Source organism: Haemaphysalis longicornis, unplaced genomic scaffold, assembly GCF_048455015.1.
Source record: "Haemaphysalis longicornis isolate Haplotype H1 unplaced genomic scaffold, Haemaphysalis longicornis Haplotype H1 scaffold_2, whole genome shotgun sequence".
NCBI classification, from domain to species: domain Eukaryota; kingdom Metazoa; phylum Arthropoda; class Arachnida; order Ixodida; family Ixodidae; genus Haemaphysalis; species Haemaphysalis longicornis.
Window position 1 is genome coordinate 237056057 of NW_027526295.1, and position 71916 is coordinate 237127972.

The window sequence follows — 71916 nt, forward strand, 5'->3', positions numbered from 1 at the left end:
CCGAGCGCTTGTGGGGCCCCAGGCGTGTACACTGAAACCCACGAACCGCCATGCTTGTTCTGCGTGTCGTCCGTGTCGTCCGCCTTCAGCCAATCACGGTACATCCAAAGCGAAGAAAAAAAGAATAAAAACGCGTGACCGGGTGCGCCTCATGGGAATATAGGGTCATGCCTTTTAGCAGGATGCCATATATCTCTGCAAAATAAATGCCGAGTTGGTCAAGTCAGCAGATGAACTCGTTATAATACTGCATATGTGGATGACTAGGAACTTCCCAATTGATAAGAGCGAATGGAAATTTTTTTTAAAAATCCATGGCCATCTCCACTAACGTGAAACCTGGGGAGGGGCGAAGCATGCAGTGTATAAGTGTATTCTTGGCGCCTTGGCGTTTCTGCCAACGGAGATGACGCCATTGGGGGGATATGCAGCTTTGCTGTAGAAGTCTCTTGTCTTTGAAGCACGAAGCGCGCCAGCGCGAGACGTAAACTAGTGTCCCGGTGTTTTTTTAGTACGCGTTACGTTCTAGCGTTACGTTCTAAATGAGTTACGTTACGTTACGTTCTACGCGTTACGTTCTAAATGAGTTTCCCGGTGTATTTTTTTTTATTCGCGTTACGGTCTAGCGCGAGGCGTAAACGAGTTTCCCGGTGCTTTAGTATTGTGACTACATGAGACGACGATTACGATGTCGACGACGACGACGACGACAGGAGACGCCAACAGCCTTAGCCCCAAAGGTGCTTCGCCCCTAAAATTCTAGGACACCGAAACACTCCTCCTGAGGTGGTGAATGCGAAAGAAGTGCTGTTGTATTGCGGAACGGTCATCGCCGTGTACACCGCAAAGATGAAATTTGAAGAAAAGCTGTCGCGTGAAAGCTAGCGCGTGCATTCTATGCACGGTATGTGACGTGGTGCCTACAGTGGCGCTGGTCCAGTGACACCTATATATCCTATAATTATTAAAGACGATAGTCTTTCTTGAGCTACTTAAACCCAGAAATTTTGGTCTGTCTGTATGTCTGTCTGTCTGTCACTCGATTCAGCCACCCGGCCAAAGTTTTTTTTTTTTTTCTTTATTGCCTGCTTTGGCACATACAGAACACAGACATTCATTCACAGACAGCCGTCAACCTGACTTTGGTTGACGTCATGTGTTTAAAAGTCCCTTAGGTGTACCAACGATTCCATGTCTGCAAGACGTTCGGGCGGATTCGACACATATTTTTGATTTTCCACGTATTCACTCATTGCCTCTCTAAAATACTGTCTCGCGCTTCGCGCATCAATGTCAGAGTACCTTGCGGCCATTCGTGCTTTCCAAATAGAGCTCAATCCAACAAGCATGATCAGGTCGTAAGGCATACCATCCTCGTTTTCAACAGGCAAGTACCGTATGCCTTGGGCATCCACAGGCAGATCCTTTTTCAGAGTTCGTTGGAGCACATCCCACAGGAACACAGCATCCCAACAATCGATGAATACATGCTCAATAGTTTCAGCTTTTTTGCATATGTTACAGTCAATTCCCCATGGAACGAACAAGTCCTTTTCTGCCATCCACGTCTTAACAGAGAGGGTTCCAGTATGCAGTTTGAAGAAAAACGTCTTTACGCTAGGGGGTACCTGCATACGCTTAACTCTTTTAAGCACATCTTTACCCCTACCTACTCTATAAATCAACCGGTACATTGGTTCAGGGAGGACTACATCACACACGTCTTTATACAACTTTTTCCTATTTACTTGACACAAGTATTCCCAAGAAAATCGAACAGCCAAGAAACGGCATGACAGTACAACTTCTCTCATAAAACCATGCAGGCCGCCAGGTATAACATTGGACGTGACTATAATATCCGGTAACGCTCTACCCAAGCGCAATTGACAGATAGTTCTTAACGTTGGGTCCTTAACATCGCGGAGAAACAAGAAACGGTTTACAATTTGACGTACAAACAAGTGTCCTAGTCCCAAACCTCCGTCCCTGACCCTACGAAACAGGTTTGTCCGGCTTGTCCGTTCCCAGTTTGACCCCCATATAAACACAGCGAATACACGATGCAGTCTTTGAACATTTGCTCGGGAACAGTGAAGAACCTGAAGGACATACCACAGTCTGCTTACAAAAAATAAGTTGCACACAGTCGTTCTTGAAAATATTGATAAGCTCCACCCTTTCCACTTTTCTGCCCTTTCTTTCATTACTTCGGCTTCCTTCCTCCAATACGGATCGCTGTCTTTATAAAATTCCAAAGGCACACCTAAGTACTTTGCCGGTGTGCTGACCCAATTCATGTTAGCGAAGATGCTAGGGGTTGATGGCCAATTTCCATGCCAGAACCCCAGGCATTTTTTCCAGTTTACGGCACTCCCATTCGCCGCACAGGATCGTTTGACGATTTCCACTACCGCATTGATGCTTTCGACATCTGAACAAAAAACAGCAATATCGTCCGCATAAGCTAAGAGTTTAACTTCTGCCCCATGCAGCCGAAATCCGTGTACGCTGTCGCTGCGTATAATACTTAAACAAAGTGATTCAATGTATAAACAAAAAAGTAACGGGCTAAGTGGGCATCCCTGGCGTACAGAGCGCTGTACTTCTATGCTTTCTCCCACAGCCTTATTTACTATTAACCGCGTCTTGCAACACCTGTACGTCATGGCCACACCTTCCCGAATAACAGAGCCAACATTCACATAGTCTAAAATGCACAGCAATATTTCATGGGGAACTCTGTCGAATGCTTTTTCTAAGTCTAGTTGAAGCATCGCTACGTTGGTTCCTGTTGCATCGCAGCATTCCAACACACAACGGGCTGTGTGGATATTCGTGGAGATTGTGCGTCCCCTAATACCACACGTTTGGTGTGGTCCCACAAGTTCTGTCATTACTGTTTGGAGCCTTTTAGCTAGTATCTTCATGAATATTTTATAGTCAACATTGGTTAAACTGATTGGCCTATATGATGTGGACTGACGCAGCATTGCGGGGTCCTCGGTTTTAGGAATAAGAACTGTGTGTGAAACGGTAAAAGACGTTGGCACAACATTAATATCGTAAGCCTCATTATACACATCTGTCAAAATTGGCGCTAATTCATTTCTTAAGGCCTTGTAAAAGGCTGCACTGAGGCCGTCAGGCCCAGGTGACTTTCCAGGGTTGAGATCTTTAATTGCATTCGTAACCTCCTCTATTGAAATTGGGAGTTCTAACAGTTCTTTTGTTTCATCCCTAAGTCTGGGCAAAAGATGAAGGTAATCATTTTTGAAGCGCTCAACATCAACTGGGCTATATGCGAACAATTTTTGGTAGTGTTGGAGAAAGCAGTTTTCTATTTCGTATTTATCACTTGTAACAACCCCTTGCCATTCAACTTCAGGAATGTGATTTCGACGCGCATGCCACTTTTCGGGGCCAAGCGCTCTCTTTGTCGGCGCTTCATCGGCGATAATTCTTTCGGCCCTTGCCCGTACCATCGCTCCGCGATAGCGCTCAGTCTCGAGTGCATCTAGCTTCTGTTTCACTGTTCGTACCTCGGCCGTGAACTCGCCTGGCATTCGGCACTCTTCCCGCATTAATTTTTCTAGATTCTCGCGCAAAATAGTTTCTTTCTTTCTCTCCTCTCTTTTTATTGCTACCGATCGTTCTATCGCGTCGATTTTAGTTTGCTCTTTGAACATTTCCCATTTCACACCGGGCCTTATTTTGTTGTCAGCGTTATGTTTTTCTATACGCATCATTAAGTTGCTACTGAACACTTCATCCTCTAATAATTTCGAATTCATCTTCCACAGATCCCAATTAAATTTTTTGTCTTGCTTGTTCGAACCTTTTATCGAAAATACGACCAGACAATGGTCACTAAACGTGACCGGCCGCACACAATAATCCTGACACAACGGCACCAAATCGAGCGTGACGTACGCTCTGTCTAGTCTGGCATGACTGGCAGCCTGAAAATGCGTAAATGTGACCGCTCGCCCACCCTCGAGACACTCGGCAACGTCTTCTAACGCAAAGTCATTTACTATATCCCCAAGTGCTAAAGTGCTTGCGTCTCTGTAGGCTGTGGTGCTTGTTTTATCACCGGCGGCTAGCACGCAATTAAAATCCCCTAGCACGATGAGTACCTTGTCGCTGTCACAGTACTGGCGCATGCCCTCAAAGAATGTTTTTCTTTCGTTTACCGTGTTCGGAGCGTACACGCATATAATCCTCCATTCCAAACCCGACAGCGAGAAATCGCAAACCACAAGCCTCCCTGAATGGCAAGTCTCCACCTCATTGACCTGAACACCCACACTTTGGCGCACAAACAACACACAGCCAGCTGACACTCCGACTGCGCGGCTTACAACAGCATTGTATTGCGTCGTAAAGCGGCGCACCATACTGTCCGTCTGCTCATCACCATCGACCTTAGTTTCTTGAACCGCCAATACGTCAAGGTCAAGTTCATTAGCGAGGCGGTATAGCTGGTTTTGCTTCTTTTTTGTGCTTAGCCCTCGCACGTTTAAAGTGGCAATTCGCAATGTTCTAATTAGCTTCGTGGTCGATTAGTGAAGAGAAGGCGACAGCGTGGCGCTTACCATTGCATTGCAGCGCGCCGTTCGTGCGACGGTACAGGGAGTCAAGTCCGTCGATTTCCGTTCACACTTCTTTCGGGAGGAACGCTTGGAGCAGGACGCAACAAAGACCGCCGTAAAGCAGGCGTCTTTGTGGGCGGCTCAGCGGCCACGCTGTCACCTGCTGCGGTGCTTCCGTCGCTCATTACGTCGTCGAGCGCACGCTTCACAACCACAGGGCTCGCGTTCCCGTCGTCGGCGCCTTCGCCGTCGGTGTTGGTGAGCGTCACCTCAGTTGGTTCGTCAGCTGCTCCCTGGCCTTCATCCATACTGTCACTGTCGGTGGAAAGAACCGGTGAAAGAGACTGCGTCGCGTCCCGAGGACGAGGTTCCTCGGGCAACGCGGCTGCCGCCGCGTCTGGCGACGCTGCCTTTGTCTCGCCCGGGTTGTTGTCCTTGACGCGCGTTCCCCCGGCAGTTTCCTCGGCTTCGGTCTCGTCCATCATGAGTTCCGCAATATCTTCGCCACTTGCCGGTGCGGCCACCTTCGCGTAGGTGCGAACACAGTTACCTTCTTCGTGGCCGAACTGACGACACAGCGCACACCTCGGCACCCTGCACTGGCGTCGCACGTGGCCCTTTTGCTGACACCGCAAGCATTGCGGCGCCCTTCCAGGCACCACCACCAACGCCTGGTCGCCGGCAACTCGCACCTGGTGCGGGAGGTCGTCCATGGTTATTCCGGCTTTCAGCCTGAGAGCCACGAGGCGCGTCGTGGAGGCCTGCGCTGTGCAGCCCTGCACACGCCACCGGTCTTTGGTGACCTCCATCACTTTTCCGTAGGGCTCCAGAGCGTTCCGCACTTCGTCGTCGGGAACATTGTGAAGAACCCAGTGAAGTTTCAGACGCACTTCTTGATTCTGCGGATCAATCACGATGCACCGGCGGTTCTTCACAGTCACTTCCTTCAAAGCGAGCAGCTTCTTCGGTCCTTCCGCATCTTTGAAGGTGACCGCCCACAAGTGGTTCATCTGGTACGCCCCCAAAGCGATAACTTCGGGGAGCAATGCCAGACCAACCAACATGTCGCGGAATTCTTCGACCCGGTAAGGCCTAGCTTTCACGTCAGCATGCAGAAACAGAGTGTTCCGGGTGGTCGGTCCGCTGGGAAGGTGGGGCAGAATGACTTGGTATTCCTCGTTGACAGATTCTACACTGGCAAAAGACCTGTTACCGCGGGCCGAAAGGCCCGCCAACACCGCTCCACTGGGGGAGCTAGACATTTCACGTCCGTCCTCTACGGTGACCGGAAGTGGAACGTCATTCCACTTCCGGCCACCCGGCCAAAGTAAATTGCTTACTGCGCAATAGTCTTATATACTCACAGCCAAATGTAAACGTCTAAGCCCGGTTTATATGTTCATACTTGTCAACTTTGTTGAACAAGAACAAAGCATTACGCAAATATAAGACAGGAAATTAGTACACAAGGGATATTTACAGTGTCCCTTTATTTAAAAATTCCTGGGTACTTGGTTTTTCGATAGCAAATGATATTCTACATCTACTGCAGAAAACCGCCGCCTCCTGGCGGCATATGAAAAATCACGCAGCAACAGCAACGAAAGGTTCCACTAGCTAGGTTCCACGTTCTGCTTGGAACGCTCGTGGAGCACGACAACGTGGTTCTATAAACCTTGTAGTCGGCCGCCTCGACTCACGCGCGTCTCCGCCGTACTGCAGCGCTGGCATCGGGGAACCCCGCCTGTCGCAGTGGAACGCGGTAAATTCAAATCGCCTTGAGCAAACCTTTAGTGTATTTACTTTGGGATGAGCGCGACGGAACAGGAACAGCATGAGAGGCGAGCGGGAAAGCGAAGGGGGGCATTTCCTTGGCAAATGCCTACAAAAACTATCGTCTTTTGCCGACATTTGCAACGAAAGGAGCAGATACGCGGCCAATTTTTTCCATCATCATCAACTTCTTCCCTTGGCGAGGTTTTCTTGCCCTTTCTGTCACTATGACTGCTGCGAGGGGTGGCCAAATCACCCTCGGCAGCCCTATGTAGACGCTACTGGGGGAGCATGCTTTGCTACTCACCTAATTGCCACACGTGTAAATAGCATGCTACAATTGCTCCTTTAGAACTGAGTACGTGCCTTCATTGTACCCAAGTCGAAGGCGACAACCCACTCGCTACGTTCACCTTCAGCCAGATAAAATCAGCAATCTGTGGCGGTTTAGGCATTCTGTCCCTGTCCATCATTCCGAAGGACCCTGATTAGAATCCCACTCTGCGCACATTTTCCCGAATTTACTTTTGAACACAATCAGTTACTTTGTTTCTGAACACGTTCCTGAGAAATTTTCGCCGTTCCGAGCGTTCATTGATGTGTTGTTATCCATTGAGCAGTCGGCCATTTTATGTGCCGTCCATCAGCCATTTTGTGTGCCATGGGCATCTGGTTTTCGACCGTCATAGTTAACTAATGCTTTAGAATAAGGAAAAAGATCTGTAGAAATTCAGAGAACTGCCTACTAATGCGTAGCATTCTTGTGCCGCTTTTCTTGAGTGTGAGTTCATTACAGCCAATTTTTTTTTTGTTTTTCTAGATCGTGTCCGACCGATTATCTCCATTTACGCTGTTATAACGATTACAGGTGGAACTTTCGCGAAATGTGCATTATTGTGTAAATGCAGGGTGTTACACGGTCCTGGCTGTTTGGGTACTCGGAATGCTACGCATTAAAAAAGACAGACAAGGTATGACACGACGCGCTAGCAATTCATCAGTGTATTGCAGTGAAGACGACTTTATTAGAAGAGTATGGTTCTGGATTGACAGGGGGGCCTCTGGAGCCTCTATACTTCCATGTGAATTAATGAATAAATAAATTTATTAAGCAAGGATGGCACTCTGGCCTTTGGGGGAAATAAGGGAAGAAGTTAGGGGTTACGGGTCAAGTTCTACCGGCGAGGTATATAAAACTTCTTATATTTCTCCTGGTAATGTGTCTTCTCTGCCGTAGATGTGTGTATAGCAGTAAAGCCATCTCTAAAGGGGCTCGGTGGTGAGCAGGGCGGTTAAAAATAATGCTTACGCATTAGTGCACAATTCTCAAATTTTCTGTACCGGCTTTTCTTTTTTTCTACGCAGAAGAAGGCCAAATTATAAATCCTTTGGCTAGTAAATAACTTTAACCGGCACCTCGAGGAATTCCCGGTGGGTTCACTGAGACGAATATAAATAAACGCGATAAGGTAGCGTGTTCCAAATTCTACGCGCTCTCACTCGAGCGTGGTGACAGATCGAGTCATGTATGTTACCAAGAGTTAGCTTGCTTAACCGTCACCACCTTGTCCGATACGCTACTTTACCCAGACGCACCTTAGCTTTTGGCGTACGGGAGGAGCCGCCTGACGCCCGGTTTTCTGCTTTCCAAACGTGACGATTCATTCCTGCCGAGAAAGTGCCCGCACATTTCCAATAATCTGCTTCTGCGAGAAACAAAAAAAAAAATAACGCAGACAGAGCTTCCATTGAACGTAACGTACTGCGAGCCGTTATTGATTTGATGCTCAAAGGACATTATGATTCGTAAATCGGGTAGACGTCCCGTGAGAACAAAAACATGTCGGGGACGTTACAGGAGGTTCCAAAAGAGCTGTTAGTGAGGTTTTCGAAGTGTCCGTCCACTACCACGTAGCGGTAGGCGGCCGTTAAGTCAGCTCGCTGCTGCTGACCGACCACTGGACACTGCTTCAGAAAGACCTCACGTTCTTGAGGCGTTCGGGCGCCCCTTCGCTTGCATATGGTTTTCTGCGTTCGTTCTTGTATGGCAGCGGGAGCCTCATGCGTCTTGCCACATAACGGCGTCGGGCAGTCTGGGCACACTTATGCTTGTGCTCCTCAAACCCGTCCTGGGTGAGCAGCTTCTTCTGGGGTGTATATTGGCGAGCATCAAGTTCTAGGATGACGTGGAGACCGCTTCGCGCAACGCTGGCTTTGACGATAGACGTGCTACTCTTTACACAGCCCGGCACGTCACTACATGTGCCGTGGAGGAATCGGCACATCCTCTGTTTGCACTTCGTACGCATGGAGGGAAAAGTCAGCCCAGTCTGCGTTGTGGGTGACGTCAGCTGTTATACGGAAATCAGCCCCGGCACTCTTTACTTCGCTGCTTCGCGAAAACGGTTAGAAACACTGTGAAAGTCGGGAAGAATGCTTTGCTTTAAAATTGAGGCAGAACCACTCCTTCGGGCACGATTATATAGGTGGTATTCATTGAGAAGTTTAGCTGTCAATTTCTTCGCTTGGCAACCATGGAAACGGCCACAGACATGGCCGATGCGCCATGGACCTGGCGCGGCTTGTGCCACTGCGCCCGCACGCCGAAAAAAAAAACACCGGCGTGCGTCGTCTGCTCCGTTTCAACCCGATTCTCAACGGTGGTGTCAACATAGATGTTATTAATCGCACTCACAGTGGACTCGAGGCAATACTTTGCGTTCGGTGAGGTAGAGTTTGTAACGTGCAACACACGTCATGTGCTTAGCACGGGCAAGTACCGCCACCCCGCGGAGCCCGACGTAACCAGTGACGGTGCACTCACATGGTTGCCTGCACGCGCGCCTTGCCAATGAATGCAAGCAATATGACCAGAGCATTGGTGTCGGGAGGAATGTAATGGTTGACGCTGCCGTTACTTGATCCCCACAGGACGCCACCACTCTACCTCCAGCGGTCAAGAAGGGGCGGCGAAGCACTATTATCCCACCCGTGTTACTGCGCGCGCGCATTTAGCGCGTGGTGGCTCATCGATGCACAGCAGGGCGGCCATGTGCGGCCGAGCTAACAAGCAAATAATCCTTCAAAAAGGAACCCAAAAAACACGACATGACTTTTTCTAAGAAGCCCAGAACAAGAGGAAGTTCCACAAATTCTGAAAGTATTGAAAAACAAAGTTTAATAATTATTATGGCTATCCACGCAAATACGATTAAGAAGTAAACAAGTAACTTTAAATGTTTGTGTCCCGAAAAAAATACAAAGCTATAGGCGAAAACACTCATTAGATTTTGATAGTTGTTTTTTTACAGGTAGCCTCCACCTTGTTCAATCTACGTTTGTCATGTCCATCACGCTAGTGCAAGGTTTACTTATTTCTTTGTGATTCCCCAACGTACGTATGTCTTGTTTCACACCCCAACTACGCAGTCATAGTCACATGCGTCCGCCTTATTGAAAATTTCGCAATATCCACTTGGGCTGAGGCTTCGAATTGAAAGCTGCGACATCTCATCGATCGGATGAAAGCCCCGGCAGTAGACATTTGAAAATTTTAGTCCACAACGTTTTATTCTGTTCGTCATTCTATTTTCCATAGTGGGAATCCACGACGTTTTTGTGTGAGAACATGCACTTGACGTCTCCGTGTCTGATGGGCATGGCCAACGACGACAAAGCGAATTCTGCTCTTTTTCTTGAAAGAGCTTAATAACTGCATTAGTGAAGTCTAACACATCTACCCAGAACATTTTCCGAGTTTTTGTCGAATAACGCGCTAGTGAACGCGGCGAGCACAATAATAATAATATGTTTACAAAAAAAAACGTGAATAGGCTTCCCAAAATGCGACAAGCGGCTGACAAAACCTGTGACTCGGTGAAAAAAGGAGCCCAGATGCGCGTTCAATAAGCTTGACTGGAAACTCTGAATTTCACAGTAATCTACGAGCGATGATTCCGACTAATGAGGTGAAGTCTGCGCTAGCAGTGCAATTTCGATTGTGCGAATCCCTTGTGCCGACAAACTTAATTCCTTTCACTCTTTCTTACCCCGCCCCCACGCCTCCACCTCCTCATCCCATCATCCTCGTTATCAGTCATCTCTCAAGCCATCCTCTTCTCCCTCCTCCCACTGAGCTCCCCCACCCCCCTACTAGCCACTATGTTCTCCTGTCGATTTTTTCCGAAGCTTCGCATGGCTTCGCGTAAGATGCTACACAGGCACACAGACCGCCAAGTGGGTGACGTACTATCGCGCTCACTACGACCTACAACGCTCATTAGTATTCAGGCGAGTATATCTTCAAAACAATGACTATGGGTCAGTATAAGGCTTGATTCATTAGGACGTTGTGCTCCTAATGCGTACTTGATCTTGAATCCTGGGTGCCAGACAAAAGTTGTTTAAAGCGGTGAATGCTAACAAGCGCTGTATGTCATAGTGAACGCGATAGTACGTCAGGGATGCTCATCGCTTTAAAAAACAAAATCACGAGAATTACCAAGCCATTGCGGCTGAGCCGTCAAATTTTCGCAGGTTGTGCGCTGCTGCAGTTTGTTGCCTGTCGTTTCGAGTTTGACATTCGCATGGCTCAATATCGTCTCATTTTCCATCCTACTGCTGTCCCCACAATCCCCCACAATAATCCCATATCATGATAGGTAGCATCGCTAGTGTCTAGTGACCCTAGCCATCGCCATCTGGCGTCGCGAACCATGCCGCTAGCAGGGCTGACCTTTCCAGTTATCAACAAAGAGGTCTCTCTCTCTCTCTCTCTCTCTCTCTCTCTCTCTCTCTCTCTCTCTCTCTCTCTCTCTCTCTCTCTCTCTCTCTCTCTCTCTCTCAGACATGGCACACAGATAGAGCGATCTGTACCCGCCCATCTGAAACAGCTTTGTGAGCTATCTCAAAGCGGAAATCTACGCATGTTTGCAAACCGCGGCACGACGGCATACAACTCATCCTTTGATTAAAATGGCGGGAGATATGTGCATGAAACAGCGGTTCGAGATAGGTGGCGAGGCAGTAAAAGTGGTAAGCGAATATATCTACTTAGGCCAAGTTGTGACCCCGGATCCCAACCATGAGGGAGAGATAATCAGAAGGATAAGAATGGGGTGGAGTGAATTCGGCAGCTTACCATTGTCCCTGAAGAAAAAAGGGTATGACAGCTTCATCTTACCGGTACTCAGGTATACGGTGCAGAAACTTGGAGGCTCACAAAAAGGGTTCAACTTAAATTGAGGACGACTCAGCGAGCAATGTAGCGGAAGATGATAGCTGTAACATTAAGGGACAAGAAGAGAGCGGAGTGGGTCAGGGCACAAACGCGTGTTGAGGACATATTAGTAAAACTTAAGAAAAAGAAATGGACGTTAGCAGGGCATGTAATGCGAAGGCAAGATAACCATTGGTCATTAAGGGTAACAGAGTGTATCCCCAGAGAAGGCAAGCGTGACACGGGCGGCAGAAAGTTAGATGGGCAGATGAGATCAAGAAGTTTGCGGGGATAAATTTGTCGCAGTTAGCACAGGACCGGGATAATTGGAGATCTATGCGAGAGGCCTTTGCCCTGCTATGGGCGTCAGGATGATGATGATGATGATTATGATGATTATGATGGTGGTGGTGGTGGTGGTGGTGGTGGCGGTGGTGGTGATGATGATGAGTGTATGAAACGAAGTAAGAGGGTCCAGTCATAATGACAGATGCTGCGATGACAGGACCCTGTAAAGGCGAACTTATTCGTTTGCAACAAGCAATAAAAGCTACGCGCAACGCAACATAACGCAACGCGAAAATTTGGCTCCTTTTGCAACGCGCGCGCGAGCGAACGTAACTTTCCTTTGTGTCAAACAGGGAAAGTATCAAATCAGAAGCACCACGGAAAGTGCGGAAGCCGTCGTAAAAGAAACGCGGACGCCAAATCCGTTTATTGCTACAGAGGGAACCGCGTTGTATGCACCCACGCCCGCAAGCCTACGAGTGCCGTCGTAATGAGCCGTGACAGATACTACAGATACGTTTACGACGCTTCTGAAAGAGGTCTATATACCGCATCCACAACAAGCCGTTCACACATGCGAACCGAATCACCACTCTGGTGCTTGGACATGTATAGCGTCTTTTTCAACGTAAACGTGCGCTCGCAAATGGTGTTTTAAATACAGCCTATATTACGATTGCCGTAAGCACGCAAACAAGCAAGCGAATTAGAGCAGAAACCATGACGCTTCATCGTGGCAAGGGCCAAATGCTTCCTATCTTTCCCAAAACACAGCGGTAGCAAGGTGTACGCGCCTTTCGAAACGACGTCACCTACACCAACTATCGTACTTGGAAGAAGTCTACGCGTCATCGAAGACCGAATTTCTCGCTTCCATGGTGAAGAACTGCAACAACGGCTTTTTTCCAGAAGCTAAATGTAACTGAGTAGGGTCGTCGATTTGGAGGGAGACAGAAAGAAATCCAGCTATTCATCGTGGGCCGCTAGGGTGCATTCGGCAAGCATTCAAAAGAGAGCAGCAGTAAGCTACCTTTGTCGTTTAAAAGAATGGTGTACAGCCAGCGCGTATACTGCTTACAATTACCTATGAGGCAGAAACATGGAGCCTTGCTAAAAACCTCGAAAGAAAACTTAGGTCTGCCCAACGAACCATGTAAATAAGAAGGATGATCGGGATAGGAAGCGAAAGTCTTGGATTAGGGAGCAAACTGGGGTGGAAGTAAAACACAATTATTATTATTATTATTATTATTATTATTATTATTGATGTTTCCTCAGTAATTCATGATTGTCACTTTCTCCTATATGCTGATGATGTCAAAATACTTAAGGCTGCTTCAAACACCGCAAGCTGTTCCGCTCTCCAGCAAGCGATCACGTCTTTTTCAGATTGGTGCTCACGCAACAAACTCCTTATCAACACATCAAAAACTAAGGTAATGACCTACACTAGAAAAACTGACAGTATATTGTTCTCCTATAACATTAACGGTGAAGCACTACCACGTGTTGGGGAGGTTAAGGATCTTGGTATTAATTTCGACAGTAAATTGAGCTTCTCCCCGCACATGCGGGAGGTCACTCGGTGGGCCCTACGACCTCTTGGCGTTATATGTCGCTTATCAAAGGAGTTCAAGTAGCCGGGTTCTTTTCTCAAGCTGTACACGACTATTTGTCGTCCGCAGCTCGAGTATGCTTCTGTGGTATGGAATAGCGCATGCAAAACACTCTGTATGCATATTGAAAGTGTCCAGAAAAAGTTTATCTCTATCTTCAATCATCGCTTTGCTAGCCATAACAATTTTGGGTCATTCTCTGTACCGATACTAGAGTGCTTATACTCCAGACGTTTTAAAGCTGATCTTTTTTTCCTGTTCAAAATCATTCACGGCACAGTGTCTTGTGGTGAAATGCTGCAACATGTTGCACTCCATGTGCCGCAAAAATCCACCAGAAGACACGACACATTCTTTAATCCGAGGTGTCTGCGTGGCTTGTGCCCCTTGTTTCGCCTCCAGTGTATGTACAATCAGTACAACGAATATTTAGACATATTTAATAATTCCTCGACTCAGTTCCGCAAACATGTATGTGAGCTTGTCATGTAAGTGACCTTTTTTATCCTCTGTTCACACGCGGTAACTTGAGCATGAAGTGATGACAACACAAGACTTTCTTTTTTATATATTCCCCTTATTCTATGTCTGGTTTTCTTTACATGTACATTCCTTCCATGCTCCTTTTCTTACATATAAGCCATCTTGATTCACTCCGTTTCCGTGCAACTAAACTTTAACATTTATGTATATTTTTGAAATTATCTGTGTATGACGACCACTGGCGTGATGTCACATGCCTTACTGCAAGGCACTGTACTTGCTTTTGTGTGTATGTGTGTGTTTGTGTTTTCTGTGGGTGCATGTATATTCTGGTGTACTACTGTGTGTAATTTTTGTGTGCGTGTGTCAGTATCGCTGTCCTTTAATTGCATTACCTGTGAGGTGTGGGCATCTTACATTGCCTGTTTTTTCTTTCTTTTTTCTTCGTGCCCCAGCACAAAGGCCCTCCGGCTGTTCCTGGGCACGTTAATAAACGATTGATTGATTGATTGATTGTTGTTATTATTATTATTATTATTATTATTTTTTTTTTTTTTTTTTTTTTTAGAAGTGACAGAAAGTTAACTGGGCCTAAGCAAAAGGGTGGCGGTGTTCTCATTGCCATCGATCGCTCAGTGCAATGCGTGCGGCGTGCAGACCTCGAGACTGAGGAATCAGTCTGGCTTGAGGTAGGCCTCAAGAGGGGCGAGAAGCTGCTCATCGGTGCATTCTATATAACCCCGGATATCTTACCTGCTGAATATAATCTCAAGCTCACATCTATTGAAAATGTTTCCAATTCACACTCCAACCATAAGCTAATTATACTTGGGGACTTCAACACCCCAGGTATTCACTGGAACAGTCTTTCATTTCAGCATAAAAACCATTATGCAGCGCAGAAATGCACCATGTTATTAGATTTTCAATCATTCACCTCCTTGCAGCAGTTCTGCCACATAGAAAACTTCTGTGGTAATGTCCTAGATGTGTGCTTCTCGAACTTGAAAAACGTACAAGTGTGTGCCTCCGAAATATCTCTTGTACGCCCCGACAAGTTTCACCCCCCTCTTATTGTCTCTATCTCTGTCGCTGCCCAGCATTGCTATGGTGGTGTTGACGATTGTGCAGTCCCGCGATATGCTTTCAAGCGTGGAGATTATGTTGGGCTCTATCACTTTTATTCATCTGCTGAATGGTCTAGTGTTTTTGATGTCAATGATGTTGACGAACAGGTTCGACGTTTTACCGAAATTGTCAGGAGTGGCATGGAAAAGTACATCCCTTTTTATAAGCCTGTTCATTCCAAATTTCCCCACTGGTTCTCTAAAGAACTTCGAAGTTCGCTTAAACTTAAGGACAGTGCCCACAAAAAGGCCAAGCGGTCTGGGCTTGACAAGTGGAAAGCGTATTTTAGTCGGTATCGCTCACTTTGTAAAAGCCTCTACCGGCGTGACCACCAGCTCTATATAGAGTCGTTAGAGGCTTCTGCGTCTCAGAAACCGGCTGACTTCTGGAGGTATGTACGCGGCCGTTCTAAGGCGTCTAAAGAACACATTAGTCTGATTAATTCCGATGGGGAACAGGTTGAGGATGTCGCCACGAGCTTTGCTCAGTACTTTCATTCTGTCTTTCAACTGCCAGATGGTCCCGACGAACGCCTATCGTTTAATAATATGTCTAATTTTAGTACACTTATGTTCGATGAAAAACTTGTCAATGATAGCCTTAAACGGATGAAACCGTCATTTTCCTGTGGTGCAGACGGAATTCCAGCAGCCCTCATGAAGGCTTACGGCAACATTTTTGTGCCTGTCTTAACTTCCATTTATAATAACTGTTTGCTTTTCGGCAAGTTTCCTCGTGCATGGAAGATTGCTCGAATTTTTCCAATATTTAAGTCTGGTGATAAGTCAGCCGTTACCAACTATCGCCCAATCTCACTCCTTTGTGTCGCCTCAAAACTCTTTGAGTCAGCTCTGCACAACGTTCTTGCTGCCTGCGTCAAGAACGTTCTGATACCAAATCAGCACGGCTTTTTCTCGGGTCGATCGACGGTTACAAATCTTGCAAGCTTCATGACTCAGGCTTCGGCTGCAGTTTGTGAAAACGGCCAGTTGGATGTAATTTATTTTGACCTCAGTAAGGCCTTTGATGTAGTGAACCATAAATTATTAATTAACAAGCTTACTATGTCCGGTGTTGATGCAAGTATTGTTGCCTTGTTGTCCAACTATCTCCTTGACCGGTCCTTTTACGTAGATGTAAACTTCAAAAGGTCTAGTGTTTACACTGCAACGAGTGGTGTACCTCAGGGTTCTGTGCTGGGTCCACTATTGTTTTCTATCTTTATCAATGATGTGTCAACAGTGTTAACAAAATCTTCATTTCTTCTCTATGCTGATGATGTCAAACTATTTAGGCACATTAGCAGTTTTCAGGACTGCTGTGCCTTGCAGAGGGATGTGTCGGAATTATCGGTCTGGTGCAGCAAAAACTGTCTAATTTTAAATCCAGCTAAAACAAAGGTTGTCACGTACAGCCGGAAAACCCATCGTCTACTGTTTTCCTACAGTATAGCGGGAGCTCCGTTGCAAAGGGTTGAGGAGATTAGGGACCTCGGGGTTCTTTTCGACAGTACCCTCTCTTTTTCTTCTCATATTAGGCTCATCACCCGGCGAGCGCTCCGAAGTCTTGGAAATGTGTGTCGGATTACAAAGAAATTCTCTTCTCCAGATCCATTTCTAATGCTATACAATGCAATATGTATCCCCCAGTTAGAGTATGCTTCTGTTGCCTGGAACGGCATCTCCAAATCTAGTAGTGAATTAATAGAACGTGTGCAGAAGAAGTTTTTATCCATATTTAAGCACCGTCATCACAATCACAGTTCGGGTCCTGATTCTGACTTACCCATAGTTTCTTCCATTCCTTCGTTGACCTGCAGACGTATGCGTGCAGACCTTACATTTCTTCACAAAATTGTTCATGGTGACCTTTCTTGTGCAGACCTGCTTAACTGTTTAGAGTTTAGTGTTCCACAGAGGCCCACCAGGTCGCATCGCCCTTTCTTGACCGCTGCGCGCAACTCCAATCATTCTCCTGTGCGCAGAATACAGAATTGCTACAACCGCTTCTCTGAACGCCTTGACATCTTTCAAAGCTCCTTTACAATTTACCGTACTGCTTTGTTGAACACAGTATGTTAAACATCTATGATATCTCTGTCGTTCGTTTTTCTTTTTTTTTATTGCTGAAATTTGGTTTCTCTGTGGTTCTGTTTAACCAATATAGTTGCCTGTTTTTGAAACTGTTTACTTATCATGGTTGTCTTATCATTTGTCTCTATACTTTGTCATTGTTCTTGTCGTCTTACTGTTAAACTTTGTTCTCTGCTTGTTGTGTATTCATTACAATAAGCTGAGCCACAAAGGCATCTTCTTTTTCTTTTTTACCTGTACCCAGGCTCCGCCTGTGCTTTATTTCTGTAATTTTCGCTACTTCAATTTGTGTGTGTGTTGTCGCTTGTTTGTTTCTTTCAATATGTTTCTTGTATTTTGTTTTCATGTAACTATCCGTGCGCCAGCACCCAGGCCTCTGGCTGTTCCTGGGCACGTAAATAAACATGATTGATTGATTGATTGATTGATTGATTGATTGATTATTATTATTGATTGATTGATTGATTGATTGATTGATTGATTGATTGATTGATTGATTGATTGATTGATTGATTGATGGATTGATTTATTATTATTATTATTATTGCAATGTACCATAATTTACATTCCTGTTAATCGTGTAATGTAGATTGGATGCCAGTTTTAATTTTATTCTCTGTAGTATTTCTAGTTTTTTATTGTTCTTCACTCAACTACCTTTTTTTACTGGCCGTTTATGTCAGCCGCTGATGTATTTCAGTGCTCCTTTTTTTCCCCTCTCAGTGCACCAGCACGATGGCTTCAGCTGTCCCTGGGCACTTTAATAAAGGTTGATTGATTGATTGATTGATTGATTGATTGATTGATTGATTGATTGATTGATTGATTGATTGATTGATTGATTGATTGATTGATTATCAAATACCCATATTACGGCCAACACGCAACCACGTGACCCACACACAACTACACCTCATTACACCAAGACCTGATAAATTCCACAAGACTTTATCCTCTCACCAGCGCTGCAACTGGGATCGACAATGATCGCCTATCTCCATGAACACCATGAACTGTCATAGAAGCTCAAAACCCGCTATCTCCTCCCCCTACCTCAAGCAACTCGGCCTTTGACCTTCCTTCTTCTAAAAAAGGTGTTGCAACAACTACTTCTTTAATGCAGCCTCCCAGCCGTTTTATGGGTGTTGAAATTTGCTTCGTCTCATCAAAATGTGGCTTTAAGAACGGACAAAACCACTCGCATTATCCCGGTTATGTTCAACTTCATGACCCCGACCACGACCTTACTGTTCGCCACTCTCTGCGGACCCAAGAGGGGGATATGTGCACGAGACCGGAAAACGACTCGGCTTGCTCTAATGCCTTACGGGGGGACGGCCATACGTGGGCGGTGTGGAGATGTCGTTGCGCCGGGCCCACACACATTCACGTGAATACACGGTGAGGACACTTTGCATTCTCAATTTAGAATGAAAAAAAAAGAACAGACTTTGGCACGGGATATACTCAGGACGTAGAGGTTTTCTAATTGTGAGTGCCGTGATGGAGGGTGGCCCGGACTAATTTAGCTCATTGTCAGCTTTTGTTCTTTAGCTAGCACCAAATTTCTTAGACATGAAAGCTTTTTCGCAAAAGAAATAGTAGAATAAAGGTTTTACGCCTCGTGTGCAATTTGTCAGTAAGGCGTGCCAGGCCCATAGCAGTTAATTTGAACACGCTTACACCAAGCTGTCGGATACGCCGAGCAAAGAACGAAAATACTTAGTCGGTTTTCCGCTTAGGAAAAGCCATAAGTAGAGACCGGATTTTAGGCAAATGCCTATTTTTTTCCTTGCGTTCCTATCGCCCCATTTCGATATATGAGCACGAGTTGGAGGTGAAGGATGGCTTTTATGGTGGTTTTATAGTGCCTATAAATGCCTATTTTGGGTGTTGGTGCCTAAACTCCGATAAATGCCTATAAATGCCTTTTTTCTCAAATTCGCGCCTAAATCAGCACTATGTAGCGTCAAGTTTCGCTTTCGAGTGCAATTTGATACCTTTATTCATTCTACCTGGAAATATTTACTGTTCTGAATTCTATGGGTTTGAACCTGGTCCTCTTTTTAACAGTCCCCCCCCCCCCCTCTTTTTGCGCCGGTGCAACCGGAGCGGCGGCTTCTGCATGCCTTACGGGTGGCTTTCCCGCAGGACTTGGCGGTGGACGCACAACTCTACAACCCAGGGGAACTATGATACCGTCAGCGGCAACGAAAGTGATGGGGAAAAATTACGCCCACCTCCCATCGCTTGAACCCTGGTGTGATGCAACGCATCTCTGTGGTTCCATTGGTGTTTCCGTTGGGTTGTTTATCTAAAGGAACCGTCGCATCAAGCAATCGTCGAGTACTGCGAGAGAGTGCAAACAGAGCACGGACGACCGTCGACTGAGACCGCGCTCGCTATCGGAGAGCGGAGAGGAGGAGAGTGGAGGAGAGACGCACCTGTGCCGCCGCAGCCGCCGCTGCCGCTGTTAGGCGAGAGCATTCGCTATCGGAGAGAGGAGATGAGAGTGGAGGAGAGACGGACGCCGCCGCCGGACAGGCGCAGGAGTGACATAGCCCCGAGCAAGAGATGCGTTGCATCCCCGGTGTAAGAATAGTTTACACCGTGGTTGCATCTAAAAACACTGTGACGTACACGCCCTTATCTTGTTTGTAACGTGGCCTCCGCGATTTGCGGCCGGCGGCGCGCCGTTGGTAGCCGCCGCCGGTAGCCGATCGCGGAGGCCACGTTAGTAATTTACTAGTTGAAAGGTTCACCACCAGGGGAGAAATTGGCTCTAGGCGATTGGACCCGACCAAGAGGAGGCACCCTTCCCTTCTGGTCCGGTCTTTCAACGTGCACGGTCTGGCTTTCTCCGCTGCCCTTTTCAGCCATGCCGAAACGGAAGACGCCGAAATGGATTAGCCCAGAGGTATTGCGGGGCAATTCCACGTCTAAGGTCAATGTATAGAACTTGTTATGAAAGAAAAATAAAGAATTGAATTGAATTTAATTGAACTGTTACTGCCATTGTGGCCACATAGCAATGACATTTTTGGATTTCCTGTCGTGCTTACAGTTCGCTCAAGTCTTCACTTGAAATTATCAGCATTTATCTAAAAATTTATTGCGCCTATTTTATTCTTTTTAGTGCCTAAAACGTTGTTCTTGCCGCCTATTTTTGGCGCCTAAAACGTGCTTTTTTAGTGCCTAAAAATCCGGCCTCTAGCCATAAGGTCGTATATAGTTTCTAGCGGCGAGCAACAGCTGTCTACATCAGAGGGAAACGGGGGGTGGGGGTCCTTAACTTAACTAAAGGTTTCTATCAGTGTAAGTCCCTACATCTGAGTCTAATTATTCTAAAGATAAAGTTCAGCTTATCCGTCTGGTATAGCCGCCCCAACCCATCTACGTACAAGGACAAGTTGGCGACTCACAGGGAGGGGCGTAGCCTGCAGGGTGTGTGTTTCGGTGTCCGAAATTTCATGAGCACTGCATCCCACTCCTTCTTTCGGTCTTTTTAAGGCGAAGCTTTTAAATGCAGAGCATTTCTTTAACTCACGATGTCACCCGGCGTTGTCGGCGTGCCTCGGCGTCCGCAACAGCCGTTCCAGGTGCGCCCTCTCCCCCACTCCTCCTCTCCCGCATCACGCTAACCTCCTCGCTTTCATCAACAACAGGTCCGCACCCCTCCCCCTACACTATATAAAAAAATAATACTTTCCGGCGCCTGGTTTCGATCCCACGACCCTGCGGGCGGAACGCGAGGTACATGGTGCTCTACCCACTGCGCCACAAAGCCGACACAGAATGGAAGGCTACGAACGCGCCTTATATCCTTGACTCATTCAAACTACGTCAAGAAGCTGCTGATACAACGCATTCACTACCTGTGGGCGGAACGCGAGGTACATGGTGCTCTTCCCACTGCGCCACAAAACCGACACAGAATGAAAGGCTACGAACGCGCCTTATATCCTTGACTCATTCAAACTACGTCAAGAAGCTGCTGATACAACGCATTCACTACCACCAACTCCCCAAACACTAAACGTTAACGCAATACAGCCACCCCCTATGCGACGCATTTACTCGAGTCCCCCTCGCGGGGAGATGGGCCCTTTTTTTACGCCTCTCTTGCGCCGTAGCTCGTAACACTAAAACACACTGCAGTAAAGCCAAATTGCAGAAGCGCCTCAAGAAAAAAACGCTTCCTGGGGTCGGAATCGAACCTGGGTCCCCGACGTCTATCCGATTGCGCCATTCCAACACGGTCCAAGCAGTTTGGATTTCGGAGAACGGTGAAACCCGAACACGAGATAGAGCAGACAACACACACGCTGGGTGTGTTGTCTGCTCTCTCTCGTGTTCGCGTCTTTAAGGCTCGGTTTCACCGTTCTCCAAAGTATGTACCAACAGGCCCAACACCAAACTCTTCTTGGATTTCGGGCTGACTTTCCCTCAGGCTGCATGGAAGCAAGCTTCGCGTCTTAATCATCTATCTCTAAGAAGGGGGGTCCGATTTTCTTTTTCGCCGATGCTATCCGCACAGCATCAATATAACAAAATGCAAAAAACGAAAATAATAATGTCGGTTTGTTAAGGCATGAAAGTTACTCACATATTGTTGGGCGCAAGCTCTCTTTCTTTTCATTTCTTTACCTGCGGCGTACACCACCCGTACCCACCCCCCCCCCCCCAAAAAAAAAAAAAAAAACCCTCGCGTACGCATTTCCTTGGGCTTGCAGACAGAGTATGTTCCTACTCTGACGTAAGGGCAAGCTCTAAGCGTATGCATCGAATTAGTTTAGTGCCTATAAGAATTTCTGGCAGAAATGACTAATTTCAGGAGTTCTAGAAGTTATTTTCTTACAGAGGTTTAAATAAATAGTTAAAGTTTTCTCGTATTACTCAACATCCGTTAAAGTGGTTTCTAAATTTCAAATTTTTGATAATGAGTATTTTTAGAAGAAAATTGCACCCAGAAGTTGTAACCCTTAAAATTAAACGTATTACATCTGATCTGCCAGTATCCTTCAATACCTCTTCCTGCTGACAAAGTTTCCAGCTGGCTTTTGAGTCTAAAAATTGATCGGTCGATCGATTGATTGATTGATTGATTGATTGATTGATTGATTGATTGATTGATTGATTGATTGATTGATTGATTGATTGATTGATTGATTGATTGATTGATTGATTGATTGATTGATTGAATTCGTTGTTTCAACTTGTGGGTTCTCATTGGCCTTATAGTGACGTTCAGCAGGGTAGAGTTTGGAAAGGATCTTTTAGAGAGCTCAGAGGTAGGAGAGAGAACAAACTTTACTGTCCGCAGGACCTGTAGTTCATACCACAAGCTAGGTGCAGCACTGTGGAGGCTACATTGTTGCCAACAGTGCGCCCACTGAGGGCGCCTAACTCACCGCGAAGGGGTCCTGAAAGGACATTCCCTTCTCCCCTCTCGGCAAGTGGCACCGCAAGGCCCCGGCGCCTTTTGTCGCCCCCTTTGCGGTGAGTTAGGCGCCCTGAGTAGGCGGGCTGTTGACAACAATGTAGCCTCCGCAGTGCTGAACCTAGCTTGTGGAATGAACTATAGGCCCAGGTCCTAATTTCAATCTTAAATTCGCCGGGTCCACGTAGTGCTGAGGAATGTGTGTGCGGGTACGGTGCACGTGTTCCCGGGCAGCCTAGATGTTCACTGTCGGCGGGGGAGACAGCAAGAGCTCCCAGGAAGTCATGGAGGCGACGGATGGGGCAAGAGATGGTGGGTGCCTTCCCAATAAGAGTGAGGGATGGATGGATAGGAAGAACAGGTGGGACAGGAAGGATGGCCAGGGCGCCTACAGATGCGGTGAACATTGTGATGGGAGGGGAGTGAAGAGGTTTCAGCCTGTCGAAGGAGGCACGCAGCCTCACGAGTTAGACGGGGACTGGGGGTGGGTCAAGGGCAGCGACGTAGCCAGAGGGGTGGGGGTTGAACCCCCTCCGAATTTTTTTCCAGGTGGCGCGCAGGCGAGACTTCCAATTCCTTTCTGCAAAACTTCTCTCTTCCGATAACCCATCAACCCCTCCGAAAAATAATTCTGGCTACGGCCCAGGTCAGGGGTGGGAGTTCAGTAAGACAGGGTAGGGCGTGACATCTCCTCCGTACTCTCCTCTGCTCGGCCCATGGCCTGTAATTGTCCTGCAAGTGTACCGCCCGTAAAAGCCCAGTAGTCAACTGCCAGATCTGGATGAAAGCTCTGGATGAGCTTTCAGGATGAACCCTGGGGCGCGTTGTCGTTTTTCACTGTGAAGGAAGCGTTGCCGGAGAATTTGATGCGTGGTGTTGAATTCGTTGTATAGCTGCAGGCATCCCTCATAACGCTGTTTGTCTTACCCTATAGTTTAGTGAAAGGGATTGAATGTTGGCTCGTCTTTTTTGTAGGATTTTGTTCCTTTGTCATTGCATATCTCGCTTTGCATATCTAATATCTAATCGTTGCATTGCATATCTAATCATTGATTTTTCCAGAGTCAAAGGCAAAGCCAGAGTCAATTGTCCAACTTTTCACGGCATGGCATCACTTTCGCGATCAATTGACCAAAAGTTGAGCGTTCTGCAAAGCTCTGTTGTGCAGCTTTAAGCGTGAAACTATGATTTGTGTATATATTATCGCGTCTGAGAGGTTCTACCAGTGTTCACAGAGTCGGAAGCTGCCAGGGATAACTTTATGGGCAGCAACTTTTGACGACTAATTTCATGATTTGTGCAGGGTTAACTAACTAGGTATTGAAGACGAATGCCTGTTGTATCAAAACATCGACTTTTCAAACCGGTTATACTATATAGGTTTCCGAGACAGTACCGAATGTAAGCAAAGCACGAGGGTCAGTAGCTCGGGATTAACCATTGCGCGAGCTACTTCGTGAGTTTGTCAGTTTCACGGAATATGCGATTGGGCTGTAACCCGCTTGATTCTGGCTGTTTCCTTCTGCAAGGTTCGAGAGATTCTGACCTCCTTGATAACGAGATAAAGCGCGCTCTTGTATTGGGTCTTATCGCAGATCCGGATTGCTTATTGAGAATTGATTTGAAGGTCCACATTTATACATCCCGATCTGAATTGCTGCCTATTTTCGGAGCTTGTGCAATTCCCAATACTCCACAATAAAATTTACGCGCAAATCAATAAAAAATCGAGAGAAATTGATGCCCAAACAGGTGTCAGAGAGGTTGAGGCGTCGAGATCAGCCGGTGCGCAGTATACGGCTTTATGCCGCTACAGACGAGGTCACGGGTTAAATTCCCGGACGGAAGCTGCATTTATACATGAGGCTCAATTCAAAAAGGTCAATGTGTACGACCGTCCAAAGCAGGTAAAATAACCCCGGAATTGATTCGCCGCCATCCGCTACGGCGCGTCTCACATCCAAGGCCTTGTTCTGGCGAGGTCACATTACAATGTTCAGTCAACAGATTGGCCTCGTATCATGGCTGATCGCGGAGTCCATGCTCGTATCTACCTGCTTTCCAGCAAACTAGGTCGAAAGACGAAGGCGCTTTGGTTGCCTCACCACGTAAGCATCATTTCCTCTGTCCCCTTCCTACACCCTCGCTCTATTACCCTCCCCTATTCCTCCTCATATTTACCTCTCATCTCATCCTCTCCACTTCTGCCTTTGCTGACTCAACGTACTGACTCAACGTACGTACCTTTCCATCCTTAACTTTCCATCCTTACCCACCAGCTCCCGAACTGTAAGCTGCGGCAGGCCCACATTTCTGGCTCTTTCCTGGCTCAACACTCGCGCACGCACACACGCCCGCCAAATTTTCGTGTAATCTAGTGAAGCTTTTCAGCGAGTAGTTTATTGATTATGAGCACTCAATGATCAATGCTGAGAAAATAAACAGGCATTTCTATGCGCGTAGTAAATTTGAAACTCGGGCCGAACAGTTGTCGACGCTGACGCGGGGAAGTAAATTCAAATTTGGCGCCACTAATTTTTTTTAACGTTTTTGCGTACTAAGTTGTTGGGACATTGAACACAAGCCAAGAAACTAAATGCTTGCAATGCTGGAAATATAAGTGAACGAATGAAAGCAGTACTTTTCTAAAGCAGCTTTTGTGCATTCAAACGTCACATCCGCCGTAACGTAGCAAGAGCGACAAGAGAGAGGGGAGTGGGGGGAGTTGGTGCTGTCAGCTGAGAGCCCGCGCAGGCACGTGAGAGGTGTTGCTGCTGTTGCCGCGGGAGGATGACGGAGTCCGACACAGCGGGACTAGTGGCTTCCGACCACGAAGGCGCGGCGCAAGAAAATGAAGTCACATTCAGTTCTGGGAACTGCGCCGGCGCCTTCTGCGACCCCCGCACCAGGGCGCACCGCCTTATTGTCCTCGTCTTTCTCTGCTTCCTAGCATTTGGTAAGTAGTGCGTCGCCTTGTCAAATGCTAAGGGTAGGTGCCATAGAGTTGGCCATTTGGGCAACGCAGTGACTCGTAGGAAATGCAGTGAGCTTGGAAATGCCTAACAGCCGCGTACAGCAACTACCTTCGCTTCGGTCCGTGTGAAGTATTTGTGTCAACTCCATATGGCAGTTGGCGTTGTTAAGCTATTTTGAGGTCACTAAATGTCGCTAGAGCAATTGTGTGACTCGGAGAGCGACCACGAATAATGAACACCCAACAGCTAAGACGATATCTGGTTCGTTCTTGTGCTGGGAAAGTAGAACGCGCTAGTTGCACAGCATAGAATACAACGGAGGTGGGTTCTTTGGCACGTATCTTATCTTGGAAGGACTTTCCTTTTGTTCTGAAAATATCTGCGGGAATGATCAACGACCGGCTTTAGTTATCTGCAAAGCCGATCATCTCGGTAGATAGCTACACGTTCTTTGCGTTGTAAGGAGCGTCCCCCCGTCACATGGTTCATACATTGTGGGCGGTTAGTGAACTGAAGAAATGGATTCATTAAACGCGGTGACTCAGTGGCAAGGAGTTCTGCTTCTGAGCCCAAAGACGCGGGTTCGATCCCGGTCCCGGCGGCTGTTTTTTTTTTTTTTTTTTTTTGGATGGAGGGGAAGAATAAAAAAACGCTGCGGTGTCGAGAATGCGGCGCAAGTTCAAAATCCGCACACGCCCTAAATTAATCCGCAGCACCCCACACCTGCTTTGTCATATCTCAGTTCAACGTTTTTAGATTAGGTAATCTAAAAACGTTGGCTCAGTTGCAGCTTCGATGGGCGTATATAGTGTGGCATATACAACTTCCAAAATTTGAAACCTTCATCCTTCTTCTGGGTTTTATTTTTGTGTGTGTGTGTGGCTTTAAAGAGTCCCTACGTGATGTTAATCAATTTTCGCTGCTACATCATTTCTCGCATCTCTCTGTGCAGGAAGCTACTACTGCTTTGACAATCCCGGTGCCCTGCAGAGCCAGATAGAAAATGTTATGGGCGTGCGGGCAGCGGAGTTCAGCAGCCTGTACGCCTGGTATTCATGGCCGAACACCGTCCTCTGCTTTGCCGGAGGCTTTCTCATTGACCGAGTGTTTGGCATTCGCCTCGGGGCCTTCCTTTTCGCTACGATTATCATCGTGGGGCAGGCAAGCCACGTCCTTTGTCCTATATGTCTAAAGTGCTTAACTGACACAATTGGGGAGGGATTGTAGATCAAGGCTGGGCTATGTAGGCCAGTGGTGCAGCCCACATTGTACTGACAGCAAAGCGTGCAAGCTTTTGCATTCGTCATTGACACCAGGCAGGTGCAACTGCACATGCCTGTGTTGAAGAGTAGATGAGCAGATCTGCGCTGCAAAGAGGCTAGTTCAACTTCAGCACTGTGCAAAGAGACAGTCACGGGCATGTTACCAATAAAAAGTAACCCTGTTACAGTTACAGCTACCTAAGCCAAAAAAGTAACTTTGTTACAGTTAGTTACCGAGCTTCCAAGAGTAACATGTTACAGTTAGTTATTGTAAAAAAGTAACGTCATTACTTCTCCGATACTGTATAAAACCAAGTAATACATCACAAACCAAAGACAGTTTATTCAATAGAAACGTATGAAGGCATGCGGGAAGTCAGAATTGCACGTGGTAAAACTTTAGACAAAGGGAAGTTAAAAGGGGGGCACACTCAAGCCCAACACCAACAATCGTTGCGTGCGCCTCATTTTGTTGCATCAACACTTTATGGATGCACCCTAGGTGTAATTATGCGACCTCCTATTTTAAACTGCAAGAGGAGCCATGTAGGGGAATGGAGAAAGGTGGAGAGGATATGGGAAAGAAGGGAGTTCGGAAAAATGGAAAGCCCGAATTATACGTTGGCCTCTAATGGTTGTTGCTGTTGGGTCTTTTTTTATAAAAAAGAGTAACTAACAGTATTTCCTGTTACAGTTACCATACAGAAAAGTAACAGTGTCACAGTCACTGAAAAAGGTAGCTGGTTTCTCTGGTAACGCATTAGTAGTAACTAGTTACCGCCCATGACTGCAAAGAGAGAGAGAGCTTTGGGATGGCTATTACAGGGATGGTTTGCAATAAACTGGGGCTGCAGCTTGCCTACACAAATAGTAATCAACTGGTGGTCACTGCCGAAGATACTAATGATTAAATTCAGATAATCGGGCAGTGGCTGGTTGTTTGCCTGCCTAGTGAGCGCAGCCGGCAGCCGTCATTTCAAAATTAAGGCTGCCGTTTTGGAAAATTTGCCCCCTAAAAAGCCCTTAAAGCTGCTGACGCATTTCATTAGCAAAAAACAGCTTGTCACACGTTTAAGGGAAAATGAGGCAAGTAAACACCCTCTCTAATTTCTGCACAGGTTCTAACCAAACCTGGTGCAAAAGTGTAGTTGACTGACAGTCAAAACAGTATACAGTTTGTATCCATCTTGTGTAATTTTCAAGTTATGAATGCGTTCATCCCATAATTAAGGAACTTGATAAAGATTAAATTTCTTCAAACTCTTGTGCCACTGGTTTCACAAAGATGTGTAGGAGGGTTTCACGGCCATCACACTCCCAGATGGCGCTGCCAGTGTCGAGGCTCACACGCCATTTGTGCGTTTGCTCCCACCAGCACGGTCAAAGATTACACTGTTTGTGGTGCCGGCCTCGGTGTCTTATAATGTGGGCGGAGATGGTTAAAAATGTTGTTTGCGGCTTCGATGGCCATTAAAAAAAAACTGGAAACGAAAATGTCGGCGAAGTTACATTTCGCATACCGAAGGCAGTCTGCAACCTGTGCAAGAAGATTTGAAAGAAGTCGCGATGATCGGAAGTTGTCATGACTGCAAGGGCTTCAATTATCTGGTAAAGAACTACCGCGTGTGCAGCGAATGTTTTATTGACCAATATCTGCACTACCGCGCCTTGTCACTGATCGCCTGGGGATGACACACCTGAAAAAAAGAGAGGAAAGGCACAGCCCAGTGGAAGTAGTGTTTTAAAACCAATATTTTAAAAGTGTGCAGCCAAAGGCCAAACAGTTGTACAGTGAGCTAATGTGTTACTTAAGCCACCCGCATTTCCTAATTTAAACGCGGCACAACTATTCGCGTTTCATTTGGTGCTTGCATTACACATTACTAAGTCACATGTTCAGTTCATGGCTATGGTAGAGATGTGTGCCTGTCGTATTCGAATTACTTTTATCACCAGCACCTGCAAAAGGTTGTCCATCAATCACAAAGTGTCTTTTTTCCAAAATGTGCAGCTACGTGCGGGCGAGGTTAATCATAAAGAGCAAAACATTTGCTGCTGCTCTGTGAGTGAGCTAGGCATTTTTCTAGTGCCAGTCACCACTTACATCTGTCAGCACTCGCTAAAGCTCCCACACGGTGAGCATCTTTCATACGAAGGCTGCACGAAGGCAGTGTACACAAATCTTACATTGCTGGCAGTGATGCGACGGCCAACTAACCCCTTGACGCGTGGCTCTTGCATCCATGCCCTTGCCACGTAATTAAATTATGTAATTGTGCATAAAGCATACTTTTGTATGCTTTCAGGCCTTTCTGCATAACAAAGCAAATATCATGGACAAGGTTGTCGCTGATGTCGCAAACTCAACCCGTGGCAACAAGTTCACATCCCACACCGTATCTTTGGCGTAATTGTCTTCAGGGCCTAAGCCACTGCATAGTGGTATTTTCTCCAAGTACTGACGCTTTGCTGTTTTGCTCAGGTCACAAGCATTGGCACTGAGCCACGTAATGTTTGCAAAATTGCAGAAGCTCTGGGCACCAAACAGCCAGGGTGGCCAGCGAGAGTGCTCTACGCGCCGCAAGCACAACCATACACGCACAATTATACAAAGGAGCCGGTAGTGCTCCTACCAGATGATCTCAAGTGCGACCCTCCTATTGTATGCTATAAAGCTGTTCATTAGCTCTTTCCAGGCTCTGTAGCTACAAATCTAAAAAGCATATACAAATTTTCAGCAGACACACATTTTTCACCCGTTGAATAGGGCATGAATGTTGTGCTGTTTTTGTTGATGCTTACTGATATACAAAAATAAATGAACAGCTGTACTGCACACAAAATGCCTTTGTGAATGCAGTGGCACAAGAATAGAAATTTCAGCTTTGAGTTCTTTCATTGAGGGATGAACAAATTAAGCAGGATACATTTATGACTTCAAAACTGTGCAGGATAGCTACAAACTGATTTCTGTTTCGACATTTTCATAGTCAAACGTACCTGTGCGCTAAATGTGGTTACAACTGGTGCATAAATAGCAGAAGCAGAATTAGTTTTAATTGCCACAAGTATGCTGCACCATCTCTTGAGTAGCTCTCGCTCTAGCGCAACTGCCTTTGGGGTCAAAAGAATTGCGAACAAATTGCACCTTCCGTTTCCTTAGAAAGCACTCAAGGGGAAGTTCAAGTCCAATTCTAGCCGCTTTTATCTCCCGAGGCAAGAACAAAGCCATCGCTGTTACATAGCATATGCTTACTGTACACTGAAAAGCCCTGCAAAGTTTTACTGGGTTTCATCATCGGCAATCCAAAGTTCTTTCCTCACAAAGGTGTCGAATAAGTGTTCTGACTGCCCCTTTTTTGGCCGCTCCACTAAGTACATTGCAGGGTCCTTGCCATGTCATATTATGGTGCAGTAAGCAGGTGATTTGAAACCGACCCCATTAAACACTAATCCCTCAGCGATGGTTGCAAATCTTCTGTTATAACAAAATGGTAACGAGGTATGAGCTTCCCAGTATTTCGAATAAAGCATAGTTGTGTTGCCTTCACAGCTCTTTCTTGAATAAATGCTACTGCCCCAGGGTTGTATATTCGTATTTATGTTAGTGGGTAATCTTCTCCCCTCATGGGCCAACTTGTTTATGGACCAAAGTGTCTTTTTAACGTTTACAGGCTATGAATAGAAATTCTTTTAAACTTGCAGCATAACATTTCTGTGGACCTAAAACCGCTCGATGCAATAGTGCGTGGTGGCTCAGTGGCTAAGACGTTGTGCTGCTGAGCACAAGGTCGCAGGTTCGATTCCCGGCCATGGCGGCCGCTTCTCGATGAAGGCGACAAGCCAAAACGCCCGTGTGTACGAGATTTCGGCTCACGTTAAAGGTTAAATATCCCCAGGTGGTCAAAATTAATCCGGAGCCCTCCACTACGGCGCGTCCCATCGCCTGCGTTGCGTCGGCGTGTTAAACCCAACCATCAATCAATCAACGCAATACTGGAAATAAAAGTACCCATTTTCATCAGCGTTTGCAACGAACTGTGGTGCTATAAAAAAAAAATCACTAATATTTTCTCTTTCTCTTTTCCTCAGATTGTATTCGCTATGGGAGCCTTTGTTAATCGTTTCTGGCTGATGCAGTTCGGAAGATTCATTTTTGGGTATGTCCTCTTCTAAGTTATTTTCAGTAGCACCGGGTATACAGGGAAGTTTATGGCGGTTCTTAGCTGCAAAGCCTTTTCTTTTTTGTTATGTAAACCAACAAACTGCAATTATTGTGGTCTGGAGCAAATGATGTGTCATTTTCTATGTGAGCTAGGCATCAGTAAGACTTGCAATGCGCAGTTTTTTTTTTTTTTTTTGCAATAATGTAGGTTCTACATATACTATATACTATCCTCTGTGTGAACATATGCTTCACGGCAATATAAACTTTGCTAGCATGTAAGCTTCAAACGTTTTTGGCATGTTTTTTTCATGGTGTTCACATTTGGTAGCATATTCTTAGATGTACAACAGCTACATGAATAAAAAACATATTGGCATGCCTTCACATCTTCCTAGGTGGCATGGGTGAAAACAGAGGTGTGAGAGAACTTCTAAAGTGCGTTATGTATTTACGAAGCAACATTTTCACGCTTAATGTTGTGTGTGCGTGTTTATGCATACCGCTATCATGGAGGTATTGTTGTTGGTGCACCTACAGCGCATTTTTACAAGCATAGGTGCTTCATTTGGTTCACCAAGATGAAGACACAAATCCCCACTACAGTTCTTTGGTAGATAGCCCTGTAATGTCCCTTTCATTAAGGGAGTAGTGTTGTACACTGTAAAAAGTGGAAGTATTAGGCACAATGCAGAATGCTTTCTTGGAGTTCAGCTGTAGCACAAATGCCACTTTGTGTGCTTGTTTTCGGGAAAACCTGGAAGCCTTATCGTTGGCACCGTGTTTCCTTATCTCCTCCTGTGTCAGTGCATTTTCTTGCTGTGAGGGGTGTTTCACTCAGTTGCCGGCCTTCACGCAGGGTGGGAGGTGAATCTCTGGCAGTTGCCCAGAACACCTACTCAGTGGCTTGGTTCAAGGACAAGGAGCTGAACACGGTCTTTGGACTTCAGCTCAGCATCTCCAGGCTGGTGAGTGGCACATCCAACATCAGAACGTTCACGAAGTCAAATGAGACACGGACAGATTACCCCATTGTGTTGCTGAGCACAAGGACGTGGGTTCAATCCCCGGTGGCGGCCGCCACTTTTCTGATAGAGGTGAAAAGCAAGAATGCCCGTGTACGAGATTTCGACGCACGTTAAAGATCCCCAGGTGGTCAAAATTAATCCGCGGAGCCCTCCACTACGGCACGCCTCATCGCCTGCATTGTGTTGGCACGTTAAACCCTACAATAATTATTAAAAAAAATTACCCTGTAATGGACGCCACATGAACTGCTTTAAGTACACTACCCTTTTGAATGCTAACTTTATAAAAAGGTGGGAAAATGGGAGTATAGGATGTTAAAAGAAAGGTTTAATGCCTAAACATTTTTATTACGTGCCCTTTTTTGGTGCCTGCCAGTGACAACCTCTGCTACAAAGCACAATCTTTCAAGAGACCTTACAAAACTTCACTGGGGCTCTATATTTAGTATCGGACTCATCGTGGGGAGTCTGCGGATTCCCCGAAGTCATAGGGATACATGGGAAAATCGAACGCCGGACTGCTCCTCGGGGAGTCTGCGGTGAGTCCGAGACTGTAAATCGAAGAGCCCCACTGCTTGACTGCCGAGGCCATTCATGGTCGGTGACACAACAGAGAACTCTCCTCACTGTCAAATAACCTGGCAGGGGTGCTGTGTTCTGCGAGATGGACGCTGCGTTACCAGTGACAAGGAGTTGGTCCTTGATGTCTAACTTTGGCTGGTAGCAGAGTAGGGAATGTGACTGGGTCCATGAATTCAATAACAATACAAGCTTTATAAAACACAATAGGCAAACTACAAGGCAGAATAGCTTAAAAGGCAGTAGAACACATACAGTAGTACCACTGCAGTATACAACAGAGCATAAAATGTGAGTGCTTGGTTGCATTTACAAGAGGCACAAATAAGAGTAATTGAGATACAATACTACATGTAACTGGGAATAATTAACGGGATACATTACAACACTGCAGATAAGTGGTGTGAGATAAGGACAATGCCAGAATCTAACGAGCTATAAAGTCAAGTTCACTGTCATACTTGAATAAAGTAACTAGGTGCTTGTGATTGTCAGCGTTTATGTCTTACTAGGACCCTTCCCGTATGGCTGTCCAAAAGAAGCAAAGCTTTCGTTGACAGATGCTCACATTGCTTGGGAAACCTTTGGCAATATTGTCTTGGCGTCGAATAAAGTTGCATACACTCTTGAAAAGTGCGGCAAAAAGGCAATTATGTGACTTATTGACAGTAAAGCCCGGACTGTCGCAGCGTGCCTTGCTTCATGCTCAACACAGGCACCTTCCTCAAGGCACAGTATTTTCTGGTCACCAAAGTCGGTGGACATTTTGTTTTTTTTGCGATTATGTCTTTACGCAGGCCCCATCTAGCTCTTTCTATTGTTTTGCTTTCTGCTAGGGTTGAGAGAACCTCCTGATAGAATGGTACAACCCTTGCACGTTGCACTTTTGTTGCTTTGTGGAAGTCGACAATGGCGAGCTTGTGCTTGTATAGAGACTTCTGCAGGCAGTGTATGTTTTCATCTACCCAATCGACTGTTTCCGCTTCCAGGGGAGCACTGCCAACTTTATGACCATGCCGTTCCTGTACGCGGCTATTTCCAAGGTGTACCCCGGTGTGGGAGGACTTGGAATTACACTGCTCATTGGTATGCAGGTCTCGCTTTACGAGCTCGCTGAGAACTTTTGCTCTTTCTTTTTTCTGCTTTCTGCTTTTTGCTTTTCTTACCAGAGAAACATTGATGCTTGGTAGCAACAGTATTGCTTTGTCTCTTTTCAATGTTATTGCCACCTTCAGTACTAATCTTTGAATTGCCAGCTCAAACTGTTTGCTCGTCCTTTTGCCTTAAAGTTGCAAGAAAAGCATCAATTCGGTCACTTATTTGTGTTTATTGATATATATAAAATGTATACTGCATACAAATCATTCACGACAAGCAAAGAACACAAGAACAAAATTCAGTGATTGGTAAAAGTACAAACGCCTGTGACAGGCTTTGTTGTACATTAGGTAAAGCCTGCCTGCACAGCATCTAAAAAGTTCACTATGAATTCTGCTCTTTGTGCTGCATGCATCACCATTGACAGCGAAAACTCAGCACCTGTGAAGGCTGATTGGGATTAAACTGGCAACACCATTTGCATGCCTTTGTTCTGCCAGGATGGTTTTTGGGGTAGTTATGAAGCCACAGTAAGTATTGCAACTGGAATCGCCAATTCGGTGCAATTTATTTTTTGCTGAGCTTCTTTTCTCTTCCTTTTGTTTCCAGCTGCCTCCTGGTGTGTCATGTCAATGCTGTGTGCCGTGGTGCTGGCTGTGCTCGACCGTAGAGCACAACGCATCTTGGGACGTGATGACGCCGTGAGCGGTGAGGGGGCTCTCCTTTGCATTGATGGAAAGGGAATCATTGCTCGTCAAGTGCAAGAGAAGCAATGAAGGCACAGTAGGTGCTTGAGGTGGTTCATGTTTCTTTCTTAAGTGAAGCTTTAGTGCTCTCACTGATGATATCTGTAACGCAAAAACGGCTGAAATGAAAAAGAAAACTTGCTCCATTTGACATAATCGAAGTGGTTTGGGTTTGGAGAGGGGTGCATGAATGTGCAAAATTACAGAAAAATCCTGCGCCCCACAGTGTGAAGATGACAATGATACTTCAAGGAGCCATGAAGAGAAAACACAAGTTTGGTTCATTCGAAAGATTGCCTCGTTAGAACCATAACGACACCACTTATAACGCAAACTTCGCTCAAATAAGCTACATAATTAGGAAAAACGGGAATGGTCATGCGACCCACCAGCTCATTTCCCGCAACAGAACCTATGCCGTCACATGGGCTAAGCTCTGCGATTGGCGGAGGCCGGCAAAAGCAAACGCATGTTAGGCAGGGCTTACAGCTTGCATAGCGAGCTAAATGCCCGTGAAACATACTGCGCATTCTTTTTATGACAAAGAACGGTGGAGTAAACGGTTGAAGGTCCGAACGAACTCGCAAGCGTGTGCGCCAATGCGTACGAAACTAGCGCGCCGGCCGAGCTCGACATCTCGCCGTCGCGCAGACGAATTTTCGGGTTCGAGGCTCTTCGGGGCCAACGAACCGTTCCAGCACGCACAGCCGCGACCTTGCTTCGTATCGTAATCCCTTCACAGGAGGTTGGCCGTCATATCGCCAACCAGCAAAGGTAAAAATAGAAACGAGGGGAGTAAGGAACAGCAAGAAGCGACGAGATAGTGCCTGTCGTCGCGTAAGTTTCGAATGGTGTTGGTTTGCTGCTGTCGTTACGAGCTCGTTTCCAGTTTACAACCACTGAAAACTTCAGTTTGTTCAGTTACGGCAGGGACCCTTACGTTAGCTCACTCCTGGAACATGCTGGCGCTCGTTGCCGACTTCGTCAAATCGCTCTGACCTTGGGGAAAAAAATGCCGTAAACACCGCGCATTGACGCTCGTATCTTTCTGGTCGAAGCAGAGAGCTCGCGCGAACGGCTTTCCATACACGACACCGGCCAACTGGCATAAGTGATACTGCTACTGAAATTGAACTATTATTAACCGTAATCAACATACGTACCAGTCTATATTCGTCCGTCGCGACGGGGCTGACGAGGCAGCGGTGCCGACGGCTGGGCGTTCGTCTGTTGTGGCTATCGCGGAATGGTCGCTTTCCCGTCCACCGCGTATCCCACAACCCTTGCCGCTCGTGCACTTAGAAGCATTGAGCGTTTTTGTGGTGTGAGGTTGTTAAATGCAAGCCCGAGCTCCTCGGCGAGAGTTTTGTTCTCCGGATCAGGCGATTCCATGACTAGGGCTGCGGGTGCACTAGGTTTTACTAGTATTTTTAAAATGGCCGCCGTCTCGATCGACTCCCGCGTGTGGGTGCTATATGGAGTCGACATACTAAGTATCTGTTTCATGGACCGGCTTTATGACGCCATTGTACACGTCACGGAATGTTCAATTTTAGCGGGAGATTTAAAATTTTGGCTTAAATTGCCTTATTTATCAGTGAATAAAGCATCATTTGCTTCCGGGAAAGCGCTTGGGGTACTATGAAACACCTAATCTTTCGAATAAAACAAACTTTTGTTTTCTCTTCATGGCTCCTTTCATGAGAAAGCTTCGCATTCAACCATTGTCGTCGTTAGACGAAGGGGTGCCTGATTTTTACAGCGAAGCTATGTACACTCAAACCTTATAACGTAACAAGATTTAATGAAATACTGGATATAACAAAGTAAATTAAATTCTTCTTGAAATCTTCATTGAGAACAATGCATTTGAAACCTCGTTGTTACGAAGTAAAATTGACCTGCCAATGGATAGAACGAACTATATTAGCCTTCCCCCCAAAGAAAAGCCGACCACTGTGCATGAATTATTCCGTAGAGTTCGACAGTTGTTTGGCACGGCTGTTTTAAAACTCCCACATCGACCCCGTGGCCATGCGCAGCTGGGGTGGGCGGGCTACGTGACGGCAGTGAGAAGCAATGCAAGGTGGTTTCCCTCAATGCTGATGTTAATGAGGTCACTATGGAGGAGCCGACCGACGATTGTCGCTAATGTTGCCCAACAAACCGACGCAAGCGATATGAGGAAGACAAAATTAATCCGGAGCCCTCCATTACGGCGCGCCTCATCGCCTGCATTGCGTCAGCTCGTCAAACCCTGCAATCAATCAATCAATTAATGCTTTGCACGTTAAAGAAGAGCAATTTTCAAAAGCAGAACGGGGAAATCAAAGCTAAAGTTTCGTGTTCCACAGCTCTATCTTGCGCCTGATGCATGGTGTTCTGCTGCTTTTGCAGGTGAGGTGGTGAAGCTGACTGATGTGCGCCACTTCCCCAGCACGTTCTGGCTGCTGTCCTTCATCTGCGTCGCTTACTATGTCACCATCTTTCCCTTCATCGGCCTGGGCACGTGAGTATTGCTGAAGAGGTCTTCAGTTGGATACTGTGCTTGGGTTGGCCGGGCATGGAACCGTTAGGTCCTGTGGGATAAATGCCAAGGTTACGGCTAACACTTGGTACTGCACTCACTGAGACGGGAAACTTTGTTGCAGGCACAGTGCTGTTGAATTGGGCTGAAAACACATTCCGAGTTCCCAGTGACCCTGCTGGAGTAAACCAGACTGTGTTGTTGGCAGGCGTTATATTGGATGCCTTAAAAAGGGACAGACAACCGATTTATGTGGAGGGCACATCGTCTAGCATTTTATATAGTGGGGTAACCGCAATGAAGAAAAAAAAAAAAAAAAACTCTGGGCCTTCGCGGGGTTGAACTACTGACCTCCAAAAGCACAGCCTGATGTGTTAACCACTCGGAGCCCATGGGCAAGGTGCAAGAACTTCGCATAAAATGCCTGGGTGTCAAAAAGTATCTGCGAGTGTTTGTGCAGTTTTTGTCGTGTTTCAGAAATTCTGGCAGCGGTAGCATTTATTCATCACAAACCGATCTTGCAGATGAGCCTCATCATGCTAATACCACAAGAAATTAAGCCAGAGCTTCCTCGTTTAACACATATATCCCCGACGCAGGCCAAGGAAAGCCCCACTATAGAATTGAGGTTGCCTTTGGTTACAGCCTTCCAACAAAAATAGCTTGGTTTAATTTGTCTCATGGCAGCCGATTGCTGAAGGATAAAAAAAAAAGTGTTTTTCGGTGAACGGAACTGCACTTCCCAGTGCAGAAGCATGGCCCCCGAATGTCGCTGGGAAGCAAGTCTCTGAACATTGAGACACTCCAGCCAGACTGAAAGCACTGAATCAACCGTCTGCTTTGTGATGCTCGCTGCGATACTCACTGCTTGCTGCTTTGCGATGCTCGGCAGATATCAGCGTCGGCGTCGACGCCGATATCCACCATATAGACATCGTCATGTGGAATGCAGACAGACGATTTGGCATGCATTTTAGCGAAGCGCGCAGACGCCTGTCATCGGGCAATGCAGAGAGCAAGAAAGTAGCTCTTCCAGAGCTCATTGTAACACGGCTTGAAAGGGCACACAAGTGCCCGAAGCAGACAGTAGTGTCTTCCCCTGTTACTATGCAAGGTTAAGTTTTATGCTTCATCTAAGGAAAAAATACGACCTGAAGCATTATTTAGGCTCGTTTGGTAGATACAATGACATATAAAAAACTTTGCAAGCTCTGCCAATCGTAAGGTGCGTAGGGTCCCCACGTTGCATTGTCATATGCAGAGGCTTCGGGTGTGACATGGGCAGTGCAGCATTTGCTTGTATTTTTAGACATAAATATTGAATAACTTTCTTATTTCCACAGCCATCCTGATAATTCTTTTTGCGTTTGTACCTGAACGACACGAAGAATGGATGTAGGGCCAGAAAAGTACCTGTAAAGGAAGCATTGCAGGGGTCCTTTAAAGGGACGGACAACAGATTTTTGTCGCGTATATGTTCTGTAGCTCATATGAAAGCCAGAGTTTTTTGTAGCCCGATAACCACGATCAATTCATAAACAAATTGGTGGAAATAATTTTAATTTGTCAGCAAACTTTCTTAAATCGGAAGGGTGGCGGTTCATAGTGTCAAAACTTGACACTACAATATGTGTCCCGGTCACGTGGCCTGCAAACCTAGCAGCTACTGTAACTGCTGAAACATTTTTCACTTATTAAAAACCTTTTAACACAAGTATTTGTATAAGTTTAAATTCTATATGCATTTTTAAACGTTATTTTGAAAATTTTTAAGACACGCCACCTGTCGCTGCTGGGTTGCTCTCAGTGTGGCTAACTGAGCCTCCATGCCCAGAATCAACGGCAGCGTTCAGTAAACAGACCCAGTGAAGGAGCTTTGACGATTCTGCCGGAGTCAGGGGCATTTGTTCTGCCAAAATATTCGATTTCAGTTTCCAAATACGCCAAGGCAGCTTAAAGAAAAAAAAAAAGGACGCGCCTGAGGAGAATCAAACTTCCAACCCCCACAACGTGAAGCCAGATTCTACTTATCGTCCATCACAACAGATGGCGCCTTCGGGCAAAATAGACTCATGAATTTATAAAGAAAACAAATAAAGGAATAAGAAAGCCTACGATTCACAATGTTTTTAGCTGGGGACAAGTTTTTCAATACCGCTTTTTATTTTGCATACAGACAAACGTATGTTGCCACGCTACTGTATGTCATGGTTGCCAGCATTATTTTTGGGAGGATACATACGGCTCGTAGATCTAAAAATTTCGATTTAAAAAGTGCTAAGGCATTTTCAGCAAAACCGCTTCTCGTTAACCCTTTGAGGGTCGAATTTTTTCGCCAAATGCGTCCCCCCAGGGTCGATTTTTTTTATTGCTGATTTAAACTCTACGGACGAATCTATATCCAGAAAAAATAATCAAATTTTTTTGCGTGACCGTAAAGTGACAAAAAAATCATTTGTGTTGTTACATACGTGTGGTTTATTATGGCTTTACACAAGAAAAATTCTAAATAAAAACGAGAGAGTAACAAGCCGGCACCTTTTGAGTGAATCAAAATCGGATAGACATCAGTTTCACGGGCGCAAAAAGCGGGAAGCGCCCAGAGGACAATACCAAAACCAGCCACTGCGCGCGCGCGCGGGTGCGCGCGGTTGGATGCAGGAGCGATAGACGGCACACCGCTCATAAAATACAAAAAAAAAAAAAAACGAGAAAAGAGCCTCATCAGTTTCTCAGGCGACCTTGGTCTGTGGCAGGCGCAAGAAGCGAGAGGCGCACGGGTACCCGGTGGGCGATACCCAGCGCGTCCCCTTGTTAGCGGATGCACAAGCGATAGTTGGCGCGCCGCTGAAATAAATCATAAAAAAATAAAAAGAGCCACCGGCGCAAGAAAAAAATTTGACGTATTTCCGAAGTGTGGCAGCACATGCCAGGCAAGAGAAGTTGGTGAAAAACGCCCACTTTTTAAAGATACAAGCAATGAAGTACATGTACGTCATTGACCATTTTGAAAGTGTTTGCCGATGCCGTGCCGTACATGTACGGCCGTGACCCTCAAAGGGTTAAGGTGCTTTAAGTGATGCCCTTTCATTTGGGATAGAGAATATATGCTCGACAAAAATCGGTTGTCTGTCCCTTTAAGATCTGCTTGGTAATTTTTTGCCATTGTTTCATAAGTGGGAACAGTGCCTGCTACAATTTTTTTTTGTCTGGTCTATATGGTAAAAAAAATGAGAGAAGCAGGTCTGCTTTGAGCAAGGAAGCATCATGCCATTCATGGGCCCATATCAAATGAATAATAAATGTGGTGCAACCAGTACTTTTCACAGCTAATTTCGCTGCAAATGCTAACCCTCCTTTTGTTGCCTTTGGTAACTTTCATGCGAAAATTCATGGATCGGTTCGGGTCTCTTGGCATGCCGAGTGGCTCCTGGAGCAGCATTGTGAGCAACCTGGCATTCTGAGGCAGTATAGTTAGTGAACGGCGGTCGTGCGTCCTTTTCCAAGTTCCGGCGCTTGTGTAACTGCCACAACTCTACGCAGCTTGCATTGGTGTGCGGGGCTGCAGCAGAGACTTTGTAAACCGAAGGTGTATACAGAAGAGCCAAAACAAGTAGTGCACGCATGCCCCAAGTCAGTTCCACATGAGAGATGGTGACGCGACATCGTGCCACCAGTTTTCGCTACATTCCCCCACTGGTGTGAAATCTTTGTTCTTGTAATGCCCGCAAATAGCGCACTTTTCAGCGATTGCCTCATTGGAGTGCGGTGGTTAATGCCTGCCTAAGAAACTTCTTGGTTGCAACCACCACCTGGTAGCCATTTCAGTGTTGGGAAGTTAATCACACGCCTCTAACCTTGGATGCTTTGAAATATGGCTGATGTGATAAGCTGTTACCAGTGATGATATTCATTGTGACTGCACATGCTTTAATGTTGGGCAGTGCAATCAGCAACAAACCCTAGGAAGACTCTCAACATCGTAGCAACAAAAGGCGTCACGGACGATGCCACGGTCATTTGCTGCTGTCGTTGGTCATTGCTGATAACAAAAAGCAAATGGGTTGCAAGGCAGCTAAAAAGAGCCTCGTTAAACCCCATACGCTGTGGGTCATGCCAGCAAAGCTTGGCGTAGTAAGATTTAGTTGTTCCTGTCCCAAATTATTTGAGTACCGTGGCTATGATATGTGCATTTAAATGGCTTAGCAGCAATTGTGCGTTGACTAGCACTACATATGTTTACTGATTGCATGTCTGTTCCCACAGAGTGTTCTTCCAGAGGAAGTACGGGTTCTCGGCCGTTGCTGCCAACTCTGTCGATAGGTGAGTGTGTAGGGAGGAGCGTCTAACTGTTCATAACCAGGCTCACAGAGTGAGATTTTCTTGCATGTTTGTGTTTCAGTATTTGAAAGTGAATGTTCTAATGCTACTTACTACTACTGCCCTCCCTCATATTTTCAATCGGAAAGGAGGTGGCCTTTGCCGCACAGTGTAAAGATGGAGGTTTCGTGCAGGGCCCTCTACACCCATAAATACAACTTTTTAGGCAGCACCATCCTCATCTCATGCACATTTTAAGCACAAACCTGACATTGAAGGACCACCTAATAGCCTTGGCGCTCTTTGGTCGTAGACACCCTTGCACCAATAAGCACATACTACAACTGGTACAATTTGAAATATTGAGCTACACATCAGAACCAGTCGTAGCTGCCAACAAAGCAATTTCCTGGATGTGAATTAGGGTGAATGAAGACTACTGGGCTTATGGATAATCAAAAGGCAGCCAGGCACATCTGTGGAAAAATGTCTACATTTTTTGAATTTGCAATCAGATCACTTGCTTTTGGGGAATTATACATGGTGTTACAATTTGTCAAGTTATTTTCCAGTTGGAATGCTCTTGCTTATCTGTTCTGTCACAGTACTCTATTTTTACTGGTAATAACAATTCATTCTGTTCTGTCGTAAGCAGTGAAAGTTTGTGCCTGATTCGCTCTTTTTTTTAACTTGCTGCCTACTGCTAGGTAAATCATTTAGACGAGGTTAAACTAAGTTGTGAGCTTTTAGCACAGAAACTTTTCTGTGCATGTGTTCCTGGAACCAAGGACTGATTGGAATGTTTGACAAAAAGCTGATCATAAAAAGCATCGGCTAGTATTCCTCATAGACGAGTTGACTTGCATAAATAAGCTCAAGGCAGTTTTTTGTAGCCTTTTGAGCGACAAGTGGGACTCTTGCACTATTCATATCCAGTGCTAGGTTGTAGAAATGTTGAGACAATTCTTGTCTACATGAGCATATACAGTTGAGCCCACTTATAACAAACACATCGGCAAACGGAAATCAGTTCGTTATATCCATTTTTCGCTATATCTGGACACAAAATCTATGTATCCAAATGGTGCAGGGAAACGAAGATTTGTTCGTTGTGGCCGCTATTTCATTAAAACCGGGTTCGCCATATGTGGTCTGTACTGTAGCTCCAAAAGGTTCTCGTATTTAGCTTTGAAATCTTTGGCACTAATTCTATAAGTTTGGCTGGAAGGCTGTGATGCGCATATGGCGTGGTGAACTTGACTATTATTACTGTATGCCTCTGTAAACATGCAGCTGTTCAACCACTGTGTCTCCCTAGTTCAGGTTAAGGAAGCTTCAGAGTTTGTGTCCACCTCCTTGCCAGTGTGCACAGCAGACTGCCTCAATACGCACTGTGCCTTCCCCTGGTCTGCTTCTCACCTTGCAGCGTGCCATACCTGATCTCAGCATTTGCTTCGCCTGTGTTTGGCATTCTGGTGGACTTGCTGGGCAGGAATCTGATCTGGGTCACAGCGGCAGTTTTTGGCACGCTTGTCGCCCACGGATTGCTGGCATTCACTTTCCTGAACCCCTGGGTTGCCATGGTAAGCAAGCACGCTGCCCACCTGTTCCTTTGCGGTCGGTCCTTGTCACCAAAACTGCATTCCCTTGCTCTTGTCTAGACAGTGGTGCAAGAGGAAAGGTAAATTCCTCAACCCTGTTCTGTGCTTTGGCAAAAGGGGCAGACTTGTCGAAATCGGTGAATAGGTTTGGTTGGCACATGCGCCTCATTGTCAGGAATCATGTCAACATTGCCTTTACTATTAAAAATAAAATGTCTTGGAGGTAATACCTAGGCTATGGGCAATGTATTTGGGAACACATATGCTGTTAAGTACACCTGTTCTGACCTGTTTGGCCAGGTGTATGCAAGTCAGCATCCTTTTTGTTTTTGTTTATTTGGTAGCTATTTCAGTTATGCAGTTGTCGATTTGGTTGCAGGCAGAATGTTGTTTTTCAGCCTCTTCATTTTAGCTGCCGTGACTTTTGTGCTGTGAACTTGTGAATTTGTGCTGTAAATAATGTGGTGGGAACTGTGTTCCTAAACTGAAAAGGATAGGCAATGCTCTTAGAATGGGAACAGGTGTAGCTGGTTCTAGCACACTACTTTAGGCTACATGTCTGCAACCAGTCCATGTTATGGCTGGATTAGTTAGCATGGTTAACCTGAGATAAACTTCGAGTTGTCAGAGTTGCCCTTTATGCTGTTGCAAAACTTAATTTGAAACCAAACGCTGTAGGATTTGTTGTTGAGGCCAGGGGTTTGCAAATAATGTTTAATGGTCTGTTGAGTCTTGCACAAATAAAAGCTTTCCATGATTAGTTTAACTGACTTATTCAAAGGCAGGTTTGGCAGGAAGCAGGGCAGGGGTTCCAGTGATTGTTGGGCCAGGAGTGTCGTCAACAAACCTATCTGGCTTATTCGCGATGAATTCAAATTCAAATTTATTCAGGAAAAGTACAAAAGTATATTAACATTGGGTAGAATATACAGAAGGAGGTCCCAATGCAATACAGAACCAGTAGGTGCATCAGGCATTATACAATTCCTTTATCAAACATTATTGAGCTATAGCATATACCGAATTTTCCAGTCTTAAGTCTCACCTTTGCATAAGTCACACACCCCTCAAAACGACAGTTTTTCCAGAAAAAATGTATATAAGTCGCACCGGTGTATAAGACGCGCCGGTGTACAAGACGCTCTTGTTAATTAGGTAAACTCAGAGGATCAGTTCGTTATAAAGTGCGGCGAACGTACATCGTTGCGGCGGCCGCCGCCTCTGCACGCATCCCCCGGTAAACAGAGCTAGACACGTGCATCTACCGTCCAAAGTCTAGACAGAACTAACTTCTGAAAAATGGTTTGATACACACAGATGGTATGTACTTACAGACGGCGTTTAGGCAAAATCATCGAAGTCTGCTTCCTCCGACTCGCTAACAAATAATTCATCAACTTCAAATGGGAGTATCGCTGTCGCCCTCCGACTAACTGATGTCTTCGCCAACATCGTCACCACTCGCGGATGAAATCAGTCCAGTTTTTATGAACCCAGTTACAACTGTTGCGCCACATAAAGCGAAAACTCCACGACGGACCGCCTGTAAATCCAACAGCCTCTGTTGCAATCGTCTTCGCCTTGAGACGGAGCTGCACTGTAGACCGCCCCCTGCCTTCGGCTCGTTGCTCAAGCACCCACGTGCGCAGATGAACCTCGAGCTCCGGCCAGCGTGCTTTCTTGCCGCGGTTGGCCTTCTTTGTAGATTTCATAGTTTGGAGCACGCTGGTGGCTTTGCGCCAGTCCCATATAATTTTCTCACTAACCTCGAACTGCCTTCCCGCTGCCCGGTTTCGGTGTTCTTGTGCAAATGCAACTGCACGTAGCTTGAACTTCGAATCGAAACTTTTTCGCCTCGCAGGTGGCATCATGGTTAGCGAGAACTAGGACACGACGGATGCTACACCTGTGAGGGAAGCACGGGGCAACGATCAGCGCAATAAAGGTGTCATGGCGGTCGGAATTGATGCGAACGAAAGCAGCCCGAAAATTGAAACTCGTTATCAGCAAGTCATCATTTTAAAAATTAGCAGCACATTTACCTCCTTCAGAGTAAAACTGTCTGTAATAATTTATAAGCTGCATTTTGTTTTTGCAACCCAATTTGATGTTACTTTGAATTTATTCCGAACTGTAGTTACTGTGCGAGGTGGAAGGTGGCACGCGGAAATCGCAGGCCATTATCATTGTTTTTTGACCAGAAAAGGCTGCAAATTGTTCGGTTCAACGTCCAGAAGCGACATATCGGCTATGAGAAATGCTGTAGTGGTGGACTTTGGATTCATTTAGGCCATAGAGCTGTGTCTCTTAACGTGTGCTGACATCATGCAGCACACGGGCACCTTTTTGAGCGCAGACCACGCGCGGCTGCCACGAACCGGATTTATTCCATACATAAGTCGCACTGGTGGATAAGACGCACCAACGAAAATTTCAGAAAAAGACCGCGACTTATACACCGGAAAATACGGTACTAGAAAATACAATATAGCATGGGATATGTGGAAAAATAGGATCATTCTAAGACAGAAAAAAAAAGAGAAAAAAAAATGTCACATCAGTGACATTTCTGGGGGTTAGTGGTAATGAATATTTCTGGTGGTTTGTGAATATACTAGCTGTTACTGGTACAAATCAGAAATTTACTTTGTGTCATGTGGTTGAGGGACAACTTCGACATGTTTTGTTGCAATTGAGGATTTTTACGTATGGGAGTCTCGATGGGGGTCAGTTGCAAAAAGTGCAAGCACCACCTGAAGACATAACGATAGAAGTCGGAAGTGGTAACTTGGCCACGTTTTCAACTTGCAGTTTCTATTTGCTTTGCACAGTTCTTACAATGAGGCTAGGAAATGTGCAATATAGCAGCGAGAATCATTTGGTTGCATCAGTGAATTCAAGCTTAATTAAGAGTTCTTCACGACATTACTTGGCTGACACGAACGCTGTCTGACTGTGGTGTGCAGGTTCTGATGGGGCTGATGTACTCGCTCCTGGCCTGTGCCTTCTGGCCACTGGTTGCGATGGTAATACCAGCGCATCAGCTGGGCACCGCCTATGGCATGTAAGTTGTTTGAAGTCATCAGGAGAAGAAGAGGGCGCAATCGTATGGTTTCTCAGTCTCGTGCTCTCGTGGAAGTCATGAGCAGTGGGAAAATCGGATTGGCAGCTAATGGCTACTGCATGGCGCTACGGATTGTACCTGTTGCCGCTGAAGGGTTTGTTCCGAGTTTGTCCTGCTCCTGCGTTTCATCAGCTGCTCTATTTTGATGTCACCCTGTGTTGTAGATTCAAAGCTGCAAAGCTTGTTGCCCAGCATAGCAATGGGCAGGGCAAGGGGACCTTTGTAAAGTCGCTGGCTGCCACTGCACCAGCAATTTGTGTGCCTTTCAATGCCAGTGGCAATGTGCTGTTCGTCAGCTTATGCCGTGTGTCAATTGCGTAGGTTTTGTTGAACATTGTACCGTGAAAGAAATCCTAGTTGATTTGTGCTTGCATTTGGGTAGTTACTTGGGTGAGACACCTACGTCGTCTCCAGTACCATTAAGGACCATTCCCCTCCCCCTTGTCTGCTGGCTTGCAACCATTAAGAGAACATGGGCTCTGCCACTGCCAAAGCTGCGGGGTAGCAGCCATAGAGTTTTGTACAATAATAGCTAGAGGGGAAACTGGCGCTAGTGTCAACGCGAACGCTGAGGCAGCGCTTATGCTTCGATGGGAATGATGGGTAGTTCTGGAACCGGATTGCATAGGATCGAAATGGGCCTATGGCTGTGCAAATTGTTTTTTGACAAAAAAAGAACTCTTATTGCTCGGTTCTCCGTTAATAATTTACATGGCAAACAAAGTTAGTGACCAGAAACTGGTTTTGTACACAATAAAACGGTGTATTTAAATAAAAAGCAGACGCGGAGTCGAAGTTTGTGGAGTAGGTTTGCCATTTGCCGCCAACTACAGCAGGATGCGGACTCTTTAAAAACTATTTGTAAGAGCTTCAGTGCTTGTAGTTTTTCATGCTAAGAAGAGTTTTGTGCTCCTAAAAAACAATGAAATGGAATACCTTTGGAGAAGTTATTCTAGCTTGAATTAGTGACATTCATCAAGCTGCGTTCTTATCAGCCACTGATACTGCTGGTCTACACCGTAGGAGCCGGCATTCACACAAAAAGTGTGGCTGTTCCAAGCAGTTCGCAATTGTCGTCGGCTTCGAAAATACATTGCTCTTCCAAATGAGCAGCACCGCAACTCCTACTTCGCAGGCAACTTCGCCACATACAGCACCGTCATTTGTTTTCGTGCTCGCTTTGCCGGCAATGAATTCATAACCCACCCAATTTGCAACTATAGTTACAAGACATTTCCACTCAGGGCAGCGTCAGTGCGCGTGCGGCATTCAGGTCAAGGAGAAAAGCATTTTTGAACGCCTATTCCAACATTAGCAAATGTGTTCATGCAAGTCGAAAATGAAAACAAAAGTGGTTGCATGATTCAATCTATAATAACTTCCGCCAGCCATCGAGTGCCAATCTGAATCCAGAACTACCCATCACGCCCATCACGGTGGACGATCATAGCACCAGATTCCTCTCTAGTTGCTATTGTATGAAACTATATGGTAGCAGCATGTAGCAACTAATTGCGATCTGCATAAAAACCTGCTTAGTCCTGTCAAAGTATAATGATAATGCAAAGAAAAATCAATGTTATTGTTATCGAGTCATCATCTATGCAAATGATTGTAAATGTGAAATTTTTTATTTCTGTGAAAAAACAACAGGAACGACTGTCGAAATGACTGGTTTTGGTTGTTGTTTATTTTTATTGTTTCACCAAGAGCAAGAACATGCTCTTCTGAACGCATAATTTCTAAGCATATTCATATGATGTCCTGCTGAATTTGATGGCATTATGGCAGATACGATGTGCATGCTTTACACCCCCTCCATTTCAAAAACCGTCACTTATTCCAAATTTTAAGCAGCTTAGAGAATCATTTCTCTCTTCAAAGTGGTATTTATTAGCGGGACATTTCAGCCCCCTTTTTGTAGGCACAAAACTCCACTTCGCAGCTGCAACACCATTGCTAGCCATGCCAATGCTGAACTACACACTGCTTGCGGTTTCGTCACTCACACAAAACTCTTTGGCACACTCGCGCGTACACTGACCGATTCCCCTCTAGGTAAGGTAGAGAAACTTTACTGGGGCAGTCTCCCGGTGCACGGGCCTAAAGTTTTGAAAGCACCTGTCTACATGAAGTGGACAGCAGTACAAGCATCATCTGCAGCAATGTTTGCAAGCCTTATAACTTCCCTCGTTTCAGCATGCCTACTTTAAGAGAGTCTGTTTCATGATGCCCACAGTTTGTAATGTTTTTGGGGCTTAATGAATGGCAAACATCGCGGCACATGCTGTTTTTACTCAAACTATCTCGCATTGCTTGCTTTATTTACAAAACTTAGATTTTCACCCTCGAGTTGCTCATAATTAGACGAGGCTGAGAAATCAGCTGCAGAGCCATGTTTGGTTTATGCCGATCTCGTCTGGGTGCTGTGCTGTGTCACACACCACCTCTTCTCTGCCGTTGTAAAAGGCGAGCAGCAGCTGTCAAGGATGAGCCGCATATCAGCGTGCCCAGTGTGCACTGCCAACCATAAGCTTCTTCTTTTGTGCGGCCTTTTTCAGAATGCAGTCGGTGCAAAACTTGGGCCTTGCTGTCATCGCCATGGTGTCAGGCATGATTGTAGATGCGAGTGGCTATTTCATCCTCGAGGTCTTCCTCATGGCGTGGCTCTGCTGTAAGTATCCTCTCCACAACAGTCCTCCGTAATTCTCTGATTCCAGTGGGACTTTGGGCTACTACTGCTTGGGCTCCACCTCTGATGAAACAATTGCAATGTCATGCCCTAGAGAATGCAAAAGAAATACAGCCTCATAAAGGAGGTATTCCACACTAATGTCAGAAGAGTAGTTCAAATTGTAAAGCAAGCAAAGGCTAAATACAATCAAGACAATGTGGAGGAGCAGCCTCACTTAAATGGATTCGAAAGACAAAACGAAAATGCATATTTAAATAGACAGAATAGCTTTAAAAAAAACATTGTACTACTCTCGAAACCAGCCTTAAAGTAAGCTAGCGAACGGCAAAAATTTACCACCTCCTCCTGCGGTTTGTGCGCTGGCGTCAGAAATGGCAGTGAGGAGGCTGTGTAAAATGCAAGGCCAAGTGTGAATAAACTATTGCTGCCCACGAGGTATTGCTGACTGGAGGTGAACAGGGGCATGGATGTCTGATGTCAGCTCAGTAGAGAATGCATGCACTGGCACGTGGCTTTTCGACTAGCACTTTTACCCACCAATTTGACCAGTTAGCACTGCAGTATGATGTGGACCCACAAATTGATCTATTCTTGCTTAATTTTGCTAAGTATTTTGAAGGATCTTTATTGCAAATGCATAGTACCAGCGATCGGACATGGCAGTTGTTTCTAGTTATCAACACTTCATAATGTGTAGGCTTGTTATTCCTCATGGAGGGTTGTGAAAGGTTTTTATTGCAAGCGTTGTTTCACTGCATTTTCTGTCCATTCATAGGTTCCCTCATCGCTTGCCTCATGCTTCTCATAGTGAATGAAAAGCAAGGTAAGTCTGCCGTTCATTCTTCACACCTTATCTTCTTGATCTGTAGTCATGCTTGCGCCATTATAATTCTTTTTCTCGTACGGTCGACGCTGTTTTTGCTCAGTTACAGTCAGAGAAGCCTGTGACTATTAACTTTGATGTTTGATAAATCAGTTTAGCTTCATTTTAGCTTTTTAGTTGTTGTGGTCGGTATTGGAAACCTTTCATCGGGAGTTCTTGTAAAATCTAATACACAAGGTTAGGGCTGCACAGTGGTTGAGGAATTTTAGTAAACTAATTGGTTGGCTTTTATGGAGTACATTATCATTAATCAGCTTGTAAATTTTGGTAGAACAACAGCTAAAGCTTTGTGAACTAAATATTTAGCTTAGCAGATAAATTTTGATGCATCACCCAAGGCCCCAAAGTTGCTTCTGCGCATCTCACAAGCATCTTCACAAATGAAGTGTTCCTTTCCTTCACCTTTAGCCTCGGCTTACAAACTATCTGCAGTGATTGGCAAAAAATTTGCACAAACTTTTTCCAGAATGTGCTCCTTTTATCAGATAATTGGCTTGTTAATTAGTTCATTGATCAAGTGGGTGATTAATCAATGAGTGAATTGAGTAACTTCAAAGCTGTAATGCTCACAAAAATGCCTGTGTGCTTTGTCCCACAAGACCCATCCAAAGCCACCCCTTCTCCTCCTCCTCCTCAACTGGTGCCCCGCGTCTTCGTTGTCCCGTTCAAATGCACATAAATAGGGGTGGAATCTCTTGGGTAAAGTTGCGGGCCCATCTATTTTAACACTGAAGATAAGTTTAGAAGTCATGTAGAAAGATTTATTTTTATTTTTTGCTTCTCCTCTTTGTTGGTTGAACCTGATCAGGCATCAAATACCCAACCTGTCTTGTGATTGTTTTTAACAATTCACGTACCTTCAGCATGGTTTATCTCTGATGCCTCATTGCAGCCCGTAACTTCCATAGTGTCCAAAATTTTCACGCACTTATAACAGGCAAACATTTTTGCAGCAAACCAGGGAATATGTCACAACTATTCCCTTCTTATGCCAGGCCCTATTTGACCTGCCTCTCTTTTTAGCACCTTGAACCTGCTGGTCTTTCTGCTGATCCCTCTTGCTGGCTTGTTTTTGATCTCTTAGGTGGAGTTCTCAATCAGAGTCGCCTGAAGAAAGACTGATCTTGCAAGCCTGGACATAATTGCGAGCCAGGTAGTGATGTGCAGCAAATCAGGAAATACTACACTTCTGATCATTCGTACTTGTCACAGTATTTTGTTCATTCTCATTGTACATTAAATGGTTTTATTGTAACTTGTGTGGGGTACGTCTTGGTGAAAGAAAGGTGCATTTTAGCACTTTTTATTATACTATAACTATAAAAACTCTCAAAACAGCTCATCATTTGTCATTATAAAATAAATCAAAAATGCACGAAAACTATTTTTGGTCATGTGGCGGCGTACAGCATATATCGTACTGCATTTCCTACACACTCTTGTTGCCTGAAATTAGCTGTGCACTTTCTTTGTGCATTTTAGGTTTTTTGTCTTTACTTTCCCGCGCCTCTCTCCATCCTTTAATGGGTCTCTAGCTGGGCAATACAAATATGCTTTAAAACTGCCTGCCTTCTCGCCGCGGGGGCTCAGTGGCTAGGGCGTTGCGCTGCTCAGTACGAGGTCGCGGGTTCGATTCCCGGCCGCGGTGGCCGCTTTTCTGATGGAGGCGAAAAGCAAAAACGCCCGTGTGTACGAGATTTCGGCGCACGTTAAAGATCCCCAGGTGGTCAAAATTAATCCGGAGCCCTCCACTACGGCGCGCCTCATCGCCTGCGTTGCGTCGGCGCGTTAAACCCCACAATCAAATCAATCAAAACTTCCTGCCTTCACATAAATGATGGGTTTAGCACTACTTGGATGTATTAAGACAATGAGCTATTTTTAAGGGGTCCTGAAGCTCTCTCCGCCAACATATGAAGCCCATCCAACACGGCACAGTTTGCTAATACTAACCATACTCGCTAAATTCTTAAAGGAGTACTTTCTCGAAATTTCAAAGCTGAAATAACTGTAAATATCTTCGAATGTATGTGCAGATATCTCCCAGCAAGTTTCAACAGTAACCGTTCAGTATAACATATTTTAAATACATATTAATTTTTGCACACATGAGAAAGCTCAGAATGGATAACCTTTCAACATCGGCGTCGGCATGACACCATCTGCTCCTGGCCCCAAACTCCGTGAGGGCTTTGTAGCTAAAGAGGGCCAGCGTCTGGCTTCCAATACGGTGATGGAGTCGATTAGCGTGACAGTGCGCACCCCTGATCCTCCCCTTCCTCTTCTCCTCCTGTCCCTACCGTCGCCCCTTGCCTGCGCATCTTTATTTCTTAACATACTCCCGCCACCGCCAAGTTGGTCAGGAGCTAGCTGGCAGCGGCACGGTCAATGGCGAAGTCCAGGCCCTTCTACGACCAGTTTTTCGACTTCCATAGCGGCGCATGATTTCACAGCAGCGATGCTTGCAGGCTGGCTCGCGGATCCAGTGGAGCATTTTACTGGGTGTCTCTGTGCTGTCGGTCTCTGTAGACAGCGTTGTCATTCGAGCGCGGCAGTACAAGTCCATAGCCAGCGTCGCGGGCAAAGAGCGCTTCCGGAGTTCCTGGATTAAAGTGACTTAAGGGATAAAGCGAAGATCGCAAACGTTCATATGGTCAACCGGAAAGAGAGACCGTGCTCCTGGTTTTCGGTCGCAAAGCAGCCGCCAGGATCAGACGAGAACAGTTGATGTAGACTGCCGTCGCCTCCATGTCTGATACTGCTTCCATGAGGAAATGTGTGTGTTCCATCGGCCTGTCTGTTATCTCTGCGAACCATAGGACTTTACTCTCGCCGTTCCCAACAGGGTACAAAGGCTCCGCCCGAATCGAGTTGCGCTTGCTGAAGAAGGGGTCGTCACCATAGAAGCATCTGCTCTGTTTCGCCTCGAGAATACCTCCCCACCGGGCCTTGACGAGCGCGGCCGAAGCTCTCTTCCGGCGTCGAAGCTCGCTCATGGAGCGTCGGAGGAGCAGGCACTTCGTTATCCCCTGACGCGAGTCCGTCTTCTGCACGAACCGCGTTTTTGTTGCTGAACCCAATGAAAACATATTTGACTCGAAACCGGGTTGCTGAACTGCTGTCGAAACGAGAGGTACCTCTCCGACGTAAAGGTCGCAACAGGGAAGCTCGGAGGTTTCTAAAAGAGGCGCATCATCGACTCTAGGGCTGTGGCAGAACTGGTCCGACGTCTCTAGAGCGGTAGTCAAGTCGTCGAAGCGAGGGTTGCGGAAGGGCTGTACTGACGTCTCCGAAGTAAGAATCGCGTCTGATACCAGCGTCCGTCTGGGGCCACTTCGACATCTCCAAAGCAGAAGTCTCTTTGGCTAGGTAGATTCACGGCAGGGCCGCTCGGCTCTCTCAGAAACGATAGCCGCGTCAGCGATGCCGTGGTCCCGGGAGTGTCCTTGAGGCTTCCCCGAAACTGCAGTCACGGAAGCAGCAGGACTACGCCATTGGGCCTCTTCGATTTACAGTCTCTGGCTCACCGCGGACTCCCCGAGAAGCCGTTCAACATTCGATTTTCCCGTGTATCCCTATGGCCTCGGGGAATCCTCGGACTACCCGCGGGCAGCCCGCGGGGAGCCAGAAGTGGAAAATCGAAGAGGCCCATTGCTTGAGCCTCTCTCCCTGGCTGAGCACCTCGGTGTCCTGCTTGGCGTCCTGAAAGGCCGAAGCGCCTCCGTCTCCATTTCCCTGTTCACCTGCGCGCCAGTCATTTCCCGTGCTTGAGTCACGTCACCCGGGACCATTGTCCGCCGGGCCTGCTCGGGACGCGAGCGAATAGTCGAGGTTGCGATGCGGGTAGTAAACAGAGCCGCCTGGGGTTGAAGAACGGGGCTTGCGGAAGAGTCTTGGCTCGCGGAGAAGCGTACGCGCGTTCGCAGGGCGCAGATACGCTCGTCGTAAAACGTCAGCATCAAATTTTTCACGCTGCAGGTTCTCCTGAACTTGAGCGTCGAGTTTGTGAAGGCTCACTTGGTCATGCAAGATGAGGTCGAGGACATTTTGTCTATCAAGGGCCGTTGCTGCCTGGCTCCGCAGCAAGGCGTCGAGGACTGTTATGGTCCCGGAGACGGTCGCTCGCAGGACATCTCGGCGAATACGAAGAGCGTCCATGGCACCAGTCGATGAAGCAAGACGCTGGGGTTTCGAATACCAAGGGGACAAGGACGGGCTTGGGCACGAGCCGAAAGGGTCGGCGGCCGAGGGCAAGGCTTCCAGGATAAATCAGTGCGAAGGTATCCAAGCCTCGCGTGCCTCGGAGCCGCTGCGCCGTCGAACGTAGATTCGCTCGTGCGCCGGTTCCCGGGTTTCGGCACCAGCAAATGTGTAGCGAAAGAAGATCAGCGTCTGGCTTCCGATACGGTGATGTAGTCGATTAGCGAGACAGTGCGCACCCCCGATCCTCCTCTTCCTCTTCTCCTCCTGTCCCTACTGTCGCCCCCTGCCTACGCATCTTTATTTCTTAACAGGCTCCATGATGGCTTTGTGAGGGCTCCGCGAGGGCTCCGTCATGTGGCCAACGCGCTGGCTGCAGTGGGCGTGCGTTGCCCCGGCGTGTGTATCGCGTTACTGCATAAGCAAGCATAAGCGCGCGCACACGGTAGCTACACGTGCCGTGGGTGGAGTGCACAGCGGCGCGAGAGGTCGCGTGACGCTATCACGTGGCATTCAGCTAGTATGCAGGGAGTAGACGCAGCTGTGCTCGGTGAGTACACCGTCTGTCTCCCCCGTCTCCGCGTGCGCTCATAGCTCAATTGGTAAGACAACGGGCTCTCGCTGCGTTTCTCTATTCAGTCCAGGTTCGACTCCTGGCGGTGCCATTAATTTCTTTTGTTTGCGGGAGTTTTCTGTTGACGCCGACGGTCGCGACAGAACGCGACCAGCCAAGCATACAGGCGGGAAGCATCGGAAAAAGCTTCCCGCCTGTATGACCGGCTTCTGCCAGCGGCTGGGCGCCCAAGATGGTGTACCGGATTTGGTCAACCACTTGAAACGTAATAGAGCATGTGGCTTGTCCAGTCATGGGCACGTTACCGAAAAAAAGTAACAGTGTTACAGTTACAGTTACCTAACCTAAAAAAGTAACTCTGTTACAGTTACAGTTACGAATTTTCCAAAAGTAACTAGTTAGAGTTACAGTTACTGCACAAAAGTAACGTCGTTACTTTTCCGTTACTGTATAAAACTAAGTAATAGCTAAAAAGATTTGGCTTATTTAATAGAAACGTACGAAGGCACGCAGGTAGTAAAAATTACACGTAGTAAAGCTATACACGAGGGGACCTAAAATGATGCACTCATGCCCAAACAATCGTTGTTTACGGCTCACTTTTTTTATTACGGAAGTTTTGCTATCCATCATAAGGAACTTTATTTTTTGGTTGCTGCACTTTCACTGGAAGAAATTTATTTGCAAACATCATTGTAGCATAGAATTAGTTGTTTTTCAAAGTTGGAATCAGAGAGGACGAACTGGAGGACAACACAGCCGAAACAATCTTTCAATGTCAACTTAATTTATTTTCGCCTACAATGCCGTCTCTTGACCGCCCTGCGCAGTGAGAGAGAATGGAAAGAAAGGGGGCGGAGGTGGCGGATCGACGGAAGGCCCTCGTAGGAAAGGGGAAACGGGCGTGGGAGTACATCGGTTCTCGAGGTGTTTTTGAAGGATACTAAAAAAAAAAAAGCGCTTGGTTGACTTTTTATTTCGTACTTGTGGTCGGAGACGGAGACCAATTTGAGCCATTGCCGAAGCGGCGTTTGTCCGGGGGCCCTCGGAGTCGTTCTCCCGCCCCAACCCGCAGCCGCCCTCATCCCCGGAATGAGACAAGATATTTCCAAAGGGAATAGAAACTGAAACGAACGCTTTACTGTTTTCGTCCTCCCCTTCCTCTCCTCTCCCCCCCCCCCTCCCCCCCTCCGCCGTCCTCACAAAGGAGGATTTTGCGTCTCGACCGGAAAAAACTGCTCTCACAATCCCAGCCTTCCACAGCACTCACGTCTCCGATCCCAGGAACCGCTCCCTTCGTTTGCTTCGAGGCATAGGCCGAACGAAGCTCACCCAAGTATTCCTTGCACCCAACATTCAAAAGCAGATGTAGCTACTGTTTTCGTTTCGGCCACAGCCCTCGAAACGAAGTCGGGAGGCTTTCCAAGAACATTTCTTCGTGCAGTGGCACTGTGGTCAGACGTCTGCCGGCCAAGATGCTGGCTGGTGTGAGGGCACTCGGGGGCCACCATCGTTGGGGTCGTCGTATGTGTGGAGGGGCATGAAATTTATTACTTCCTAGACCTCGTTCGAGCACTTGGTACAGCTCGATGGAGCCCCTAGACCAGGGGTCCCAAACGTGTGGTCCCAAATACGGCCAGGGGTCTCTAAAGCGAACAATGGTCGCAAGCAACTGCGACTTGTCAATCGGACACTCTACAATGCACACAGGGCTGGACGAGCGTGAGGCCGCCGAGAGACTCCCCGCGGCGTTTTATGACCCTGCAAACGGGGCTGCACGTCGCTAATGAGAAAGCGACGCCCTGACCGGAGTTTTCCAGGCTTCCGCGAAAGTGAAAAGGTTTCAGTGCATTTTGTGGGTGTTTGTTTTCCTGTTCGCCTTTGTGTCAAACACTTTTACTGCCCTCCAGATGTGGCGAAAATGCATCCACGTGCGCTTAGGCGCATGTCGCAGCGCTATTTATGGCCTGGGTGAGAGCGATGTCACGCTGCTGAGGAAAATACTGCAGCTTAGACTTAGAAACTTCGAGCCCTTAGTAGACCGCGTGGGACACGACGCACACGTGCATGCCTAAACATTTCTAGTACAGATGTTTTTCACCCATGAGAAGGGAGTGAGCTGGCATAGTTTTAAGGCCGACCTCCATGCAGCGAAGTTTCTCGGCGAACTTGGCGCGGCGGACGCCGTGGTTTGACGCGCCGCTCAGTTTTCGTCCACCCCAACCTCCATGCAACATGACCCGGCGAACGCCGCCGATGGAAGACAGGACAGGAAGTACAACGAAGTACGAGGCTGTGATTGGCTGCGGCCTCAAAATGCAGTTTGCCGCTTCCGGTCGCGTTCGCCGCCGCGCGTTCGACATCTAGCTCGCGTAGATCGCCGACGAACAGCCGTATTTTCGACGCCGGCGGCGGAGCGGCCGCCGCCGGGCGACGTTCGCCGCCTTTTCGCCTACATTTCGCTGCATGGAGGTCGGCCTTTAGACGAAGGTTCTGCGGAAGAAAGGCCGAAAAAGGGAAATGGGCAAACTGTACACCGGTCGTTAATGAGTGTTGCCGTTGGATAATTTTTTATAGAAATAAAGTAACTAACGATATTTCTCGTTACAGTTACTGAACAAAAAAGTAACAGTGTTACAGTTACAAGTTCCTCTAACTTAAAAGTAACTAGTTACAGTTACAAGTTACTGAAAAAAGTAACTAGTTACCGGTAACGCGTTACTAGTAACTAGTTACTGCCCAAGACTGGGCTTGTCCACTGTTGCGCTGTTTCTTGATGTGGCTAAGGCGCACGAATGTGTCGTGCAAAGTACTATTTTAAGTCATCTGCAAGAAATGGAGGTGACAAGACACCTACTCCGCTTCATTCAAGTTTTCTTCACCGACCACTTCATGCAGGTGCGCATAGAGAATGTTTTTAGTTCAAAAAGAACTGAAGTACGAGGCGTACCCCAGGGCAGTGTTCTGTCGCCCATTCTCTTCAACGTAGCCATGGCTACCCTGCCTTCTACGCTGAAGAATCATCGGTCAAAACCTCGTATGTCAATATATGCGGACGACATCTGCATCTGGCTCACTGGATACCAGACAAAGCGGTTTCGTGTAACAGCTCAACATGCTGTTTCATCTGCTCAACCGTACCTTTCAGCAGTAGGGCTGACGCTATAAGCGGATAAGTCGTGCTTTTTGTTCTATTTCATGGAGTGCGGCGCTGGTAAGCACGTTTCAGGATGGACCTGAATGGCATTCCCAACCGCCAAGCTACTCGTGCGATTCTAGGAATCGTTCTCGACCACTGGTTGCATTGGCGAAAGGCTGTCGATTCTATGCATGGTTTCCTCTGTGGCTCCTAGACTTAAAGGGACACTGAAGTGAATTTGTCAAGCTCCCGTTTTTGCTTGCACTGCGTAGACTGGCTCAAATTAGCACACTTTTCATCGTTTATCCGGTTGACAAATCGGTAATTATTTTACAAAGCGCGAAAGAAGAAAAACTACCATGCGCGGTTTGCGGCGGCCGCACCAACTAAGGCTGTGACGTTGAGAGGAGGGGCGCCGTGATTGGACGATGCCCAAGGTTAGCAATCACACAAGTTTCGGTTTCGGTTTCGGTTCTGTAAAACATAACCAATGGCTTTGTTGGATGGGCATTCTCAATATCTCAGTAATCATCGTACCGCGCTTCTGCCATGTTGTCGGCTGTAAAATGCACAAGATAAGCCTCCCAGGACGGCTTGTAGTCGTAGCATTCACTAGCCGAGACCTACGCAGTGCATGAACGCCCTCCGCGTACCCGCAGACGCCCAAATGTCATGCGCTTTTCCCCCATATTTGGAGCTTGCCTCCCTCATGCCTGTATCGTAAAAAGCGTGTTCGCACCAGGCCAAGGGTCTGTTCATTCTGGCCTGTGCCCACTGCCTGCAAGCAGTCGGTGCTTATGGCAACAGCACGCCAACGAGAACTCGCTAGCGCGCCAGTGCCAGCCTGCGCGCGTTTTGTGAACTAGTTCGTGTAGCCATGAACGTTGCGGCCCCAAAAAAGGTGAACTCAATATAGAAAACATCGGCGGAAAACAAAAAAGTTAACTTACAAAAAAAAAAAAGCACGTACCCGCGGGGATTCGAACTCTTGACTCGCAAAACATTTGGGGTGAAATCCTAGCGCCCCAGACTGCTAGGCTACGGAGCGGGACGCGAATGCTTGGCTAATATATGGTATATATTGTACAACCGGTTTACACTTTTATTTAGTTTTGGCATTTCAAGCCGCTTAGGTGACTATTTGTTGTACTGCGATCGTGCAGTAAGCGTCGCCCGAGTTTCCACAGTAGCTCACGTCTAGCAATTGCATTTCGTAGACGGAAAAGCGTTCGCAGATGCGTAGTCGTGCTGCTGACCGCTGTGCTTGTTCGCCCAGCGCAAAAAAGTGCTTCCCGCGCCCTAGTTTTACGCTGTACGGTAAAAATATCAGTTGATTTTATTTGCTTAGTACCTATATTGACTTCGCTGACTCTTCTCCCGCCTTCAAGAGGCCTTATATTTTCCTACTGGCGTACCAGTCAGCGAAGCGTCGCATGTGCAGCGCTTGTGTGAAGCGACCTTGACTTGGAGCTAGATACAGTGTACAAACAAACCAAGTAAAGAAAGGCACATTCTTCCATTAACAAACGTGTCCTGGCTTCGTTTCAACTAAGCGAACGAATTGCGACCTAGCAATTTTTTTTTAACCTCCTTGATTGCGACGACCCGCCGGCGGCCGGCGAACGAAACGCTGGGCCGACTGACTCTGTCGGCCGGGGAGCCGTGCAGTAGCGCAGCCGTGGCGCAGCCAATTGCCAGCTCATCCCCTCCTGACGTCACACGAAAACGCCACAGAAAATGGGCGAGCGTAAAGAGAGGAGGACAGCGTTTTCGAATTAGTTTTTCTACTAAATAAAATCGCGTAAACGCGCCTAGAGTGGTCGAAACATGGCCTGGGGACTCCGGACTACAATTTGCGCTAGTAATCCCGCAATGTTTACATATCACTTCAGTGTCCCTTTAAAGTACTGACACGAAATTTCAAAGCTGAGATAACTATGTAGAACGTTTCCTTTTTATCAGGAGATATCTCCCAGCAAGTTTCAACAGCAATCGTTCAGCGAAACATATTTAAAATCCATTTTAATCTTCGGCCGCACGAGAAAGCCCAGAGCGGACCGACATGACATCTGCTACTTACCCCAAACTGCCGACGACGGGGCTCCCGTGACGAAGCCGACGCGCTGGCTGTGGTTGGCGCGCGCTGCTCTGGCGTGTGTACACATCATGGTTTTGGGATTGACGTCATGCTGCCCGGGCCACTGTGGCCCGGGCCTGTGGGGACTGCGAAGACGTCGGCCGGCGTCGGCCGGTCTGGGCGCGCGCGCGCTTCCAGAGCGGCAGCGATACGGCTAGAATGGTGACGTCACGTGATACCTCCTGTCATGGCGGCCGCTCGGTGTTCGTATTTTGTCGAAACCGAAACTGACACGAATAAACGACGCCGTAAATGAATGTTTACGCTGCGCTCGACCGTCTAATCTGTCATTCTATGATTAGTGGGCTGGTAGGCACGCATAGCAGCGAAAAAAAAAGTAACACCAAAGTTTTGTGTCAGTACTCCTCAACGTTTGTACTCCTTCAAACACGCGAACAAAACAAGCACAATAGCAGACAAAAAATGAAATACCTCATGAAGCGGAAGCGCGACCAATCCATGCTTCGTGTAGCTGTTTGAGACGCCTACAAAACAGAAGTATTCAGGTAAATGAAAAGGCTGCGTCTGCTGCAACCCGGGGCTTCCGAGCCGATTCCCCCCGAACTGGCTGCTGCGCCCCACAGAAGTGACGTACGTCAACAAAAAAATTGCGTAATTGCATTACATTGCAATTAATTCAATAGTATTGCATATATTTTTGGCAGTGACACACTAATATTACAGTATCAAGATTTATTTTTAGCCTGAGTTTATTGTCCTTTAATATGACGTCACCTAGTCACCGTGACGTCATGGACATGCTTTGTAGATGTTTGCATTATATTTTTCTCTGCGAAACTCGTCGAGTTTGTTATTGTTTTTGACACTCGCGTAGAAGTTGTGTAAACAAAGCACTTTTTATAGATTTACCACGGGTTTTACGGATGACCTACGGGCAAGTGGCATGGAGAAGAGGCCGAATTCCATCGAAGAGCGATTTTGTCCCCGTATCGGCATACGTACGGGTAGAGTTCACTCTAGTACGGGCTTGTCTGTTCCGAGTTTGTTCCGTTGGCCTATTTCAAATATTCCGGCTTCGCGCGGTGCCGAGGCAAGCAAGAATGTTACGAGCGTCGGCGTTGTGTGGAGTCGCTCACGAGTGGTGCGGTGCTGCGCTGTGTTTTCGTTTCATATGAGGTGTTCAGCTCCAAGCCTGTGTCACCGCGCTTGTATCTTCTGCAGTAATTCACAGTCTTCAAAGTCCGATGACTATTCGTGGCAGCAACGCGAAGTGCTGGTCAGCGCTTGCGCAGAGCGCAATGTTTTCATATCAAATACCTACGTATCAGAACCAAATGTTGCCCTAAAATGTGCAGTAAAGTACGAAGCACCGTGTTGCCTTCAAAACGTGACCGATGTGTGTGGTGCGTCATAGTTTTCCAGAGGTTTGTTTGTGTGAAGCTGCTGGCGCCGCAGTCATCGATGCTATCATCACAGTCATTGTTATACACGGTGTTGTGTCGGTATCACAACGCGAGGCAAATACTTTGATACTGCTCCGTACTCGACTTGCAAGTGTCCAGATTCGTGTCGCTGCAGGAGTGTATACGTGAATAATCTAGAGCCCCATCAGCTAGCAATGGTGCGTCGCAGTGACAGCTAGTTTTCGTTCGTTCGCTTCAACTTGCCGTGATCCCTGTCGTTACAAGCGTGGCCAAAAAATGCGCCGGATATCTGTCGTGAGTTACTGGGGCATTTTCCGTGTGTGTTGTGTTCGTGTGCTCCAAAATTTACGATGTCGCCAAACGTACGTGATCGTGCCCATTTATGACAGGCTAGGTGATGCGTCAGTGGCTTCAGCAATAACAGATGCTACGTGCTGTGTTGAACTGTTATATCTACATTCTAAGCATACCATCTATGTGACTCTGCATAGTTGTTGTTTCTATTTGATCTAACCTCAGTTGCCTTGTTCATCTTTTTTGCAGGGTATTTTTATTTACGTGTGCACGCAGCATATTAGCACTAAATCAACCTTACACACTTACCTGTACATGCCATAACCCTCTTTGCAATCACGTGTGCATGTGATACTGTTACCCTGCAGTATTTCGTCAGCTACTGTGCATGCTAGCAAAGATTGTTTGCATGTCGTTCTGAACCATTGCTAATAGCCTGAATTTCCTTTAGTATTACTAGCATACCTTTTTCTTTCTCACCTGCTGGCTTCGTGTTGCTTTTAAAAGGAATGAATGATTTAACGCTTATGTCGGACAAATTTGTAAAAAACAATACACGGGATATACCTGCTAAATTTCTCAATGGCACAAAGCATGTACACTGATCGCACAGGATAAAAGTATGTCTGACGTGCTCCACACTCTTCGTCTGCCCCTCAATGCAGTCATGCTTGATTTTTACCCAACCAGCAAAACCACTTCTGCTCACTGACGAGCCAGGGTCACTGTCACGCCCACTTCACAACATATAGTGAAAGCAGTCTGTTCTGATTTTTACCCAACAAACCAAACCACTTCCACTCACTGACTAGCCGTGAAGAGTCACTGTTAATAATTAATCGTTACTAATAATTCAAAAAATCCAGATGTAACTGTAGCGATGGTGAAGGCGGTAGTGAAAGTCCGGGGTGGGCGACTTTGACGGCGCTTGTGGGTTTCAGTGCATTTGGACTAAGAACGGCTCTCACGGGGTGGAAGCCCTAACATCCTTCTGCTCGCAAATCCTTAAAATATTTCTCTGTCTCGTTGTTTAATGCAATGCAAAGTTGAGGCCATTGAAAAGCACCATCAGAGAAACATGAGAAAGCGTTGCTTTTGCCTCCGTGGAATGAACCAAGGTGGACCCGCTAGGTATATCTGCATCTAAGCATACATTGGGTGCTACTGCGCAGCCGACTGGTACCCGTTCGCAAACATTCATGAAGCACTGCAGGGCAGTGCAACAGTCGCCAGAAAAAATTTCCATCGGCAGACTCGCATACTCGAATGGCAACTGGCAGGCTCCATGGTTCAACACAGTGGTAATTCCAGTGTGCCACCAATGCAACAAGTCTCTCCATAGTATCAGGAGATTCGAATATAGGTTAACAACGGCGGTGTGACAACTGTCGCCGTGCTGAAAAATGCTGCAACAGGGCTGTATTGTGCACAGATTTTTGTTGCCACTCCAATCCCACCTAGTTGTGTCAGCTTCCAAGTTTACCCCATATCATTTCAAATTAACTGACGTTTGCTGGTGTTTGAATGATAGATGCAAGAACCAGTAAAGTGTGTCTGTCATCTTTAGCACTAAAATCATGTTCTCAAGGGGAAACCGAGTTTAACGAGGTTGCGGACATGAAAGCTGGCAGTGCCCATGGGGGTCGTAGCAGAAAAGTTGCAGCATGGCGTCGTGCTGTTTTTGCTATGTTGATGTTATAAAGCGCATGGTATTTATATGGGTCACACGTTTCAAACAAGGCACTAGCTGGAAGTCGTTGCTGTCCCTTCCCTTTGTTACACTTTGTAGTCGTGCTCTTTGTTTGAAAAAATTATTAGAAACTAGCTAGTGTAATTACAATTATAGAACTAATTTTCTGTGAAGGAAATGCTGCCTTGTGCCGGCTAAAGGATATACACTGTTTTGGCTACACACATCATAAGACAAGATAGCAACGACCCACAGAATTGACAGGAACAGCTCCCCAGGACTGATCCCGAGCAAAGGTTCTGGCTCGCTCATGCCCCTCAACTTCACAGAAGTCAATAAAACCTTGTTACACAGGCTGCGGCTTAAAGTAGCATTGGCCTGAAAGTATCTGCACACAATCGGACGCGAGGACAGCCCAGACTGCCTTCTGTGTAAGGCTGTACAGAGACAACTGATCATTTGCATAGTTTTTGACCAAGGTATACTAATGGGTGAAAAGACCTTGAAGCAGCCTTACTACGCTTGAATGCTTACCCTCTGTCTGAACGAAAGATTTTGGGCACGTGGGATGACACGAAGAAGCAAGATCGAGCTGTCAAATCGCTGCTTGTCCTGTCAGGACTCATGGGTCTGTGTGGTGAAATTTCACAAACTGCGGAACTTTTTTTTATGGTCGGTAAATAAGTTATGCGAAATATGCAGTGATTAGTCTGTTTCTGCGCCCCATACATGCTTTAAGTGTACAAAGTTCATTGGTTGATTTCACTGTCATTTCTCATACCCTCAGTATTCAGTACCTTCCTTGCCCCAGTGGGATTTAAGTAGCAGGCCCAAGTTCAGCTTCTCAGGCTGGCCTCTTCTCCTTTCAAAAATCTTTTACTATCTCTACCTCTCTCTTCCCAGCATGCCAGGTGCTTGTAACGGTTTACTAGGATTCGCAACGGTCACCATACGATAAAAATTTCTTATGACTACTTTCATTGCTGAAGTTCACTGCACTCAGTGTACTAGGGTGTTTGGCGCACAATAGTAATTATGACTGCAGACAGCCTACAGTTCTTAAAGCCCACATCGAAATCCTGCCACGGACTCGTTCTTGCCTTCACTTCGATAAGGCTGTCACAAACGAAATGATCAGCCGAACATGCTGGAAGGGATGTTTTTCTACACTCTGAATTAATGTTTGATCATTGTGCATACATTAAATACATTAAAGCATTTTTGCTCGTTCTTCCTTTTTATCTCTTGACACCCAATGCAACCAATGGACTGGTAAAAGCTGTGGCTTGTCATATGTGTTTCCAGTTCATAATGGTGCATTCTGCTTGTTGCCAAAGCCAACTGCAGAAAAGTTCTTCAGCCATAATGCAGTGCTGGCGATAGTCTTTTGTGGGCTATAAAAGCAAAATGTACTGGTTGTTGGTCAAATAAAGTAAACCAATTTTAAATGTTTCTTCCCAATGCCGGATGTGTTTTCTTGGAGGTTGTGTGTTTGCTTATTCCTTTTGGGAACAGTTGAGCATGTATGGCTCATGTGTTGGCCATGAGACTAATCAGCATTTGAAGGTTCATGGGGCAGGTACAACTTGTACAGCTGGTGAGCGAAGGGATATAACATTTCCGATTTTCTTGCAACATGTCACTAGCATACAACAATTAGGATTTATAATTTAGCTGCAGTTCTTTTTTACGACAATACTGCTATTGTGCCCATTATAAAATGAATAATAATTACGACCAGCTGCCATACGTTGCTGGCCGTAATGTGTGCGGCGTCATCAGAAAACATCATGTCATAGTTACTCCCGCCGTTTACCGCGCACGTGTGCACGCGTTTTGCGATGAGCGTGCGGCATCAACCTGGCTTGCCCGTGGTGCTCGAAAAAATACCAGGAAAACAGTCACGTACGTCTGCGCCACAAGGATGAGCACAAGACACCTCGCAGACGCCCAGCTCGCGAAGCCGGTTCTACCGCGTGCCGACGCATTTCACTTTAGGAGGAATGGGAAAGCCTGCGGACAAAGCAATCCGGGTCAGCCAGTCATGCATGCGGAAGATGGATATGACGATAATTTTAGGGACCTTATATGACGATGACTACTACTGCCACAGTGAGAAGCGACGACGGAACACGTAAATAAACAAATTTCGCAATACGTCATACGGTGTGTCAAATTTCGCAATACGGTGTGTCATTCAGTGCTTCAGGAGGATCTAAAAAGACATCCTTCAGCTCACCTTGCGTCACTTAGTGCAAGTTTCGCCAGTTTTAAAGACGAAGGTGTAACATCAAACGCGAAAACATATACGTGGCGTCGGCGGGGCCACCGCTATATGGGCTGGTGTACTTGAAAGGGTCGAAAGTTGGGCAAGTTGGTATTGACGCATCTTAAAAATCCAACTGCGCGCAAATTAACGAGGACGTGAACACACTGAAGAACTCATTTCGCCAGAGCAGCAGCCAAATCATCTCACTAAACCGCGGCACCTTGGCAGAATGGAACCTTGCTGCCACGTGCTGTCAGCGGTGCACGTGGCAGCACGTATACGCGTAAACGGATGCGCACACACAGCTCTGACTGCTGGGGAACTTCAGCGTGATGAGCATCCAGTCTGCTTGTCAGAAAACGAAGGCCTGTATGATTCTTTCTTTTAGGGGCGAAGCTCCTAAAGCCATGGGTCTGTCCATCCCTTGTGCCTCGTTGTACGTGACCGCCGCATGCTTTCGGAGATGTCGCAAAGTGGGCCGCGTTGCACGTGCAAGAACCGGCTGCAACTGGCAGCGCAAACTCGGCACCGGGAGCGCGAGCTTGTCTATGTTCGCCAACGTAGGCGCGAGCGCACGTGCACTGCGAGGGGGAGATCACGCAAGAGATCACGCCACGAACGCAGGCAGTCGTTCTCGGAGATCGAACGAGACGCAAGGACCTTTGCTCGTTTCCTCTAGTTTTGTTCTTTCTTTACCGTTGTGTCCCATCCTACGTGACAAATTGTGGTGGAGGTGCGGGGTAGTCCTCGATGGCGCGGGGTCTTTCACCAGGTCTGGGCCTGGGAGCATTGACTCCAAAAATAAAAGTTGATTTGTACAATGTACGCACACAGTCTTACGTCTTTCTTAATGATGTAATGGGCGAACTTTCACGGGAGAGTTACGGTTACCGATTATCTCCCCCTCTCGAGCTTCGCTCCACTTATCATCATTCATTCCGTGGATATGGCGTGATTTTTTTGGACAACAAACGTCACATGGTTGGCCGGTTCTTCATCACTTGCAGTGGCTGCTATGACCAGAAGCAACATGCACATGACGTTTGCATACAAATTAACGCTTTTATCAATTTGGTGTTGACAGGAGCTGTGGGCACAGTTTATGTGGGAGACTGTATTGGCGCTACATTTGCTGCCCTTACCAGCGTGTGGTACAGCACTGTGCTCTCGCTGTTTATTAGTTACCAGCACAATTTTTACAACGGTGTGTGAAGTTGGTGAAATGAAGTACAGTGTATCTCCTGGATTAGTCGGTGCTTCCTGCTTCGGCGTGATTCTGTCCAGGCCATCACTAACATGAAAGGGTGGCAAAGTTGTGCTTAATTGTGCCAGAAGCCAAATTTTTTGACAATTTGTGATCAGTATACTTTGTACCTTGTAACTTTGGAAGCTCGCAAAAGTTGGTACAACATGACCAAATATACAGAGTTGTAGGCACGACGAAAAGAGGCATATTAACACGCGTTTACTCCAAACATCTTTTTGTCACATCTAATATAATTCAGGCCTCTTTTGTCCCAGCTGTGCTGATTTCACTCCCCAAAATAAGGCACCTGCTGGTCTTTTTATGCACAGAAAGTATGGTGAGGTTTCAAAACATTTCAGGCTGCTGCGCCAAAACTATACGGACAAAAACGGTGGTGTTCAGCGGCGCGTACTACAGTGCACCAGAGTGGAAGATCAAGTGCACTGGGCAGCAGTAATCCAGACCCAAGAGAACTCTTGTCAAATGAGGGCCTTCAAAGGTATTCCTTCGGCCTATTCTTCTCCCCACAAAAGCCACAGATTCTATGATCTAAATGTATAGTGCCTATACTAAATGGGAGCGCAAGCAGCCTTCATGCAACACTATTTAGACCTTTGCCGGCAGAGTCTTCAGCCAGTGCCCACGTTTGAGGACACAGGCCCATTCTTCCCTATTGAGCCACAGCAGATCAAACCTGATGGCGTGATATGACACGCACACACACCTTCCAAAATAAAAAGAAAGAAAGAAGTGCGGTTACAAAAGCCGGCGAATTTAAACGTGTACACAATCCTCCAAATCCTCCACTCGGAGTGGTTTTGCCTTGCCCGCAGGTGCGCCGTAATACAACACCAAACGACAGCCGATGTACCAAGGAGGAGAGTTATCAGCCTGCGCTTACGGCGCGTACAAAAAGCGCGTGCTTTTCGTCGCAAACAATGAAAAGCACAGCCGACCTAAACATGAGTGCCGGCACGGCCGCTTTGCACGGCCGGCATGGTACTTCGTACTAGTTTCGGCGATCAACAACGACGACCAAATCCAAGAAATAATAACAAAAAACAGGTGACGTCACTTCCGTGGGGCGCTCCAGCCAGTCCCGATCGGGCGAGGCTGGAGCACCCCGGGGGAAAGGATCCCCGGGGTGCAGCAGCCTTTGCCAAATGAAAGCGAGACACTTTTCTTCGGTGTATCCCCACCAGTGTATCCCCACCAGGTGTATCTCCACCAGGTGTATCCTCACCAGTGGCGCAGCCAGAAATATTTTTCGGGGGATGTTATACTCTGCCGGGGAAAGAAAGTTAAAAAAGATTGTTTGCGTCCACAGAATATCTTATTTTCGTTTCCTTATCCTAGATGAGGTTGAAAAACTTCGATGTATTATTGCTGCCGCAGTAGGGGCACCGAGGACTAGCAAGCTTGCCTATCATTTGGAGATGACGTCCGGAGTGTAGGCCGAGTCAGCGTGGACTTTATTGGCAAAAATTTCTCCTGTGGACTTTATTGGCAAAAATTTCTCCTGTTCTTGACAGGGACTGCAGGGCTTACTGAACTGACCGCGACCAGTTTCTTTCAACGCAAGCACGCCCGACGACTTCTGAAGAACATGTCCAACATGCCAGAAACAACCCCCAAATGTTACAGCAAATTACAGAATTCGGTCTCAAAACAGGTCTCTATAAAATGATGGCGGATCGTTCACCCCCTCTAGATGACCCCCCGATTGCCGTATTCGAGTGTCCTCGCCACTACTTCAACTGTGCATGTCGTGCTAAGTGAACGTTAACAGTACAGTGGAAAGACTCTTATGAATCATCTTCCCCTACCCTTTTTTCTCATGTCCCACAACAGGGCCTCCTCATAATAAAGTCATCCATTCCATTCCTTATCCTATTCTCGTTCATAGATTTAAATTTACAGGTGAAGTATATGTAAAAAACAGTAGGTGATTCCTCTTTCGTAGGAATCGGCTAAACACGAAAGTGAAATGTGAAGCGAAATCTGCAGCTGAGCATGATTTGCGGGTCGGCGGCAGCCTCGTCGGTGTGCTTGGCGAGTGACGTCCTGCTGGTGGGTCGCTTTGGCAAAGGTGTACTGGCGTCATTTCCGTGACGAATATGACGTCAGCGAAATCTTGGTGTGTCCCGGCATAAAACACTCTTGTGTTAAAATATAAAACCAGAAAACGTTAAGTATAACGTACTTTTTGGTTCAAAAGGTTGCTTCCCCGCAAGAAGACCTTGTGTGCAGGGGTGCACCCTTTACAGGCTGCTTGCTTCGTTGTACTGGCATCACTTCCAAGACGGATATGACTTCACTCAAATGTTTGTGTATCCGGGAATAAAACACTTTCGTGTTAAAAAGCCTGGCCGGAAAAAAAGGCCGAAAGGAGGTGTGCGGATGCACCACTTATAAATTTTAGGGGGTGTTCTAGCACAGAACCCCCCCCCCCCTTTCTTGCTACGCCCTTGATCCCCACGTGTATGTATGTGTGCGCGCGCGTCCGTGCGTAGTGGCTAAGGCGTTGCGCTGCTGAGCACAAGGTCGCGGGTTCGATTCCCGGCATCGGCGGCCGCTTATCCGATGGGGGCGAAAAAGCAAAAACGTCCGTGTGTACGAGATTTCGGCACACGTTAAAGATCCCCAGGTGGCCAAAATTAATCCGGAGCCCTCCACTACGGCGCGCCTCATCGCCTGCGTTGCGTCGGCGCGTTAAACACTACAATCAATCAATCAACCAGAAGCGTCCGTGCGTGTGGGTGTGCACGTGTGGGCGCGTGTGCGTGCGCGTGCGTGTGTGCGTGCTTGCGTGCGAAGTTTGAACCCTTCCCTCCAAATGAAGGCTACGTGGCCACAACTCTCTCTCTCTCTCTCTCCTTCTCTCTCTCGCTCTTGGTGTAAGCGCGGTCTAACAACGCCGCGTTGGGTACAGCGTGCCTATAGGTGTAGCGGCCTCAGGAAGCCGACGAGTCTCGGCGTTTCAATGAAGAATCTTTCAGCCTTTTGTCGATCGCAGCATTTTGTTTGCAGCAGCACGTCCTTGCCCCTGGGCCGTCTCCCTTGGCGCGGTGAGACATTTCTGAGCGATGGAGCAAGCGGTTTAGCTGCGCGGTTCACGGGCATTGATCCGTGTGGTCGAAGGAAACCGGATAAGTGGTCTCGACGGGCAGCGAGGACCGCGCGCTAGCGTTGGCGCGAGGGCACACCTATACTGCGGCACAACTGCTGATCAATCATCGCAGCACAACCTGAGGGTAAAAAAGGGGGTGGGTGGGGGTGCTGGTTTTTTAGCGCACTCGCAGCTTTTGGTTGTCAGCTAAATTTTCACGGTGTCGGTTAACCTCTGGCAACTAAATTGTAAAGACTAAACAAAAGAGCAAGTGACCTCTATGTGAGCACCAAAGGTTTTCTTTTTAAAGACGATAGTTTTTCTTGGGCTACTTAAACGCATAAATTTGGTCTGTCTGTCTCTCTGTGACTCGATTCAGCCTTCCGGTCAAAGTGGAACGAAAGCTGCGCAATAGTCTTATATACTCGCATCCAAATCCAAACGTCTAAGTCCGGTGTCAGTGTTCATACTTGTCAATATTGTTTAACAAGTACAAGATATTACGCAAATAAAAAGCAGCAAATCAATACATAAATGATATTTGCAGTGTTCCTTTATTAAAAAAATCATGTATGCTTGGTTTTTGCGATAGCAAATGAAATACTACATCAACGGCAGAAAACTGTCACCTGCTGTTGCCAGCGCTACCTCCTGGCGGCATTTAAAAAATCAAACGGGAGTAGCAACGAAAGCTAGGTGGGATCCACGTTCCTCTTGGAACGCTCGTGGAGCAGGGCAACGTGGTTCTATAAACGTTGTAGTAGAGTGCCTCAATTCACGCGCGTCTCCGCCGTACGGCAGCGCTGGCATCGAGACTCCCGACTTGGAGCAGTGGGGCGCGGTAAATTTAAATTGACTTGACCAAACCTGTGGCGTCCTATTTTGGGAGGAACGAGACGGGAAAGGAACAGCTAGCATGACAGGTGAGCGGGAAAGAGAAGGGAGGCCTTTACTTGGTAGGGGCGCCAGTCGACTATCGTCTTTCGGCGACATTTGCAACAAAAGGAGCAGGTATGCGGCCTTTTTTTTTTCAGCTCAATTTTTTACCCGCTCGATTGCGGGAAGAGAGAGAGTCAGAGAAAGCTCTTCATTAGATGAAAGCAGAGAGGTCTGCCGGCATGTTAACGCCTACATGCTACTCTGCGGTGTGGGGAGGAGGGAATAACGTTGCAATAGGAAGTAAGGCGGAGGGGAGAGAAGAAAGAAAATAAAAGAAGTAAAAAAAAGGAGGTAGCGTGTGTGTTGGGGACCGTCAGTGCGACACGTGAAAAGTCTATAGACGGTTGCGCAGTGCAAAGATGTCCTGGTCCTACATCAGCTCATCGACGCCGATGTCATTGAGGTATTCAATTAGGGAGATATATAGTATCACAGTGTCACGGCAGCCGCCCGATGCTGCAGTCTTCGCAGACGCATTATGGGTTTGGGAAAACACCTTGGCTATGAGGCGCGCCTGGGGATCTTTAGCATGCGCCGAAATCTCGACATACGAGCGTCTTCGCTTTTTGCCTCATCCTTGGCCTCAGCCGCACAACGCAGAGCCCCCGTCGCGGGTGCTCTATGTGACTGCAATGCGTTAATCTTATGCGTTACGTAACTGCATGCGTTACTGTTCATTCGGTCCCAGTAAGTTGGGGCAATGTTTATTTGGGTTTTGTAGAACATATCAACCAAATAACAATAGAGTTTTAGCACTCCGTATTCTCCGTCTGTCCCGTTCGTACTGTGTTGACCGCGACCCGACTGCGTCTCGGCCGTGGCGGTGCCAGACCGTGGGACTGATCAGTCAGGTCCCGGTCAACACGGTGCGAACGGAACAGACGGAAACTCTCTAATGCCTTTAGTGCTAAACAGGCTATGGAAAGGGATCTATATTTTAAAGGGACACAATAGGAAAGCCTGGCAACAGTGGCGTCAAAACTATTTTTGCCTGTGGGAGCGAGAAATATGCTACCATAAACATAATCATCATCATCATCAATTATATTACTATTATGCTTGTTTTTTAACGATCATTATAATTAATTTTCTTCGAGTATTTCTGCAAGGGCTGTAACAGTAGCCCTACAGTGAACAGTGTACATACATAATCACAATTGACCCATCAACATAAAACCAAATCAACGCCAATCAGATATTCACCGAGCATCACGTGCAGATGCCGGCGAGCACAGTAAAAGGGCCAGTTAGTGACTTCACGGTGACTGTGGCCCTCACACGAAGCAACGGTATATTC

At 46.8% G+C, this 71916-nt stretch overlaps 1 protein-coding gene and 1 long non-coding RNA gene across 2 annotated transcripts; one reads left to right on the forward strand and one right to left on the reverse strand.

The window, feature by feature from the left end:
- Nucleotides 1–25343: 25343 nt before the first annotated feature.
- LOC144170189 (lysosomal dipeptide transporter MFSD1-like) lies at nucleotides 25344–50892 on the forward strand. Its single transcript, XM_077699815.1, has 13 exons — nucleotides 25344–25590; nucleotides 26562–26770; nucleotides 30964–31031; nucleotides 31896–32004; nucleotides 33633–33729; nucleotides 34351–34449; nucleotides 36885–36996; nucleotides 41281–41337; nucleotides 42761–42917; nucleotides 45902–45999; nucleotides 48621–48733; nucleotides 49530–49577; nucleotides 50722–50892. Exons 1-13 carry the CDS (start codon nucleotides 25425–25427, stop codon nucleotides 50757–50759), a joined length of 1371 nt encoding a protein of 456 aa, XP_077555941.1. The 5' UTR covers nucleotides 25344–25424; the 3' UTR covers nucleotides 50760–50892.
- LOC144170190 (uncharacterized) lies at nucleotides 48367–59838 on the reverse strand. The gene is made up of 2 exons (XR_013322575.1): nucleotides 59631–59838; nucleotides 48367–48841 (listed from the first exon to the last, which is right to left on the reverse strand). It is a non-coding gene; the product is annotated as an uncharacterized LOC144170190 (long non-coding RNA).
- Between the last annotated feature and the right edge of the window lie 12078 nt (nucleotides 59839–71916).

Bases quoted from the DNA above. Each gene is read 5' to 3' on its own strand.
- LOC144170189 (XM_077699815.1), top strand. From the start codon at position 25,425: ATGACGGAGTCCGACACAGCGGGACTAGTGGCTTCCGACCACGAAGGC. The intron at 32,005-33,632 runs GTGAGTGGCACA...TTCCGCTTCCAG, and splicing joins AGCTCAGCATCTCCAGGCTG to GGGAGCACTGCCAACTTTAT. The intron at 48,734-49,529 runs GTAAGTATCCTC...GTCCATTCATAG, and splicing joins CCTCATGGCGTGGCTCTGCT to GTTCCCTCATCGCTTGCCTC.